The sequence below is a fragment of the Pinus tabuliformis genome, chromosome 5_2, assembly GCF_031772625.1.
Source record: "Pinus tabuliformis cultivar Carrire ecotype Pingquan chromosome 5_2, CPIR1, whole genome shotgun sequence".
Classification (NCBI taxonomy): domain Eukaryota; kingdom Viridiplantae; phylum Streptophyta; class Pinopsida; order Pinales; family Pinaceae; genus Pinus; species Pinus tabuliformis.
Window position 1 is genome coordinate 92,239,021 of NC_142306.1, and position 70,648 is coordinate 92,309,668.

A 70,648-nucleotide genomic window follows, 5' to 3' on the forward strand; every position below is an offset into this window, starting at 1 on the left:
CGAAAAACCGATACCATATGAAGGAGTTATCGCAATTTGACAAGTCCAGTAAACTGCAATTTTTGGACATTTGACCAAGATTAATTTGGTTTTTGAAAATATTTTTAAAAAGTATATTCCAAGGAATATTCCCTTTTGGGCTAAGTGCTAAACCTTTCCTTAAACGTTTTTCTTTAACTTCTGTATTGAGCACATGGGTAGTATTTGGAAAGTGGGAAACACTATCTCGCGTAGACAAAAAATTGTAAATGGTATTCTATGATTTCACGCGATTAACCTTAGTGGTCGACACATAGCATGTGAAAACTACTTTTCTCATCCGCTCTCGACCTGATATCGATCATGCAAGAATTTGTATGAGATTTTGCGACAACCGTTCGATTGGACGGATCACATCGACGGTGGAGATCGTCAGGGTTAGTTGGTAAGCGGATGATGCGATATTCGTTGGATCAAGTGGGATAGATTGACGGTGGAGATTCCACTATTTTGAATACTTCCGATGCCAACGTAACCATAGGTTGCAAATGGTTGACATGTGGTTGCATGACTGCCAGCTCTACGGATGATTACCCTAACCGCCAGGATTATACCACCTCATATGCACACCTAAATAGTTATTGTAATGGCTCACCTTTGATGGTTAGATTGGCGCAGTAGCTAAACTTAGGCAGATATGCCAATTTTAACTGGAGTTAGGTGCAGTTCATCAAATTTGGTGGAGTAACCGTAGGGGATATTGATTAAATGCACTCCAGGAGCAGTTTTTGACCAGAGAGAGAGTGAAACAAGAGGCTAGCTAGGCTAATTAGAGCCTTCTGAAGCCAATGGAATAGTCTAGAGAATCTGAAGAAATCATCTTCATAGAGATTTTCATCCAAGGAGATTTTGGAGCTCAGGGCCACCAGGAGTTGGACGCAGTTGTAGGAGCTACCAGTACTTGTTCTCAGTGAACCAATAGTCATTTCTAACTGTAATGAGCCTTATAAATCCATGGTAGGGATTTGCAGAAGAATTTGAAGACTTATACAGGCCAAGATGCTACAGGGAAGTTTCAGGCAGCTCAGTGCCAACCGTGGAGGAAGGCCTAGTTTGGGGATGCGGTGCTCATTTTGAGAAAATTATTAGTCTATTTTCAGTGTCTAATATGTGTTGGAGATAGGAAATGAGGTTTCAGTGACAGTTATAGAATTCTAAAGGAGTTAGTTCCATCAAGAAGCTCAGGGTATCTCAGATCACAGATTGAAGAAATCAAGTCTAAGGGAGCTTAGATCTGTTTGCAGAGTGATGACAGCCATGAAAGGGATATAAATGGTATTCTAAGCCCATTGGTTCAGTTCAATAACCTTTGGAGTTAAGTTTGGAACTTGTAAAAGAAACTTTTCCATAATCCCAAATAGCCAAGTCAAGATGACAAAAGCTCAAGGATACGTAGCCCATGATATTCGGGTGAACTCCTAGATTAAATTTGTTGTTATGTGTTGATGTTTATTTTATGCATTATATGGCTATTATATGTGTTTAATATCAATAGAAACAGATGAACTTAAAGCACTTAAATAGTTAAAATAAAGCATACACTTGTTTCAAGTATTTAATTCCGCAAATGTCATATACAAGCTGGACCATTTATTTGTTTAAATCAGTGGAACATTATTGTAAGCATAAAAAGTTATAAAACCCCCATTTCAGATTAGGTGGTATCAGAGCAAGTTGTTTGATTGACAGAGCAGTAGGTTGCTTGTTTGACTTGAAAGGTGTTTAAACAATACAAAGGATTTGACTGTTTGATTGTTTGTAAATTGGCTGCTATTTGAGTTTGCAAAGTTGAAGGGAAAGCTATTGATAGCTAAGTCCAAGAAAGGACAAGAAGGAGGAGGGGTTGAAGGCATTCTCCTTACACAAAGCACCTCAAGGAAACCCTTGAGGCATAAGAGGTTTTGTTTGCAAAAGGCTGCTTGAATAAGAGTTTGACTCTACAGCCATTAGTTCTTTGAAAGCTTTGTGAAATTTGTTAAAGTTCTTTTGTTCATTCTTATAATCACAACATCTACAAGTGGGTTTTCAAATTACTCCTCCTTCACAAGATTATTTGATGAAGACATGAAGTGAGACTTGTTCATCATGATGGATATGGTGAAACAAATGTATGAAGATGAAATGAAGAGCACCAAACATTAAGAGCAGTTGAATTCCATGAAGAAAGAGAAGTAGTGGATTTTTGACAAATTGCATGAAATGGAGAGCCAACTTCATATTGCAAATATGAACCTAGAAAGGATGCATGAGTTGGAGACACAACTCCTTATTGCCAAAGAAGCCTTAGTCAAGAATCAGTTTGAAGAAGAGGTAAACAATTCTAATTTGTCTTCAATTTCCTCTAAGAATGTTTATGTTGGTTCTTTTGAAAAACATGCAAGAGGTATAGGGTCCAAGTTGATGTAAAAAATGGGCTATGAAGGAAAAGGATTGGGAAAACATGCATAGGGCATTGTTGAGCCAATAACGGTTGAGAAAATGCCTAAGTATTTGGGTCTTGGCTATGGACAATATTATGGAGAAAGTTCCAAAGAAGCCATGAAGGCAATTGAAACAGTTCCTAGAAGGAGTTTCATTTTAGGTTCTCTACCTCATGTTTGCAAAGATTGTATTCATGAGGAAAGCAATTGTTTGAAACAAACTTTGCAAGAAGAAGGTGTTCATAAGTATGCACTCAAACAAGGGAGTTGTGAAAGCTCTAAAATCATTGAAGAGATTGATGGTGTTCCAAAGGGAGCCACTTCATTCAATTGACCTTCTCATGAAGGAAACAAAGGTGAATGAGGAAGGTATAAATCTGATTTCAATCACATTTCTTTTGATTATGTTAAGCATGGAAAAATTCCACATAAGCATTGGAAAAAAATTGCATGTTCCTTTTGTGTTTAGTTAACCATAGTGTTTCTAGATGTTGGAAGAAAATGGCCACATACAAGAAACTTTTCAAGAAAATGAGGCAAGAAGCCAAAGGTCCATTGGACAAGGAAAACTATGTTGTAAAGAGGATGAACATGTGTTGCACTTATTGCCATAAGAAAGGACATATTGTTGAAAAGTGTTGGATTTTGAATCCAAAAATGCTTCCATGAAATTTGAAGAAGGTGGAAAAAGTGACTGGCAAGAATGGAAAGGAAGTTTCTATAATTGATGTGTTTCAAGATGAGTCACATGTTGATGTCGATGTGTAGAAAAGGAAGCGCCTTTGATGTGGATTGGTAAGAAATGGTTAGAGTTCTTATCCAATTAAAGTTGCATATCTTTTGATTTGACACATTTCTTTGCCAATGGAATGCAAGTTGCAGGGTTTTACAAAAATGGTGAATGAAAAAGTTGAGTATGAGACTTGCTTTATTGTAGCAAAATTATGTTCATTTTAGCATTGTAACTACATTTACATATGATTGAGGATCTTGTACTTATGATTCTGCTTGAGAGAAAGTTGAAGAATGGAATACATGCATGAGAATGGTATGTATGAACAAAGGAATGTTGATGATTTCAATGTATTTGAACATGTATGTGTAATTGTAAGGTCCCACCTTACCAACCATCAGTATTATACTAAGGTTGGCTCAAAATGCGATTTAAGTTTAATTTTTTAAGACGTAAAAGTTAATGCAACGCTATATATCTATATTTTTATTTTTATTGGTATTATTTACACTACATACTAATTTCTACTAACTAACTAACCCATGGTAATATCAAAACTTCTCATTAAGGCTACAGGGTCATGGTTCCTCAAGATCCAAAACTTACAACCATAAGTCTTAAAATCACATTTAAATGATAGAGTCTTTAGTGGGATAAATAATATCAATATTTACAAACCACAATTCCAATAAGCTAATTGTTCATTCTATTGCAAGTAAGAGTGTTTAAGAGTGACTAATTTGATTTTGTTCTAGATAATATGCCTATGAATTCTTTGGTAAAACAAAGGGAATAAAAACAAGATAATTCAACTTCTAAAAGAGTGGTTTCCAATTATTATGAATTCATGTGAGCTAACAATTACAACATTTCACCTAACCAATTTGCCTTCCATGGATTTTTACTTCAATGGAATCATCATGCTTATTCTTTGAGATATTTCCAAAAACACCTTGGTTGCAAATCATAAATTTACTTAGTCATTTTTATAGACAATTCATAGATGTAATTAACTACAACCATTGAAGCATTATGTCAAACAGTTTGCAAGCATGAAATGTACAGCCATTGAGGCATTTTTTGAAACACTTACAACCATTACCCTTAAGGCAACTTCACCAAAATTAACTAACATGAATCTAAGATTACATAATTTCTTTTTCTTTCTCAGTAATGCCAAGAAGTGAACCTAATACATAAGTAGAACTGTCATCCATCTTGATTGTTGCATATACAAAAATTTAGGCACATAATGACTATCAATTTTTAGTATTTTTTACAAATAGATCGCAGCGATGTAGCTACAGCTGTTGGGAATTTTGAACAACAGTTAACGGTCACAAAACAAGCTGCTAACTATTAAACTGTCAAACAAGCAGCCACAAGTTTATTAAACTATCAATGTATTAACCATTGATACTTTCAAATAATAATTCCAAGTTTATATAACAAACTGATTTCATAAAAAGAGATTACCAAGTAAATCACAGCTACAAAAAAGGAGAAGCAAGACAAACCACCAGGCACCAGCAGCAAATATGTAAAATATAGAAGATTACATAACCGGATTCTGAAACTCATTTTTTTGAAATCAAAGTTGGATTGACATGGCCATAACCTACAAATACCCCCTGAAGTTAAAACAAATCAAAATAGAAACACCCAGAAATGTGATTATTTAATACCACAACCAAAAACAAATTCATACTATCTCATTTATCCCTTTTGTCAAACATATACTCTGAAAACTTATCTATAGCTATAAAAAGAGAAGGAAAAACCAAATTTATGCTATTAACATGTTTTCATAAAACTCATGGTAGCCTGATGCTTCACCCATTAAGACATGATGTAAATCAACTTGCAATGAAACTGTACAAAAAAAAACTTACATAAAATAAACTACAGTTATTGCAAAATTGCTTCAACATTTAGTATGCCGCATTTGATATACATCTAAGTTTCAGTCAACAACCAAATAAGCAAAACCATGTAATGAACTACAAAAAGAAAAACAATATAATGTTGTCAACATACCTTGCAGTGAATTTATACAACTCAAAAAATGGGATTATGCTCCAGCTCCAATGAGAGTATGCTCCAACTCCAATATCCTTACCAACTCATTGTGAACAACCTAGTGTTCCTCCCAACCATATCCAGGAAGAACTTCTCCCCCTGGAACCCCCGAGCTGCAAAAGCTCACAAGTAGTACCAAAAGACAACAATAGAGAGATTTGCAAGGCAAACTAAGGAAGCAAATTTTAACTTCCTCTCAATACCACTCATGGTCAACCTCAATAGCTAGAGATCTTAGGATTTTAACAATAATTTCAGATTTATTATGGAAGCAATTGGCTACTCTCCATATCTCCTCCTCTCACTATTTTCCTCAAGTCTCTTCCACTCTTGGTCTCCTCATCCCTAAGTGAGAATACATGAGACTCATATATAGGAGGAGCAACCAATTCTTTTCATAAAGGAGTAGTAATGTGCATGCATTGGATTCCATTTAGAGGAGTGTAACCTATGCCATTAATGAGAGGTATGCATGCCTTAGTTAAGGAGAGTGTTACATATGCATTAAAGAAAGCGTAAGAGGAATGTTTTATGACATATTTTTAAAGAGTGAAAAGGAATATGCCATTCTTTGAGGAGAGCATAAAATAGAGTATAATAAATTATTTAAAAGAGAGAGAGAGAGAGCTACATAGAGCCATGAGAGTCATGAAGGAGATGTGTGAATTGATTGAGGAGATAAAATTGACTTGTAATTCCTTTTTAATAATAATATCATAGTCTCGTAAAAGATAATAATAATATTAATAATATTGAGGATTCATTCAATATTGAACTATTAGGATTGATTAATGATAATTTAATTCTTTTTTCTTCAACTCCGCTTGATTACAAATTTTTGTAAAGTGATTTATTATTTTTGGAAAGTCATGCTTGAGATGTTGGACATGACTTTCTACTTTAGAAAGTCATTCCAGAATTGTGAGAATGAAATTTTATTAAGGGAATTCATTTTTATTCTAGAGAATAGTGATTCTACACCCCTATTTCATGCATCTCTGGCCCTTAGTAGATTGAGGGCTCTACACCCTAATCTAATCCAAAGATCCAAGCTTCCACAACTTGATTTTTTTAAATATTCAGGACTCCACGCCATAAATATACAATACTCCACATATTTATCTTTCTTGGATTTAGGAATCCATGCCCTAATTTCCATGCCCTCTCATCTACTATGCTTTGAAACTTTGTGTTTCTCCTTATGGTACTAATTGTGAGCTTTTACCCATTTGATGGTTCGTTGGTAAGGCCTTGTTCAAAGACCTGAACACATTACAATCTCATAGATCAAAGGAATCAAATGAATTTCATAATGTAATTAACTTAATCATATTTTAACCAGAATGGTGCATAGATTCCACAGTCATTTTGGTTTTGAAGAAATTACTTCCACGGTCATTCATAATTGAACATCCTTGTTGGAAGATGACCAAGTACCCTACCACATCTTGCTTAGTACAATATTAGACATATATAATCACGCAAATCATGTATCATCCATAAATCATAATTAACCATTTATTCTGCATAACCATGAGAATCCATGGGTGTATGTGTCTCAATCTTGGATCACCATCCATGTCATACACCTACTTCATAAATCAGATACAAATAGAAAAACATATGTATAACATTTTACTTAACCAAAACCATCTAATATAGATAATCAATGATGCCACATATAAGAGGAAATATAACTATATAAAACATTGTTCCCCAATCCAATGATCAATCTATCATGCATAAACATAAATGGAATATAACTACGTATCTAAAACATTATTCCTCAATCAAGTGACCAACCTATCATATATATATAACCCTTGATAGAAGTGACAAAACTATACTAGAAAAGTAGGACACTACATACTCCCCCTCTTGGAGTAAACGTGGCCCAAAATTTAACTAAACAAGAAAGGAAACTCAAGACACATAGAAGATGAATCTTCCCAAGTGGTGGAACTAGGACTGTACGGGTCCCATTGGACCTTTACTTGGTCCACCATGTGACGTCTGAGCTGTCGAGTGCAATGGTCCAAAATTAAAACTGGCTCTTCCTTAAGAGTTCCTTCGTTTGTTACCTGTAATTGATGCCAATCTAAAATGTGAGAAGGATCATGAACATACTTACGTAGTACCGAAATATGAAATACATCATGCATACGATGAACGACTGGTGGTAAATCAAGATGGTATGCCACAGGTCCAACTCTTTTAATGATCTCAAAACGACCAACAAATTGAGGAGACAACTTAGATCCTTTCCCAAACCTAATTGAGCTTTTCTGAGGTTTTACTCAAAGAAAAAAATTCCCCTTCTTTAAAACTAAGATCCACTCTATTAATATCAGCATAGCTCTTCTGTCTATCCTATGCCTGCTTTAATATTTGCCTTATATGACACACTTGTTCTTCCATTTCTTGAAGAATTTCAGGACCTACTGAGATTCTGTCCTCTAATCTATCCCAACTTAAAGGTGTTCTGCATGGTCGTCCATACAATAACTCATAAGGTGCCATACCAAGGGAGTGTTGATAACTGTTATTGTAAGAAAAATCCACTAGAGGAAGATAATCTTCCCACTTATATTTTTGACCCATTACGTACATTCTAAGCATGTCCTCTAACACTTTATTTACTCTTTCAGTTTGGCCATCAATCTCCAGATGATAAGTTGTACTGAAATTTAATTGTGTCTAAAGGGATCCCTGGAAACTAGTCCAAAATCTTCCTGTAAATATAGAGGCCCTATCTAATATTATTTTCTTAGGAAAACCATGAAGTTTAACCACCTCCTTGATAAATAGTTGTTCTAGTTCAGATGCTTTATAAGTATCTCTAACGGGTATAAAATGGGCACTCTTAGTAAGTTTATCTACCACCACCAAAATGGAGTTATGTCTTTTGGTTGTTTTAGGTAATTCAACAATAAAGTCCATAGATATTACTTCCCATTTGAACTCAGAAACGTTATGCAGCTACAACAATCCTGCTGGATGGCCATGTTCTACTTTAACTAGTTGACATTCCAAACATTTTGCCACAAAATTTGCTACATCCTTCTTCATGCCTACCCAAAAGAAAATTTGCTTTAAATCAATATACATCTTCTAGACTCCTGGGTGAGCCATATATGTTGCATGGTGAGCTTCTTTCAAAATGAACTCACAAAGCCCATCTTGATCTGGAACTACAATCTTTTGCATGAATCTCACCATACCATCGTCATCACAAGAATACCCTTCTACCTTGTTTTTCTTAGCCCCCTCCTCAAAAAGAGAAACTTTAACTTCCTTGCACCATTCATCTACATCTTTTTCCCTCAAGTTGCACTCCTGTAAATCAATCTTCAATGCAATTACTGAAAATATTCGTGGTCTTCGACTAAGTGCATCCGTTACTTTGTTCAATGTACCCTTGATAGTTATGTCAAAATCATATTCACTTAGGAGTTCTGACCACCATCTTTTCCTAGCATTTAGATCACTTTGAGAAAATATATGTTTCAAACCTCTGTGATATGTTTTCAATTCAAATTTCTTTCCCACCAGATAATGTCGGCAAAGTTGTAAGGTGTGAACTATAGTTGCTATTTCTATATCATGGGTTGCATAGTTTTCCTCATGTGTACTTAACTTCCTAGAGGCATATGCAATCACCCTACCATCTTGTGATAATACCGCACCCAATCCATATTTTGACGCATCAGTACATACTATTAATGGACTATCTATATCTGGAACCTTAAGTATCAGAGTTGTACTCAAACATTGTTTGAGCTCGGAAAATGCTTGCGCACACTCATTTGCCCAATTAAATCGTACTCCCTTCCTAAGCAATGAAGTGATAGGGCTGGCTATTTTTGAAAACCCCTCCACAAATCTCTGATAGTATCCTACCATACCCATGAAACTACGCACTTCATGCACATTAGAGGGTGTTGGCCATTCTGAAATTGCATCGATCTTTGCTGAGTCAACAACAATGCCTTCACTATAGATAATATGTCCAAGATAATGGATTTTTTATTGGAAAAAAAGAACATTTGGACATTTTTCATAAAGTTTATTTTCTCTTAAGAATTGTAACACCAATCTCAGGTGTTGCTCATGCTCTTCTGGGGACTTTGAATAGATTAGGATGTCATTGAGGAACACTTGTACAAATTTGTTCAAGTAATTCCTAAATACACCATTCATCAGACTCATAAACACTCCTGGGGCATTAGATAACCCAATAGGAACAACCACGAACTCATAATGACCAAAACGAGTTCCAAAAGTAGTTTTGGAAATATCCTCTTTTTAACTCTGAGCTAAAGATATCTAGATCGAAGATCGATCTTGGAGAATACGGTGGCTTCCTTCATTTGATCAAATAGATCATCAATGCGACGCAAAGGATATTGATTTCTAATAGTTACTTGAATCAATTTCTTGTAGTCAACACAGAGATGAAGGGATCCATCCTTCTTCTTTACAAATATCACTGGAGCTCCCCAAGGTGAAACACTAGGTCTAATCATACCCCTGTCCAATAACTCTTGAAGTTGCACTTGTAACTCACGAAGTTCAATAATAGACATTCGATAGGAAGCTTTGGATATAGGTTCGGTACCAGGCTTTAGCTCTATGGAGAAGTCAATCTCCTTCTTTGGAGGTAAACAAGGCAACTCCTCTAGAAAGACATCGGAAAATTCTGAAAGGAAACGATATGGTTCAAAGGATGAAAGCTCTCCCTCATTTAAAGTCATTATAGCATACATTTGACATCTTTTCGTAAGATTTATCTTCATCTACAAGAATGAGATAAGTCTTAAAGAAACAAGTCTCCTTTTCCCATGGATAACCATAGATTGGCCCTCATCACTCAAAAAATGAAGGGTTTTTCTTCAAAAACTAAGCACATCCCAGTGGGCTTCAAGCCAGTCCATCCCAATTATCACATCATAGTGACCAAGTGGCATCACATAAAGATTCACATTTGTGACACACACTCCCAACTCTAAATGGCACTCTTGCAGTAAGCATTCAACCTTTTGAGATTGCGCTGACGCCATCTGAACCTGATCAAAATCATTTTGCTCTATTGCCACCAATTTACATTTCAATAAAGCATTAGGAGAAACAAAAAATTTAGTTGCACCAGGATCAATCATAATAGTAACAACCATACCATTTAGCTTACCTGATGCTTCAAGCACTATAGACTGATGCTCGACCTGGCGATTTTGCACAACTGCATGAATCATATGGGCTCTGCCTCTATCTCTAAGGGTGGCTTGTTCCTGCTTTGATTGTGCTTCAGTCTTCTTTTCAGGGCAATCTCACTCATAATGAGGTCCTCCACAAGTCCAACAACCATTAGTGGGAGTAGTTTTCATAAATTTGACCCTTTTATTAGGCGATTCTTCAGTGTGAGCATTACTTTGTTGAAGATGTTGCCTTGGGTTATTTCTTTGGTTCTTAAAAGTATGATTCTTTTGAAATCCTTGATGATGTAAACCACCTAACTTATGTCTTACATATTGGCCTCCCCTTCGAGCAGGTTTCCCATGGAATGATAGATTTGGGGTTTTATCCCCCCTTTGTTCCCCAATAATTCTTCCTCGGCTATAATTGCTTATTGCACTACCTCATGGAACGTAGTAGGCCTCAAAATGCACACCTTTTCGTTTATAATAGGATTCAATCCATACAAAAGCTTGTTTACCTTCAGGGCTTCAATATTTAGATGGGTAGAATATCTAAGCAACTCCATGAATCGTGCTTCATATTCAAGGATTGTCTTAGTTCCTTACTTAAGATCATGGAACTCATTCAATTTCCTCTCAAAGTATTCAAAAGAAAGGTACTTTGCTTGAAAGTCCTCTTCAAATCGTTCCCATGTCAAGGTAGACATGGAGTATCCCAAATGGGATTCTAAGTTCCTCCACCGTAATAGTGCACTCTCCTTAAGTTGGTATATAGCCAGCTTTCCCTTTTGGCTACTAGAATAATTCCGCAACTCAAAACATAAGCGCATGTTTTCTAACCAAGCTTCTACTACCTCCCCTTTTGTGGTACCCTTAAAGATAGGAAGCTTAACATTTTCCAACTATCTATGTACATCTCCATCATATGGTATTTCTTGCCTCTCTAATTGAGATGAAGAATTAGGCACTAAAGGATTTCCCCTAACCCTACTAATTAAGACTTCAGTGATCTTTTGGAAAGATAACATCATATTCCTTACTTCCCTGATGGATATTTTCTCAGATTCTTTATCTTGGGGAGGTGGAGATGAGACTTCCTTCCTCCTCCTTGATGTTCTCTCCGAGAGTTTTAACCTACTCTGATACCATATGTAAGGTCCCACCCTACCAACCATCAGTATTATACTAAGGCTGAATCAAAATGCGATTTAAGTTTAAGCTTTTAAGACGTAAAATTTAATGCAAGGTTACATATCTATATTTTTATTTTTATTTTTATTGGTATTCTTTACACTACATACTAATTTCTACTAACTAACTAACCCATGGTAATATTAAACTTCTCATTATGGCTACAGGGTCATGGTTCCTCAAGATGCAAAACTTACGACCATAAGTCTTAAAATCACATTTAAATGATAGAGTCTTTAGTGGGATAAATAATATCAATATTTACAAACCAAAATTTCCAATAAGCTAATTGTTCATTCTATTGCAATTAAGAGTGTTTGAGAGTGACTAATTTGATATTGTCCTAGATAATATGCCTATGAAATCTTTAGAAAAACAAAGGGAAGAAAAACAAGATAGTTCAACTTCTAAACAAGCGGTTTCCAATTATTATGAATTCATATGTGAGATAACAATTACAAAATTTCACCTAACCAATTTTCCTTCCATGGATTTTTACTTCAATGGAATCATCATCCTTATTCTTTGAGATATTTCCAAAAACAACTTGGCTGCAAATACTAAATTTACTTAGTCATTTCTATAGACAATTCATAGATGTAATTAGCTACAACCATTGAAGCATTATGTCAAATAGTTTGCAAGCCTGAAATGTATAGCCATTGAGGCATTTTTTAAACACTTACAACCATAAAACTTAAGGCAATTTCAACAAAATTAACTAACATGAATCTAAGATTATGTAATTTATTTTTCTTTGTCAGTAATGCCAAGAAGTGAACCTAATACATAAGTAGAACTGTCATCCATCTTGATTGTTGCATATACAAAAATTTAGGCACATAATGACTATAAACATTTAAGAATTTTTACAAATATCTCGCAGTGATGTAGCTACAGCCATTGGGAATTTTGAACAACGGTTAGCAGTCACAAAAGAAGCTGCTAACTATTAAACTATCAAACAAGCAGTCACAAGTTTATTAAACTACCAATGTATTAACCATTGATACTTTAAAATAATAATTCCAAGTTTATATAACAGAATGATTTCATAAAAAGATATTACTAGGTAAATCACATCTACAACAAAAAAGTAGCAAGACAAACCACCAGGCAGCAGCAACAAATCTGTAAAATATAGAAGATTACAGAACTAGATTCTGAAACTCTGTTTTTTGAAATCAAGGTTGGGGTGGCATGGCCTTAAGGTATAGATACCCCCTAAATTTAAAACAAATCAAAATAGAAATGCCCATAAATGCGATTATTTAAAACCACAACCAAAAACAAATTCATACTGTCTCATTTATCCCTTTTGTCAAACATATACCCTGAAAACTTATCTATAGCTGTAAAAAGAGAGGGAAAACCCAAATTTATGTTGTTAACATGTTTTCATAAAACTCATGAAAAACCAAATTTATTCTATTAACATGTTTTCATAAAACTCATGGCAGCCTAAATGCTTCAGCCATTAAGACATGATGTAAATCAACTTGCAATGAAACTGTATGAAAAAAAACTTACATAAAATAAACTAGAGTTATTGAAAAATTCCTTCAACATTTAGTGTACAACATTTGATATACATCTAAGTTTTAGTCAACAACCAAATAAGCAAAACCATGTAATGAACTACAAAAAGAAACACAATATAATGTTGTCAACATCCCTGGTAGTGAATTTATACAACTCAAAAAATGGGAGTATGCTCTAGCTCCAATGAGAGTATGCTCCAGCTCCAATATCCTTACCAACTCATTGTGAAGCACCCGACTTTCCTCCCAACCATATCCAGGAATAAATTCTCCCACTAGAACCCCCGAGCTACAAAATCTCACAAGCAATACCAAAACACAACAATAGAGAGATTTGCAAGGCAAACTAAGGAAGCAAATTTTCACTTCCTCTCAATACCGCTCATGGCCAACCTCAATAGCTAGAGATCGTAGATTTTAACAATAATTTCAGATTTATTATGGAAGCAATTGGCTACTCTCCATATCTCTCCCTCTCACTATTTTCCTCAAGTATCTTCCACTCTTGGCCTCCTCATCCCCAAGTGAGAATACATGAGACTCATATATAGGAGGAGCAACCAATTCTTGTCATAAAGGAGGAGTAATGTGCATGCATTGGATTCCATTTAGAGGAGTGTAACTTATGCCATTAAGGAGAGCTATGCATGCCTTACCTAAGGAGAGTGTAACATATGCATTAAAGAGAGCGTAAGAGGAATATTTTATGACATATTATTAATGAGTGAAAATGAATATGCCATTCTTTGATGAGTGCATAAAATAGAGTATGATGAATTATTTAAAAGAGAGAGATAGACAGAGAGTTACATAGAGCCATGAGAGTCATGAAGGAGATGTGTGAATTGATTGAGGAGATAAAATTGACTTGTAATTCCTTTTTAATAATAATATCATAGTCTCGTAAAAGATAATAATAATATTAATAATATTGAGGATTCAATCAAGATTGAACTATTAGGATTAATTAATGATAAGTTACTTTGTTTTTCTTCAACTTCGCTTGATTACCAATTTATGTAAAGTTATTTACTATTTTTGGAAATTCATGCTTGAGATGCTGGACATGACTTTCTATTTTTAGAAAGTCATTCCAGAATTGTGAGAATGAAATTTTATTTAAGGGAATTCATCCATGAGTGGTATTTTTATTCTAGAGAATAGGGATTCCGCACCTCTATTTCATGCATCTTCGTGCCTTAGTAGATTGAGGACTCCGTGCCCTAATCTCCTCCAAAGTTCCAAGCTTCCATAACTTGTTCTTTTTAAAAATTCAGGAGTTCGTGCCCTAAATATACAAGATTCCACATCTTTATATTTCTTGGATTTAGGACTCCACACCCTAATTCCCATGCCCTCTCATCTACTGTGCTTTGAAACTTTGTGTTTCTCCTTATGGTACTGATTGTGAGATTTTACCCATCTGATGGGTTGCTGGTAAGGCCTTGTTCAATGCCCTGCACACATTACAATCTCATAGATCAAAGGAATCAAATGAATTTCATAATGAAATTAACTTAATCACATTTTACCCAGAATGGTGCATGGCTTCCACAATCATTTTGGTTTTGAAGAAATGACTTCCATATTTGTTCATAATTGAACATCCTTGTTGGAAAATGACCAGGTACCCTACCACATTCTGCTTAGTACAATATTAGACATATATAATCACGCAAATCATGTATCATCCATAAAGAATAATTAACCATCTATTCCACGTAACCATGAGAATCCATGGGTATGTGTGTCTCAATCTTGGATCACCATCCATGTCATACACTTGCTTCATAAATTTTATACACTTGTATAACATTTTACTTAACCAAAACCATCTAATACAAATAATCAATGATGCCACATATAAGAGGAAATATAACTATATAAAACATTGTTCCCCAATCCAGTGATCAATCTGTCATACATAAACATAAAAGGAAATATAACTATGTATGTAAAACATTATTCCCCAAACAAGTGATCAACCTATCATATATATATAATCCTTGATAAGAGCGACAAAACTATACTAGAAAAAGTTGACTTGGAAAAGTTGATTTTGTCTCCATGATTGAAAAAGGGAGATAATGATAAAGTGTTTCACAAGAGGTGGAATTCTTTCTACTTTGAAAAAAAATCGTCAAGTTATTTTTGTACATGCTTGACTTGGAGAGTTAGTTGTTTGAAAAGGTATGTTTTTGTCGGCTTTTGATTTAGTCGATCATTTGTACACCCAGATGTAAGAGACATGATGGTGAGTCACATGATGTGAATTTATGTTGTCAAGTTGTTTTTTTTGCATTATGTTGTTTTTGACAAGATGTCAAAAGAAGATTTGCAGTAGCAAAAGTCACCATAGAAGTGGCTTGGTAAGAAGTGGTTTGACTTCTTGACACACTAAAACATACTTTCATTAGTACATATGCAAATTTCAGTTGAGTATGCATATATTTATGATGCAATCTCATGTTTTTTTGAGCCACCTTGGATCAATGACCAAGGAAGCAGTGTTCAGCTACCTTCTGCAAACTTGTCAATAGAAATTCTGAATGAGTTCAAGGAAGACAGTTATTAAAAGGAGGACAAGCGCATCTAGGAGAGGAAGTGTTGACTACCTTCAAGTTTTGGTTCAAAGGTAGTAGCCATGCAAGGCAAGTGTATGGAGGCTGAAAGAAGAGGGTGATGTACTCTCATCTACTCTACAAATTAGTATATCAGTTTTTTGGGGTCAAAAAGATTCCTAATGGGGAGGAGTGATTAGATATTGATTGATGACCTAAATGATAGCTCAAATTTCAAATTTTTTGAAAGAGTGTCAAATCTGAGCGATCGAATAGATCTTGTCTTCCTGATTTTGGTGCCATGAACGATTCGAAAAACTGATACCATATGAAGGAGTTATTGAAACTTGAAAAGTCCAGTAAACTATAATTTTTGGACATTTGACCAAGATTAATTTGGTTTTTGAAAATATTTTAAAAAGGTATATTCCAAGGAATATTCCCTATAATATTCTCGTTTGGGGTAAGTGCTAAACCTTTCCTTAAATGTCTTTCTTTAAGTTCTATATTGAGCACATAGGTAGTATTCAGAAAGTGGGAAATGTTATCTCACGCAGACAAAAAGTTGTAAATGGTATTCTACAATTTCACACGAATAACCTTAGCGGTCGAAACGTAGCACGGGAAAACTACTTTTCTCATGCACTATCAATCTGATATCGGTCGTGCAAGATTATGCACGAGATTGTGTGACAACCATTTGATTAGACGAGTCACATTGATGGTGGAGATCATCTAGGTTAGTTAGTGAGCAGACAATGAGATATCCATTGGATCGAGCTAGATAGATCGACGGTGGGGATTCTGATATTTGAAATGCTTTTGATTCCAACATAATCGTCGGTTGAAAACGGTTAACACGCGGTTGCATGGCCACCATCTCTACGGAGGATTATCCCTAACCGCCGGGATTAGACCGCCTCATATGTGCGCCCAAACAGTTATTGTAACATCTCACCTCCAATGGTCAGCTTGGTGGAGCTACTAAACGTAGGCAGATATGCCAAGTTTAACTAGGGTTAGGCGCAATTCACCAAATTTGGTGGAGTATCCCTAGGGGATATTGATTAAATGCACTCCAGGAGCAGTTTTCGACCAGAGAGAGAGTGAAACAAGAGACTAACTAGGCTAATTGGAGGCATCTGAAGCCAATGGAATAGTCCAAAGAATCTGAAGAAGTCATCTTCATAGATATTTCATCCAGGGAGATTTTGGAGCTCAGGGACACTAAGAGTTGGAGGCAGTTGTAGGAGCTACCAGTACTTGTTCTCAGTGAACCAATAGTCATTTATGGCTGTAATGAGCCTTCTGAATCCATGGCAGGGATTTGCAGAAGTATTTGAAGACTTCTAAAGGCTAAGATGCTACAGGGAAGTTTCAGGCAGCCGAGTGCCAACTGTGGAGGAAGGCCTAGTTTGGGGTTGCAGTGCTCATTTTAAGCAAATGATCAGTCTATTTTGGTGTCTGATATGTGTTGGAGACAAGAGATAAGGTTTTAGTGATAGTTAAAGAAGTATGAAGGAGTTAGTGCCATCAAGAAGCTCAGGTTTGTTAGAGCATTAATTAAAGGAATCAAGTCTAAGGGAGCTTAGATCTGTTTACAAATTGATGACAACCAGGACAGAGATATAGACGGTATTCTAAGCCCATTGGTTTAGTTCAGTAACCTTTGGAGTTATGTGTGGAACTTGTAAAGGAATCTTTTCCATAATCCCAAAGAGCCAAGTCAAGATGACAAAAGCTCAAGGAGACGTAGCCCACAATATTCGGGTGAACTCCTAGATTAAATTTGTTGTTATGTGTTGATTTTTATTTGTTGCATTATATGGCTGTTATATGTGCTTAATATCAGCAGAAACAAATTGACTTAAAGAACTTAAATATTTAAAATAAAAAATACACATGTTTCAAGTATTTAATTCCACAAATGTCATACATCAGCTAGATCATTTATTTGTTTAATTGAGTGGGAGGTTCTTGTAAGCATAACAAGTTATCAAACCCCCATTCAGATCATACTCAAGGGCGGAAGAAAGGGCTAGTCTAGTAAGCCCTACAACTGAGTGACCCACGCGAAAGCAGGAATAGAAGGAATAAACCGACATCAGGACCATCTCAAGGCGCGAAAACTTGGTTCCATCACCCCCCAATACTGCTTCAGGTGAGACTTCGGTCCGCGTTCTGTGGGCTGATGCCGAAAGGGACAGTAGTGTAGGGAATTATTTGGCTAACTAACGTTGAACTTGGGTCAGGCCCCAACAAGACAACAAATGGTTCCATTGCTGGGACCAAAATCTTCATAAGAGATGTGTGATGTCGTATCACTGGAATCCAACTAAGAAAGAGATCGAAGACTGGTTGGATAGGAAGATCCACGAATTCGTGGCATAGGAGAATAAAAACCCATGACTGATAAAGGAACAATGGCTAGACATGTACCTATATATAGAAATACACAAGATCTTTTTTTGTTCCTTTCTGGTTGAAATATACGAGTGGATCGCAAAGCTAGGAGATAGCCAAGGAAGGTGGAGACTCGACGGTCCTATTGTTTGGACCCCAGAGCTAGTACAAAGATTGGAAGCATGTGAGAATAAGAATTCCCGCATTGTCTATCATTGGCTCTATCGCATCATAGTAGGATCTGTAATTGAATTCACTATTGATACCTCAGTCAGCTACAACGAAGCAGAGTGATGCTTTTTCAAAGGACCGCAAGGTAAGTACTTGAAATCTTTGAATACCTAGATTAAAATTTTATTGTGAGAAAAGCAGGTTATGCAGCTACCTTGATGTTTGGAGCTATGGGAAGCAGAAAAACTTATAGGCATGAAGGAAGAAATGGTCCTGCATATAGTCCATTAATTTCACCTCCATGGGATGATGAAGACGGAGTAGTGCAGGCTTCTTCGCGAAGTGCTATTCAATTAATAAGACAAGGATTTCCGCAACTGCCACCTCCACCCACACCACCTCCAACTTCACCACGATCACCTATGACTTCACCCGTACCACCTCCGCCTCCACCGCAGTTCAATATGGAAAATTCAGTGAAGCTGCCTTTGTTTAAAGGCTTGGGAAATGAGGACCTAAACCAATTCTGTTTCATTGTGAAAGTCGTATGGGAAGCTCAGGGTGTTATAGACGATCACATGAAGAAGGCGACACTAGTTAGTGCTCTGCAGGATTGTGCGCTAACCTGGTACATCAAGTACTCTAATGATAACCCGAATGTTGGAGTGGTAGACATCCAAACAACACTGAATAAAGAATTCAGTAGGCCTAAATCTGAAGCACAGCCAATTGTGGGGTTCAAGTAAATTGCGATGCAGCCAGGCGAGACACCTTAGGAATTAGATTAGAGATTGAAATGCAAAATCCGTGAAGCTAATATGAACTTAACATATGGACAACATTGCGAGTGGTTTGTGGCTTCGCTCCTGCCACACCTAAGGGTTGTGCTATCACAACACAGGGTAACAGCTCAGGTTGAGGCTTCGGAGATTTCAATGAGACTGCATGAAACATCGATGCAAGACCCAAATTTGGGGGTTCAGCAAATCCATGTGCAGTTGAAAAATATTTTCCTTGAGATTCAAAGTTTGAAGTAGGACAAAACAGTCCTACCAGAGGTGCACGAAGAGGTATGGTGCCTGAAATGCAAGGGTCAGGAGAATGACAAAAACCATTGGCCAGTCTTTGCGAACTATATTACAAGAGGAGGATCGATGCCTTTAAGGCCGGAAGTTCAGGCAGGACCAAGCGCGGGGCCTGCATTATGGTGCGCTATATGTCAGGTAGCAAGAAAACATGCCATAGATAACTATCATTTGCTACAGAGGTTTGTATAGACACCACAGCAACTATTCTGCAACTTTTGTAGGTCGGTAGAGCATGATGAGCGTAATTTTAGAAGGTATGAATTGATGATGGATAGAACACTCACCTTTAGTGTACAGGAAGAGACATCGCCCCTTGACCAAAGTGCGAGGATGGTGTGACGCAAACATCCTACTGAAACAAACTTGGGAACGAATGGGGAGGCCCGCACTATAGTGGTCTCTGATTTAGCTAAGGATGGAGAACTAGTAGAAGAACATCCCCATGGGGTGGCTGCAAGGGGTGACTATGGATATTGAAGGTGCGATCACGTTGGTGGACTTTGAAGTAATAGAAATTGTAGATGATAAAAACCCATATCCTGTGCTCCTTGGCATTTATTGGGCTACTGATATGAATGGGGTAATCAACCTAAAGAAGCAAAAGATAATATTTGAGAAGAAATCGCTTTGTGTAATAGTACCCCTAGATCCTGCTGAGGGATTGCGCTATACTGAATCAGTTCGTGATTGTGAGAGTGATGACAATATGGACTGTATCTATAAGATAATAGTACAAGACTGAGATTGGGTGAATCCAACAGTGGATGGATGAATTACATGGGATTGCGAGAGTTCCTGTACCTCGAACTCTGATGAAGAATTATAGCACTGGAAGAATCTGTTACATGAAGTAACTACACTGAGTTGTAACATGATGACCTAGTCGTTGCGCTGTGTGTCGTTAGAGGTATGATATCTGCGCACTTATGATGGCCTAAATGATGTAGATATCTTTTGGATGCATTTGATAGGGAGGTACCAAAAAGGAACCTTCCAAGCATTAGACTGGGCACTATGCACTATGCCCACAAGGTGGTGGGGTACGCACAAGGGAAGCTTTGATGATTGGCACGAATGTAGGAGGATGATGAGAACACATGTTTGGTAGCGGAAGGTACAAATAGTAGAAAAATATCAAGGGTAGGATGATCCACGCACACACTTGGTCAAATGGGCTCAGGCTTATGGAGAGAAGCCCCAACCTGAATGGGTGCACTTGTTCTGCCATAACCTAGATGTTGTCCTGATGAACTAGTACATAGAAACAGAGCTTTTCCATGGTATAGGTGAATGGGATATTCTCCGTGAATCATTCATAATGACATCCATCTTTAAAGACGAGTTTAACTGCATTGATGGGGTGCTACAAGAGGTGAAAGCAACAACCTTTAGGATACCGTAGGATCCTTTGGACCTGATTCAGCCTGAGTGGGCTAGTCAGCTGAGTCACGTGTTGGAATTCTATAACATGATTGCTGAAGAAGAAGATGAGGATTCGTGAAAGATTAGCATCCCTGAAACAGAAGGCCACCACAAGGTTGAAGGACTGCAGATTGAGAATCCTGATATAACTGCACCACTGAAAACGAAACAAGTAAACATTGGTACGGAGACAGAACCCAAATTCGCAAAGATTGAAGATTACCAGGATGACGCAATGGTGGATAAGGTCACTGAATTGTTCCACGAATGCCAGGATCTATTCCATACCAAGTTTACGGATCTAAAGGGGATAATCAAAGACCTAGGTGTTATGAAGATTACGTTGAAGCCCAACACGAAGCGGTTAAGTAAAGACCTTATCGTCTCAATATGAAGTATAAGGAGAAGGTCCACTTAGAGCTAGACAAGATGATTGTGACAAGAATCATTGAGCTTGTGGAAGAATCAGACTGGGTAAGCCCAATGGTGGTACAGGAGAAGAAGCAAAAGGGTGAAATAAGGATATGCGTGGATCTCATGAAGTGGAATGATGCTTGCGTACATGATCCTTTCCCAACTCCATTTACTGATGAAGTGTTGGACAATGTAGGTGTCCAAGAAGCATATTCCATCACTGATGGTTCTCTGGGTACCACCAGATCAAAATGGCACCAGAGGATAGGAGAAAGACGACCTTCGTGACTGAGTGGTGGTGTTTTTAGTACACTATCATGTCATTTGAATTGAAGAATGCGCCTGCGATTTTCTCATGCGTAGTCATTGCGGCGTTCAAGGAATGTATTCATAAGTTCTTAGAAGTATACTTTGATGACTAGATTGTGTTTGGGCTGGTGAAAAGCCATGTCGCCAGTTTATGCCTGATGCTAGATACTTGTCGAAGATACCAAATCACGCTCAATCTGAAGACATTCTTTTTTTGTGTTCCTTTTGGGACCCTACTAGGTCATGTGGTTGGCAGGTAGGGACTAATGGTAGATCCCATGAAGATTACAGTGATACTAAACTTAGAAGCACTGATGAGTGTGAAGCAGCTACGTGCTACCCTAGCACATACAGGATATTACAAAAAGTTTATCAAAGGCTATTCCTAGATCATCACGCCTATGGAGAAGTTGTTGAAGAAGGATTTCACATTTTTCTAGAATGAGGACTGTAAGGGGAACTTGGATGTATTGAAAGAAAAGCTGGTCGCTGCGCCGATTCTAGTCTTCCCGGATTGGAAGAAGGAATTCCATGTACATGTCGACACGTCATGTATAGCGTTGGGAGCAGTACTAACATAGGCTGGTGGAGGAGACTTGGACCATCCTATAGCATTTGCAAGCAGAAGGTTATCAAAGGCAGAGAAGAACTATTCCACCACCGAGCACAAAGGGTTAGCCATGGTATATGTGCTCTAGGAGTTTAGACACTACTTGATGGGTGGCCATTTTAAGATGTATACGGACCACTCAACACTGAAGTACCTGGTCAATAATCCTGTGTTGGGGGGGGGGGGGAAGCTACAGGTGGTTGTTATTATTCCAGGAGTATGATTTCGAAGTTATTATGAAGCTTGGATGACGGAACGCGGGACCAGACCATGTGTTGTGCTTCGAAACAAGGAAAGAGCCCACTAATTTGGAAGAAGGATTGCCTGACACGCAACTGTTTGTAGTGTGCATTGTGGATGGTCATTTTGAGGATATCATACACTTCCTAATGACAGGAATTGCCCCAGAAGGATACACTATCTAGCAGAATAAGGAGTTAGTGGTGCGCGTAGCAGATTTTTTTGTCATTGTTGGGCATCTGTACAAAATGGGGTCTAATGAGATATTGTGATGATATGTACTAGAGTTTGAAAGGAGAAGAATCCTCGTAGATGCTCATTAGGGTGCCGCGGGAGGACATTATGCAGGGAGAGTGATCGCGAAGAAGATTCTACGCGTAGGGTTGTGGTGGACAACCCTCCATCAGGTTTCAAAAGCTTACTGCAAAGCGTGTGATGTGTGTCAAAGGACTGGAAGGCCATCACGGAGGGATGAGATGCCTTTGAATCCATAGATGACATTACAACCCTTTGAGAAATGGGTGATAGATTTTGTGGGACCCATCGAGCCTCAAGGAAAGACGGGAGCAAGGTACATTATCACCGCGACTAAGTATTTGACTCGATGGGCGGAGGCATAGCCTATGAAGGATTGCACATGCGTGGCTACTACGATGTTCCTATTTGAGTATGTACTTATGCAATTTGGGTGTCCAAATATTTTGATGAGTGATCACGGTACACACTTTCTAAATGAGACGATCAACACGCTAACAGAGGAATTTGAGGTATATCACCAGAAGAGCACGCCTTATCATTCGCAGGCTAATGGGACAGTGGAAGCATTCAATAAAGTACTAGAGAACGAACTGACCAAGGTTTTCAATGCTCAGCGAAGTGATTGGGACGTATGCACACCTACAGTACTATGGGCCTATCGGACGACATGCAAGAAATTGACTTGACAAACACCCTTTCGGCTTGTATATGGTGTTGAAGCAGTGATGCCCATGGAATGCATCATGCCTAGTCTGCGCATAGCAACACTCACAGGTATGATGGATCGCGGAGCCCTGGAAGAAAGGCTCTCATAGCTGGCTAAACTTGAAGAAGAGATATTTGTAGCTAGATTTCTCCAACAGGTCCAAAAGCACCGCGAAAAATCCTGGCATGATTGACACATTAAGTTGCGCACCTTTAAGGTAAATGACCTAGTTTTGTTATATGAAAGAAAGTTTGATGAATTTCGAGGGAAGTTCAGGATGCACTAGTTAGGGCCCTATGTCATTAAGGAGATTATCGACGGGGAAGTGGTACAGTTCATCAAATTGAATGGGGATCCCTTCCCAGAAAATTTGAATGGCGGTTGCCTAAAGCCATACACCAGTGGTCTGGCCAATTGACTAAGTATAGTATTAGCACTCCATGTAGCTGAAAGGAGGCACGGGACTATAAAGTACACTACCCAGGTTGGGGAGCTGTACAATTGGAGGATTGTATGAAGCAAGGAAGTTTCATAGGGTTCGCGGCAGTGCAAAGGGATCTACGCTACCCAGGGAGAAATCGCGCAGGTCAGCCGAAAGGTGATCGTTAAAGTCACTCTTCATGATTTGATGGGAGAAATGCAACCAAATGGAGCTTGCAGCTGACATTTAAGATGAAATTTATGGCTCATATCCTTGAAAATCTGCCGCCAATCCGGCATTAATGAACCAAATTTGGGGAGAATGGTCAACTTTGAATTCAAAATTCCCTATAAATTACAAGTGGTTGTCCAGCGAAAGACACTTGGAATTTTGAGAATTGATTTGTTGAGCTCCCAGGCACACATGAATCGCGAGCACTACGAACTTCTGATAGCCAGTAAAGTATTTGAGACATTGACAAAGGATAGACAAGAGTTATTGCAGAATATCATGTTGGCACCCACAGAAGCTATAGATACCGAAGTAGAGGATTTAGTGCCAAAATTGAGATGGAGGCAGAAGTAGCTGCTCCAGAGGTCGCCAAAGTACCTGCTGAAGTCCCTAAATCACCAAGGATGTCGAGACCAAAGCCGACCCCAACCAAGGAGAATACCGAGGATAAAAAGGGCAAGTAGCCTACCATATCGGTGCGTGCATCACCAAGGAGAATCCCACTAAAGCCCACTGCACAGGAGAAGGGCAAAGGCATCAACTAAGATCTGGAGGAGGAGGAACTTGAAGACATCCCGATGGATGATGAGGATGTGGGAGTTGATGTGGAGGAAGTTGAAGCCCAGGGTGCTGACCTTATCACTCGGCTGCCTGAGTATGTCCCTCAGCACAAGGTCAAAACCAAGGTGTCGGAAGACATTGATAAGATCAAGACCCCCTTGAAAGCCCCTCTGCTGCTGAATAAAATTGTTTTCGAAGGACCACGTTTGGTGTGGGTGCCGCTATTAAAACTTGAAGACTGGGACTTGGGCAACCATGAGAAGTTCCACACCTAGCGACTGAGTAGTTGATGCACCGAATCGTCAATACAAACACCAGAATGATCAGATTAGAGCTGCGGGGGTGGCTTAGAGGAGTGGACAAGGCAGGGTTTCTAAACCTGCTTTGGGTGCCACACTACAACCGTACTCCGGTTACGTTATTGGTCATCTAGCAGTTGCTATGCTTAGTGCATGATGGGTGTCTATGGATGGAGGAGCCAATACCCATCACTGACAAGTTGATCCACAGGATCATGCGATTGCCTTACACAGGAGAGAATCCAGCCATGATATTTGGAAAAAAAGGTGGTGAGTAGGCCCTTGTGGAATCCATGAAAGAAAAGTTTAAGCTGGTGAAGAAGCCATGCGGGTATGCCATATCCAGCATCTGTGACCCTGATGTAAAGGTAGCTACACAAATCTTATCAGGGAAGGTGATGAGGAACTATTACACTGATGAGGTGTCAGCACCTGTCGTCGCGCTAGTAGCCTAGTGAAATGAAGGTGTCGAGTTCAACTGGTCAGACTACCTTGACGGAGAGTTTCTAGCAAAATGTCGCGAAGCACAGGAGCTCAGTAAGATGTTCCACTATGCGTGGATCTTGCTATTAATTGTGCTGGTAGCATGGGAGCTGCTAGAAGATAGTAAGTTCCCTTCGGTTGTGCTAGACCTACCAAAGGTAGTGAAGTATGCTTCGTTGTGGGTGACCAAGGACAACAAGATCTTCTGGATCTTGATGGAGATGAACATCCTCATGGCCATCAATCGCAAACCATGATTTTCACCTACGATGTATGCCAACCTCTAGGGCTATTCAGAGTTTGAAGCAAACTTTAACCATGTGTCCATTAGGGCGCAGAGGGACCCTGCGAAGAAATGGTACGACTTGCCTTACCTGGCAATAGATGATGCCATTGATGCAGTACTTGATCAATGGTCAGCAGAGTGGTGCGCTACAACAGACTTGGTGGTGGGAGGAAGCAAGTTCACCGCGCAGAGAAAGAAGGAGGAGGCCAAGCTTACGATGACATAGCTGGCCAAAAAGAGGAAAAAGGAGGCCACTAACAAGGCCCAGGCGGAGCGTGATGTCGCTCAGCAGACAGGTGGGACAGATCGAGGCTCTGACAAAGGCACGCGGTCGCCTTCACCTGAGACAGAGGAGGAGAAAGGAGGGTCCAGGAAGAAATCAAAGGCTACCAAGGCATCACTGGACCCAATCATGCTAACCGAAGGTGACTTGAATGATATTGGTGACACAGTGAGGGATGTCATCACGGAGGCCCTACAACAATTTGAGTAGCAACAACAAATAATCCTGCGGGCTATCCAGACATGTTTGCAGGAGCTATAGATCCGCGCATCACAGGCTCGCATGGTGTCTACCAGCCTGCTATCGCCACTTCAACAGCTATCGAGATGCTGCGTGCAAAGGCCTCCAGTGTGATTTTGCTACCCGAAGGAGCACTGACCACAAAGAATGAGGCTGATAGGCTCACTGTCAGTGCCCTAAAGGGAATAGGGTTGAATCTAGTAGTGCTCCCTAGTGAAGTGCTCCACTTTTTACAGGATGGAGTGATTGTAGAATTGAGGGCCCATGAGCACTACGCCCTCTAGGTGATCAGTGAACAATGGATCAACAATGAGTAGATGGCACTAGAATAAGACTCTGTCATTGCTGCTGTGACCGAGGCAACCAATTAGAACAAGTGCATTATGCAGGTCGTCGAGGAGGCATGCCAAATAGTCTCAGAGTTCACCATTCCTAAGGAGGAGCAAGTTGAGGTGCGCATCTGCAAGCTAGCTACGGGGGTGAGCAACACTCGTATTGAGATGGCGAGGGCTTAGTTGGAGTTGAACCTGCAAATCACGGAATCACAGTTAAAGGCCCAGCCTTCAACTCTGCCAGAAGTGAACGCAATCCTCTAAGGACAATTTTGGGCTAAAAGCCCATGTTTTGAGTCAAATTTTGTAATAAAATTGTAAAGTATCCACATTTTGTGGTCACGGAGCACGAAGGTGTCATGGGTAATAAAGGGTTATCCGCCCTTATTTTTGTAAAGTAAAGTCTACGGACCATGGAATTGTATAAAAAGAGGTAAGTAAGTAAGCTCTAAGTAGAAAAATAGTGCAGAAGGTAGTGATAGCTCTGAAGTAAGAAGTCTATGTTTCAGGTCATAATGTAGGTAGAGGCTCTGCAGCTGAGTGCACAAAGGCCTAGGGTGGAAGTCCACAGCTGACTGCGCAGACCCTTGCAGCTGTGTGCGCAGGGTGGATAGAGTTTGTAATCACTTGAAAATATCAATAAAGAGAAGTATTCTACAAATTCTGTGTCATTGTTTCCGGTTACTGCATCTTGTCATATTCTGTATGAATTGCTTTATAATGCTTATATGATGCACAAATGTATGTAATTACGTTGGTTAAGGGAACGCAAGTAAGAGAATTTGTTTACACGGTGCTAACTATGATTGTTTAATAAGATAAGTAAGACACTTAAACTAGTTTGGGAATTTGCATGGTATATAGCCCTGGCAGTGCGAAAGTACCTAAGCCGTAGGTTAGGGCTATGCGAAGGTCAATCGTACCTTTTCACGGAGGTACTGAAGGGCGGAAGAAAGGGCTAGTCTAGCAAGCCCTAGAACTGAGTGACCTGCGTGAAAGCAGGAATGGAAGGAACAAACCGACATCACAACCATCTCACGATGCTGAAACTTGGCTCCAGCATCCCCAGATATTGCTTCGGGTGATACTTCGGTCCGCGCTCTGTGGGCTGATGTCGAAAGGGCCAGTAGTGTAGGGATTTCTTTGGCTAACTAACATTGAACCTGGGTCAGGCCCCAACAAGCCAGCATAGAGTATTGCTATTGCTAATATATGCATATTTTTATGCAAATAATTTTCTATAGTAGTTGCACGCAAAGTGTTTGAAGAGATACATAAATGGTTTAATGATTCATTGGATACAAATTGTTTGATGAAATGCTCCAATGAAAATGTTTTTTTTTTTTTTTCGTTAGGGATAGTTTTGTTTTATGATAATATTATTTTAGCTAATGTATGCCTACTTGCATGCAAAGAATGTGAAGAAATGTGTTAAAGGAGTTTTATTACAATTTGCATACAAATTGTTTGATAAAATACCTCAAAGACAAAAAATCAAAAGTTCCATAATTGAGTGGTATATTTAAATTAGTATGTTACAAGTGGAATTAGAGGAATTTTTCTAATTTAATTTCATAAAAAATGTTTGACATAATGTATACAAGAAAAACAATACTTAATTTGTTGGATACAAAGTATTTAAAGAAAGGTTTACATGTAAAGTGTTTAACAAAATCTATGAGAGATGAAAATCAAGTTTTTGTAAGTGTGGTTAGGATAAATTTACTAGGGGTATGTGATAAATTGGTAATGGATATTATCGCTGAGCTAGTAAAAAGGGAAAAGAAAAGGGAAAATATCGGGTGCCTCGTAAATTCTATAAATCATGTTACAAAGTGGTATCAAAACTACCTAGTTCAACACTTGGACTAGTTAAGTTCTATGAAAGATGAAATGGAGACTAAAGGTTCTAAACTAGACATTTGGAGATTGAAAATTTGGAATTATATGTTATTTAAATAATGATTATTTGTTGGGTGCAAGTGTTTGCAGTATGTTGAATTTCACTGGTGATTATTTACTACATGCTTATTTGAGACTATGTTTTTGTATATATGAATATGTTGATGTTACTAAAAGATTTATGTGAGTTGATGTAGCAAGATAAACATGTAGAATGTTGACTATAATCACTAGAGTAGCCCAATAGGATTGAAAAAGTTCATGACTCAATTTTGTAGTCAAAATTATGAGGGGGGATATATTAACATATCTCTTGTTTGATAATACTTTTCTTTAATGTTTCGAGAAGTTATCATAAGTTGATGAATAATAGTATAGTCATAATAAAATGCAAGTGATAAATAGTTTAGAGAGGCATGTCCATCGAATAGATATTGAATAATGATATGCCAAGATGCATGGTTGTATGCTAAATGCATAGAGTAATGGATGTGAAGACCTAAATACTCTGAGTAGTATATTTTCATAAATTGATTAATAGTGGTTAATGATAAACACGTAACTAGAAGTAGGTTGAAAACACAATTAGTAAGCCAATGGAAGTGTTGCATGTAGCCTTGAGGAACCAAGGCTATGGAAAATAAGGTGCTAAAGAGAGAATGGCAAAGTTCATACCTATAACTATTGGTATACATTTTATGACAATGTGATGAGTACATTAATAAGAGGTTTTCTACCCGTCAATGGTATTCTCCATAGAAGTGTTCTAAAAATTATTGACAATGATTCTTGAACTTTATGCACACTTAAATTCTATTTGGAATGCTTGATTAAGTGCATGATATGAGTATGTTCTTATGAGATTGCATTATGGAATGATCACATTTTAAGACAATGACATTAATACAATGTGTGTTGAGATAAATGATATGCATAACAGTACAAGTGGGTGCTAGTTGTAGCATTATGGTTGATGACTATGAGTTGATTATAGGCTAAGTCGTGGTTTCTAATAAAATCTTGATTTTAAAATTTGATGATCCTAGTCATGGTAAAAGGATGATTTCCAATATTGTGATAACATGGTTACAAACATGTTGATATGTATTCCAGATTCTTGGAACATGTGACTAACATCAATTCTAGATGTTTGAACAACTACAAATCACCATGCTTTGTATTAGCAAGGAAAGGTAACAACTGATTTCTTTATGTTGATATAACTAACAACTCGGTGTGAGTGACAACACATAACAAGACTCAATAAGAGAAATAAGTAAAAACATGGATAGTAGTATGATGCAACATAACATGGAACAAGTCTATCATGAGAAAGAAATGGGAATTACCCTTGAAAGAGAAGATCCCTCCAAAATGTATTTTGAGGGATGTTAAAATTTTAAGGTTGCTATAAAAACTTGTAAAATACTTGGTCTAATTTTGTGTGTGTGTGTGTGCTTATATATATGGTGGTGAAGGACACAATGAACACTGAAACTCATGGGATTGAGTTTTTGTGGGTTAATGAATGTTTTATATTTTTTGTATTTTATTGATTTGCTTCATATTTTCTTTGTTGTTTTGATTGTTGACCTTGAGCATGGCCATTTTGTTCGTGTTATTATTATGTGTTGTTGTTGTGAGGTTTTTATTTTTCCTTGCTTCTTCTTTATTCTTGTGGTTGTGTTTTGTTCTTGGTGGTTGTTCACTGTGGGGAAAGGAAATAAGAGGAGTTATGGTGAAGAGCTGAAGTAGAACCCAACCAGAAGTACAAGATCTTGGTTAAACACTATGCATAAGATAAATGTTTGTCACAGTGAAGAAGAAGGCTATAGAACAACTAAGATGGGCATGGTTGAGTCTATTTGAAATAAAATAGGAAGTAGTGTAACAACCATGGAAATGGCACAAAAGTGAAAGGTTTCCTAAAATTTAATACAACATGGCCAATATGTGTAAGGCATAATGGCATTGCATGGCTTAATAGGTCATTAATTGAAAACCATCATAGTAGTGTGTTAAGTGATCAATCTCTAAAAATATGTTCATTGTGTGAATGGTATGGAAGCAGATTTGGTAATTGTTGTGGTTGGGTAATGTAGCAAACTTATTTAATGGGTTCCAGGTTCTGTGGAACACAATTAGGAAAGTGGTTAACATTGGACCATTGTTGATATTTATGTTATATTTATGCTCCTAACAATTCTGGTGAGCATGAATGAAAAAGGAAAATGAGTGAAAATTGGTAGCTTATGAATAATATGGATGAGGACATGTTCATTTAAATAAATTATTGGATATTGCAACAATAGAAATATCAACTGATAGTGTTGATGATGGTAGAAAGGTAAAAAGTAAAAGGAAAGGAATTATGTGATTAGAAAGAATTAGGTGATAATTCCTTTAGCTATGTTTTGAAACTGATGTTTGAAAATTAATGCATGTTATGCATCGATACTAGGAGATTTTATAACCTTAAGACTTTGAATGTGTTATATATCATGAGCATGTTAATTATGAAACGATAGTATGTAATTCCATTTCATTTAAAAATTTATTGTCGGAATTAATTCTTATGGAAGGATAATTCGTTAACACTCATAAAAAATGATGAATATACGAATTCCATGTTTGGGATAACATAATAAGGTTATCGAATGAGATCCAATGTCACATAAGGGATCCATTGAGAAAATGGAATTCTTACTGTTAATTAGTTCTATGATCATGTGATTATGACATTTACGTGCCCGTGTCTATATTATTTTATGACAAGAAAAATGTTGAAGGCTATATCAATATGTATACTAACTACTAACTAGATTCCTTCATCAAAACATGAGGCACATATGCCATTGGGTGCTACCTTGCGCTAAGAAACCATGCAATGCATACACTTAAACTATTACTACCACCAAAGTTCTAGCTAGCCACTTATATACTTGTCGAAAAAGGACACCTTCCTTGTTGGAGGTGTAATGGTATTGGGATAGGAAAATTGCTTGGAATTAAAAGGTTTCCTAGGCATGGGAGTTATGATGGGAGTTTTGTTTATGGGGGATTTGTGATGATAACGAAGTTGTGATGGAAGTTGTGGTGGTAAATAATATTCATGTCGATAGAATAATATCGAGATTGGTAGTTTCCACACTCATTGGGATATAAGTGAGAGGGGGGAGCTCATTTGGACTTGTACGAAAACACTGTGTGGAATAGTTAAACCACCACTGCGTGTTTTCTTCGGCTAAGATCCACTCGATGTGTTGGAATTAAAGGAAAGGTTGACTGAATATTATGTGGAGCACACGCAACACTAGGTTCTTGCTTCGACTGATAAATCACTAAGTGTGGAAGCAAAGAAGAAGCCACAAAGATATGTATTAATTATCAATTTAAATAATTTTTTGTTAAGATTATGATTTAATTTGGTTTAATGTTATGATTTGTAATGATTCAAATAATGTTTATACCTAAAGTATTATGCTTTAATGATTATGTTATGTTCGAAATTGACTTAAAAAAATCAGTTATCGCTCATGACATGTATGTATAATATCGAGCTATCCAACATGAGCATATGATTTTGACCATGAGGCAAGAAACAACAACTTTATGATGTCAGAGTGTGTAGCAACACAATAGAGTTTAAGACCACAGGAAGAAGGTCATTATGGCAACACTATAACCTAATGATACACAATGATTGCGATGAAATATGCCATGATTGATATGTTATGTTATTGAATCCAAGTAGAGGGATGCCTTGGCTATGAAGACATTTCCTATGCGAGGAAGCCTTAAAAAGGGATGGATCACCTAAGGGACTAGGAAGTAGAGAAGGGGATGCATGAACTTGGAAGGTGTGTGACTTCATGGAAGATGAAATAGATCACCTAAGGGACTGATAAAGTGGAAAAGTGGATTCTAGAATTGGAAACTAAATTGGTTTCACAAAATCGTGTGTATATTGATTGGGATCAAGAGTGCATTTGGTGTTTCCCAAAAAGAAATAAGCCAGAATTGTTATTGAAGGGACACTGAGCACAATGGATGGCATGTATGGAAATTGAATGTAGAATACACTTTGGTGTCAAGTGGCTGAGCATGTACACGTGCAATGGAAACAAGATAAACCAAATGAAGCCACATGGGAGATGGCTGATCAAAAGAGGGTGTCACACCCATATTTTGTTGTTGAGTAAACAATGGTAAATGTAATTGTAAATATGTAATATTTATTTATAAATATCATTCTTTTTTAGTATTTTGTTGCTAAGAACACCAAGGAAAATGGTCCTCTCAAGGGGGTGGGGTTTGTAACACCCATGGTGTACACCCCTTGATTTTCATAATGTAATTTTACTCTGATTATAAATTACTATAAATTTATCTAAATGGCTTAAAAAGTGGCACAACATATCCACAATATAGAGGGGAAAATGAGAAAGAAACAGAGTGATGTTAGTTGGCACCACTGCTTAATCAAATGCAGATATATCAAGAAATACCCTAAAGAATATTCAGTAAAGAACATGAATAGACACCCAAGAAATGATAAAAAGAAATTTGAACAACAAGAGGTGGTTGGATTTTTGTTGAATGGAAGAACTTTGAGGACAAAATTGGATTTTTGGGAAAGGAGCCAAACTTGTGAGCATGAATAGCTGAGTTTTCTTGAAAAATCCCCATGGATTGTGGATCTAGCTTGAGGGCGTTTTTTGTAATAACTACATGCTATGACTAGTCTATGGTTGGGTGGAAAATTGAAGTGCAACCTTTAGTTTAAACCATTGTAGTATATCAATAAGTGATATTAACTATGAGTTGTGAATATGACGATTAATTTTTTTATTGAATTAATGTATAAGTCTTTGATAGTCTTGCATGGTTGTAGGAAATTGTTGCATGAAATTAATAGGAAAAATGCCTTGACTATTCTATGGATTATATTGAAATTATACCTTGAGGTTGTAATAACTATGTCTTGATTTTTATGTGAAAGTTAATATGTTTCAAGTGGACATGCAGGGATATGTGATTACTGTTGCTCACTTTTCTACTATAACTTTTCTTTTGGGAGGTTGTAGAAGTTGAAACTTGGATCACGGTCAAGGGTGAAACCTGTTGATCCTTTAGTCTAGTTTTTAGATCTTGGGTAGTGAATTTTTTGGAAATATGATTAGAAGAAGTTTATCTTCCTAAATGCATCTTCAAATAGATCATACTGGCATTTCCACTATAAAATTTCTTCTAAGAGGTTCCATAACCTGAAACTTGGTCTATAGTGAGGTGAAATCTCTTTGGTCATTTGACCCAACTTTTAGATCTAGGGTCATTATAATTTAGGATATATTACTATAGGAAGTTGAGCTTCATGAATTCTCTTAAAATCGTGCATCAGACATGCCATGTTGGCATTTATAGTATAATTTTTCTTCTGGGAGATTCCAAAAGCTGAAACTTGGTCCATAGTGAGGGGAAATATCACTAATGATCAAGTCCAACTTTTAGATGTTGGGCGGTGATATTTTAGATATGAATAGAGGTAATTAAGCTTCCTTAATTCTCATAAAATAATTCATCAAACAAGTCATGTTATCCTTTATGTTATAACTTTTGTTCCAAAACGTTGTAGAAGTTGAAACTTGAACCATAGTGAGGCGAACTCCCACTAATAATTTGGTTTATCTTTTAGAAGTTGGACTTCTATAATTTAGGATATATGCCTTGAAGAATTTTCTATATTAGTTTTCATGCAAAGTGTTTGAAGAAATGCCTAAATGGTTTAATTATTCACTGCATACAAATTGTTTGATGAAATTCCCCAATGATTTTTTTTTTTGGATGAGGATAATATTCTTGTATGGTAGTATTGTTTTAGCTAATATATTCCTATTTGCATGAAAATAAGTTTTTTTATTAGTTGCATCCAAAGTGTTTGAAGAAATTCCTAAATGATTTAATGAGTCATTCTATACAAATTGTTTGATGAAATGCTCTAATGAAAATGTTATTTTGTTGTTGGGGATAATATTGTTGTATTATAATATTGCTGTAATTGATATATGCCTAATGGAATACAAAGAATTTTAATAAATTTATTAAAGGTGTTTTATTGCAATTTGCATACAAACTACTTGATAAAATACCTCAAAGGCAAAATCGAAATTTGCATGATTGAGTGGTATATTTAGTTAGTATGTTATGAATAGAATTAAAGTGATGTTTCTAATTTGATTTAATACAAAATCTTTGAAAAAATGTATACAAGAAAATGCTACTTAATTGGTTATGTACAAAGTATTTTAAGAAAGGTTTACATGTAAATTGTTTGAGAAAATGTATGATAGATGAAAATCAAGTTTTTGCAAGTGTGGTTAGGATAAATTTAGTAGGGCTATGTGATGAAGTGGTATAAAATCTTATTGTTAAGCTAGTAAAAGGAAACATACCCCATAACCTATGTAAGTCATTAGGGGAATTGGATATGTTATAACAATTCATTGTGCTTAAGTGTTCTAACTGTGTCTTTACATACAATCTATCATCTTGGAGCTTAATTACTCTTCTATTGTTTTCGTTTTGTGTGTGTTTTTTTTATGGTTTAGATACCTCAGTTCATTCAAATATGATTTTTCTATGATATGTATAAACTAGTGGTTTTCCTTTTTCATCAAACCACTTGCATACAAAAGCAAGGTAATAATGGAATTTGTTCATTTAAAAACATAGTAAAATTAAAAAGATAACAATATATGCTTATTTTTTCAAACTTTTCAAATTGAAAATATTAGTTTTTGTATTATGGATTCTATGACCCTTCTCTCCCCCCCCCCCCCCTCTCTAGCACACATAGATTCATTTACACTAGTGGTTTCTTCATTCACTCTAACCACTTACATATAAAAGGAAAAATAATATTAAGATTCATTTATTCAAAAATTTGTGTAAACTAAACAAATTAATAAGATGGGCTACACATTTTTTTCAAACTTGTTAGATCTTTTTTTTAATTGATTTCACCCATAATAGATTTAACCGTTGAATCTCATCGTTTACATAACACTTCATAATATAGCAATAGCCAATTGAATTGCTCCCAATTAGACAAATTTATTAAACTTGAAATATTAATGAATTGATTTTTTTTTATGTATACATAAAACTGGAAAAAAAAAAATCATATTTTTAAAATTTAATTTTTAATTTTTTTTTAATTGAAATTCAATTTTAATTTTATATTTTTACTATACATAAAATTATACCGTAATAATCACATATATTTTAATCAGTTATTTTTTTTTATCTTTATTATTTTATATTCATGCATTTTTTTATAAATATCCATTATGTTATGAAACAAATAAATCAGTAAAAAAAATATTGAATTAATGGATAATTAAATCAAATTGTAACTATATTTATAATATTTATTGTATATAACAAAATAAAATTTTAGAGAAATATTGAACTACAAAACAAAACTCATCCCTCATGTTATAGAATAAATAATTAAGTGAAATGAAAACATCTACATCACCCCATGGTTGTATGTTTATTTAAGAAAAAGGAAGAACACCATATTAGATTTAATAAGTACATGGGTACATCACACCATCGATAGCCGGAGATTGTTGATGTCTATACTTTTTTTTTCATATAATAAAATAAATTGTGTGTTTATTTAAGAAAAAGAGAAGAAAACATACCTAGAATAAAATATTGTTTCTCTCCATTACTAAAATTTTAACTTGGATTGGTTAACAATTTAGTATTTTAGCTAGAGTAGACCACAATAGATATTCATGTTTTTCTTTATAATTTTCAGATATCATGGTTATTGTTTTTTAGTATTGGGTTAGAGGTAGGAGGATGCTTACAGAAGCTTTACTTATTTTATATATACAAATCATAATTCAAAGTTCATGATGAAAACTAGTGAAAGCCACACCATATTATTGTAATAATCAAAATATATGAAATTTATATTAAAAAATAAATAAAAATCATCACAAATTTAAAAAGTTAAAAAAGCTAGAAGTATAATAAAATATAACGTATTTATCCAAAATACCAAACTGTAAAGATTTCAACCTAACTTTTCCAACATCTTCCAAATATATAATAGTCAAACTCATCTTCCAAATATATAATAGTCAATCTCTACATGGTGAGGGTGTCAAGAATGTTGAGCACATGCTAGAGCTATCAATAAGCTCACATTCTGAAAACTTTTAGGAGAGCTATGAATAAGCTCACTTTCTTAAAGCCTTCACAATTTAATTGTGTAGTTATATGATGGGTTTTATATGGAGTCTTTGACCACTCAAATCAAACCGGGGAAAATTTTTGATAATTGGAGTTTGATTCCACTAGGGTGGATTGAATCATAATAGGGTGGATTTATGGGGCACATTTATCTTTATATATTTTTTCTTATTTTTAAATGGAATTATATCTATATATATATATAAAGAAAGGGTGAAATTTTAAAATATGTGTCTTAATGATTTATGAGTCGAATGTCACATTCATAATTTTGTTGTCATTGACTATTTAACCCCTTTGACTCATTGTAACTCACTCATTAAATGCATGTAAGAGGCTATAGACAAAGAATAATATAACTTAGTTATGAAATCATGGGATAAGTACAACACTATTGAAAGTTGTATCATTAAATGCATGTGAAAGGTGGGTGATAGTGTCCTCTCATCTAGTTAAGACAACACGGGTTGAGTATAATAATTGTGAGTAGTTGTGATAGTCGAACATGCCTGGGAGAATAAAGATATTCAAGTACAAGAACAATTTATTTTTCGGAACAAGAAGAAGAGAAAAAATAATAGTTTGATCTTGTAAAAGTGTTGGAAGCCATACTTTATGTTGGAAAACAACAATGACAACTAGTAATTACATGGACAACTATGTTGTCATGTTTGTTAGGAGTTCTTGTTGAAAAACTACCCAAGAACATGCTGAAATGTTGCTTCAAGAACTCCTTCTATAATTTGATTTCATGGATCCCTTAATGAGGTATTCCTAACGATTTCTTAGAGTCCTTGATGAGATATTCCTAATAATTTTTTTCTTAGAGCTTGGAGGGGTTGAGGATTCTCTAAGGGACTCAATTGAGTTGTATAAACTGACACAAAAGAGAGCTAGATGGTTAGAATGATTATTGTAGTTGTGTCACTATAGTTTCGCTAAATATTGGATTGTTTCTATGGGCTATTGATAGTGGTAAGAGCCTCTCCATCCTCATGGACTCATAGGTAGGTGACATGTCTTAAAAAGAAATAATACAACAAAGCTTATGGTTTGGTGGAATCTCCAAGATGATACAATGGGTTAAGTGTTTAGTTATGTAAATATACCTAAAAATAAGTGTTCTAGGAAATGTGGTTGTTTACTATTTTAATAGTGTTTAACTATTATATTTTATTTGTGCTTACACATAACCACTATCTATACTTAAATAATATTTTATCTATAAACATTTTTATGATTAAATACATGAATCTATTCATCATTTTATATGTATTCATTTTATTTATCAAAGTTATGATATATTGATATAACTTATTTATCTAAACTCGAAATACTCATAAGCTATAAAATTGTATAATTACAAAATTTAATTATAAAATTACAATATTTTATTATGTGAAATTGTCAAATAATTTACTTAAAAATTAAAATATATTTAAAAATTAAAATCATCTCATACTCAATAAACAACTGTTATTAATTTATTTTTATCATAATAAATATAAACATTTTTATCATAATACATACAATACAATATTTTTACACCGTAAGGCATTCCCATCTAAGAAGAACTCCCCCAGCTGCCACTCTGCATTGTTTTGCACTGTTGATCTTATGTGTTAGACGATTCAAATATTATCCACCGTTAGATGCAAGTTTTAGTTGTTTTGGTTGGTTAGGGTATGTCAGTTACACTCTTTCTTCCAAGCCTTTGCATATTCGATGCGCGGGGATCCTGTCAGAGTATTTTCAGTGGATGCAGAGCCATTCTTCTTGGAAGCCAAGCAAATTCTAGCACAAATACTCCTACAGTTGTTGACGAGGAGCCCAACGAAATGAAAGATTTGATGTGTGCCTTGTTAGTGTGGACCCGACTGGTGGAGCTTGAAGTTGAAGGAGGCATTTCAGAATCCATGAAGTCGACCTGCCTTAGATAAAGGGCTTTCAAAGCCACTAAAGTGTAACGGCATGGTCTTCACACTCGCTATAGCCTCTTTATCGCATTTCTGGGTTGAATTTCCTATAAATCTTTCTGAATGGTTACAACAACTCCAAGAGGCACCAGAACATAGGGATAGGAGAAAGAAACAGATAAAATGGACAAATGTTTCACCTGTACCAAATGGAACACTCTGAAGTTTTTCATAATCTTGTGACACAATTAGCGCCAGTGAAGAATCATAATGTATGTTGTCATTAAAACTGAATGAATGATGTCCATCCTGAAATGAATGGCCTGAAAATGATCCATGATTGTTGGAAGAAGAGGGACTGGAAGAGTCTACGTTGTGGTAAGATTGGCATGGCATCAAATAAGGCTTGTGGAAAGAACCTTTAGGTAATGAGATATCAAGGGGTTGGGGCAATTTGATAATCGCATCCCAGACATCGGGGCGGTCAATGTGTAGAAAGATGCCGATGTAGTAGAGTTGGGAAGTGCATCTATTTTGAAATGAGGACTCTCTGTGTGATGGTGTGGCAAGCTACCACTGTGGTGATCAATTGCAGAATGTAGCATATATGATGAACAACCAAATTGAGTATAAGAATCAAAAGTTTGACGATGGTAATGGTAGTATGAGCTATTACAATGGATGCTCTCTAGATAGGGTAAGGATATGAACCGTGGGTTAAAGGTGCAGAGTGTAACCATCCCCACTGGAGTAGATTGAGTTGGGGAGTAGGGGACTACCTGTTCCCTACCCTTTCTATTTGAAATTGCCTTAGTTTTTTACTATCAATATTATATTCATATAATACCTAAAAACCATTTAGGCCATTTTTGTATTTGTTTACCCTTTCTAGTAAATTTAAAATAATGACATTTCTAATTTTGTAGGTATACATCCTTCTCCGAGCTATTCCCATTGCTTGCTACAAGGACTTTGCTATTGGTGAAGGTTTAGAAAATTTCACAAAAAAATTGGTTCGATGACTCTCATAGTGGAGAACTCTGTGCAATTTGTAGGACCTCTGGCTACCACATCCTTTAGTACAAATACAACTTTCGAACTGCGGAGTCCCAAGCGAGTGCAGGTATATTATTCATCACAATTTTACAAGTATGGACTTGTATTTTGCAAATACAAAAATTGAGGTTTGATTCCTGAATAAACCCATTTTGAAAACAAAGTTTTTTATGTTGCACAATGCAAATGAGATGCTAATGTTACACTTGATATTTGATCTCAAAAATGCAAAGACTCATTCCCGTAGAGGGCACCTTGTGGGGTAATTTGTTGCATCCTGTACAATTAACAGGCAACGAAAGACCCATTTTGAAATCGATCATAAGAATAATTGATTTGTGAAGAAAACCAACCACAGAAATCACTGACTTTAGATTAGAACAAATAAGTACATCACTGCAGTTTAGTACAATCTCCTGCCACCTATGTTTCCAACTACAGCTCTGCTAAAGAACAACCCTTTTTCAGGTCAGAGAGATGCCTTCTCAAACAACAAACCTTCTAAATGGTTCTAGCCATTTAAATTTTTCAAAACTGCTCTATTACTAGCCTAAATAAAAAAATTGATCTAAATGACTTTGGAAACCAGACACATATTTTGCAACTCTCAATTGATTTTTGATCATTTCCTCACCTCCTCATATTCAGCTTCAAGTGCCGAAGTTCCCCCTTCTGATCTAATAACATTGCCAACAAGTCTTAACAATGCTTTAATCCATCCATTAGGTTCCATTGTGGATGTGCTACATCCCATTGGATGGCCTCTTTTTTGAAAGGGATGAAGCTAGATGCCAGTCCGCTGCAATTCCTTACTTAAACCACTTTCCAAAACGACCAAATTATTTACTAGTCTAGTGCAATTCCTTACTTAAAACACTTTCCAAATGAACAAAATATCTACTGATTACATAAATTATACAATCTATATTAAAAACAAAAAACAAAACTCACAGCCAAATGTTTTGCATAGAATATGTGCAAAATTATAAATCTTATTCTTGATATTTATGAAAGAAGTGTTGTGGAACCACACAATATTTGGTTTTGGGTTGGATACAATAACATACTCACAGGTAATAACATAATCCCTCACTCCAGTGACTGTGATTTTAGTGTCTTTGTGTGTAATCTTCTTACATTAACATTTATTTAGGTGAATATTTTTTCCCATATTAATACTTTTTATTCTAATATGAAACTACTTTACAACCAGGTTACTTGATCATCCAAAGGATATGAAAACATTTAGTCGTATGGAGGACAAAGTGGAGAAAGCTAGCGAAGATAACATCCTTTTCTATCTACATTAAAAATGAGGTGCAAGCAAATTGATTGATGGTTTTCAAACAAACCAAAGGCGCAGTTTGTTCGACATGCTGAACTTTAGTTGACTTCTACTCTAACAAAATTTTGCGTGAAATGAGAGCAATTTCATTTATAACAATCCTCTGCCATCAAAATCCATTGATAAGTTTACCTCAGAATCTTTTACAAGACAAAATGTTTCTCTCGAAGAACTTTACCCTAAAGGATCTGGATATGTGTCAATATCCAGAAATAGAAATGGTGAAGTTGCCATAACTTATATGCATGCTACAGAAATTGAAGCTCTGATGCCAAAGCTTTTGCATGCTGACTACTATATGGAACCAACAATATAAGAATTAGCACTGAAAGAGAGTGTGGAACCTGATTATTGATGTCAGGTTAAAGATTTTGTCTTAGGTAGAAAATCTGATGGATCAATGAAGTTTTTGAGGAAACAAATGTTAGATGCCTTGGAGACTATTATTCAATTAAACAAGTGAAATTGGGACAATTTGAAAAGGTCATGGCAGTGAAATAGCCATCAAGAAGCTACCATTCATGTTGATATCTATGCGCCCAAATCCAGTAGAGACTCCACTATTATAAATCTATTGTATATAAAATTTGATACAAATTGGTCGGGAGGAGAGTATGTATATGTTTCTAAAGCATTTTTTGGATTCCAAGCTTTTGGTGCACTGAAATATTTTTTAATCACACCTTTTGACTTGTTCAAGGTACGTGCACAAGCAACACGTATTTCAAGGCCACCATACACCAAGAAAATATTTCCATTATTAATAAAAAACAACAAATTTTTCAAAATTTGTACCTATTTTTTCTCTTGATAAAATAAAATGGGATCAAATTTCTCGACTTTTATCAACATTTCCTTCAAATCATTCCAATGTGATTATTTATCTTAGAAAGTATCCATGGTTAATCACTGGATCTATTTAGCCTCTATTTATTAAGGATCTAAAATATTATTTTCCTTCCATGCTCATGGAAGGTTGGAGTGTCTTGTGGAGGGTCCTTTGACCAGGAGAAATTGAAGAAATTGGTCATTTTTTAACTAAGTTAAAAAGAGTATAGATTGCATTAAATTTGGAAGGAATGTGTTTCTTGCTATCTAAGCTTGACCATGCTCCATGACATCTCACTCCTACCTTAAATACTCGGCTTGGCTCAAGTGGCATAAACATGGCTTGGCCCATCCACTTTCTACATATATGACTAGGATGCTAAGCAAGAAAACACCTACCTAAGTCTTGATGTCCTATTTTGAAATGTCGCTAGGTGTTTCTTGTTTTTTCAATGAATAATGGACGGTGCTTAGGTATATTGTTCATCATAGTTTTACAAGTATGGACTTGAACTTTGCAAATAAAAAATTTGAGGTTTGATTCCTGAATAAACCCATTTTCAAAACAAAGTTTTTTATGTTGAATAATCCAAATGAGATGCTTATGTTACACTTGATATTTGATCTCAAAAATTCAAAGACTCATTCCTGTAGAGAGAACCCTTTGAGGTAATTTGTTAGATTCTGTACAATTAACAGGTAGCGAAAGACCCATTTTGAAATCGATCATAAGTATAATTGATTTGTGAAGAAAACCAACCATATGTTTTCAACTACATCTCTACTAAAGAGCAACCCTTTTTCGGGTTAGAGAGATGCCTTCTCAAACAAAAAACCTTCTAAATGGTTATAGCCATGGAAAATTTTAGGGGCGAATTTTTGCCCTTTGGGGGAACTAAGGGGTTTTAAATTTTTAGTGGGCGAATATTTTGTATCATAGTACATTTTTGCAAATTGCCTCAAATAGCCCACCTTATTTTAAGGGAGAGGGTAAAAAAGGTAAATTTAGCCCTTGAAATTAGGAGTTACAACCTTCCATTCGCCCTAATTTTCAAGAATAGGTTTTATTTAAGTGAATCCTATGGGCCAAATACCATATTTATAAAAGAGGTATGGTAAATTAATAAAAATATAAATAAATGAGAGGTGTGGTAAATAAATAAAACATTTTTTATAATTACTCCATAAGTCACCTTATATACATGCAAGGGTGTAAACAAATAAAAATATAAATAAAGTGGAGGTATGGTAAATAAATAAAACCTTTTTTTATACTTACTCAAAAGGTATGGTAAATAAATAAAAATATAAATAAACTAGATGTATGGTAAATAAATAAAATCTCCTTTTATATTTAGCCCATAACCCTCTTTCTATTTGTGAAGGCTCAAAAAAGAGGTTTTATTTAAGTGAATCCTATGGGCCAAATACAATATTTGTAAAAGAGGTATGGTAAACAAATAAAACATTTTTTTATATTTACTCCATAAGTCACCTTATATTTACGAACACTCAAAAAAATGCTTTATATTTAGGTGAAACCTATGGGCAAAATACTATGGGCCAAATACCATGGGCCAGATTATTATTAATACCATGCAAAAAACATTATTATCCTAATATTCTTATTAATAAAAATTAAAATGGCACATGGTATTCACCCATGGTATTCACCTCAAATGTAGCCTATTTAAATGGGGGAATTAAACTAGCATAGATCCATATTTACTCTGGATCTACTAAGCCCCGAGAGGTATCAAATATTGTGATATGTAAACTAGCATAGAGTGAAAAAATATTTGATCCCTCTCGGGGCTTGGTGGATCAAGAGTAAAAACGGATGTTGTAATTTAATGTATGTTAAACATTTCAACTTGGTTAAAATAAAAAACAAAATAAAAATCAATTATTAATCTTATTAATTTTTATAAATTACTAATAGTAATTTTTAAGCTCCAGGTTTATGATAACCCATGGTATTGACCCATGGTAATACCATGGTATTCATGTGAACCTAGACTATTTAAAGGGGAAATTCTATCATCTTAGATCCATCTTAATTCTGGGTCTACCAAGTGCTCAGAGGGATAAATAGATTTCATCCCCCTAAGAGTGGTAGATGTGGAGTTAAGATGGATATAGGTTGGTTTTTATGATAATGAAGATATTAAATAGACATAGGAAATTATATTGTAGAAACATCTTAAGGTGAATGGTTAAAGCTACATTTAGTCACTTCACAAAATTTAGTAAAAAATACCAATATCTCCATTAATATTGGTTTTTAACTTTTTCTGATTTAACAAAAAAAATTCAAAACAATGAAACCTTATCACCCTTTCCACATCGCCCTCGCAGAAGATTTCTCACCATGTTTAAGACATTCTCAATATGATATCTTCATGAAAAAGTTTAGGTACTGATGTTAGATTAGTTGTTTGAAAAATAAGTTGGTTTATACAACCTTTCATCTTCTGTGTTATTCTATTTTGTCCTAATGATCTGTAGGGGTTGGAGCCACTGCACCATATTTTCCTAAAAGGTGGAGATTGTTCAACAAAAAGGAAATTAATCTACATTTTACAATGCTGTTAAGAAATGCGAGACCTATGAGGGTAGTGAATTATGCTAATAAGCAATTTAGATTGGGAGAGACGTAATTAAATTTTATTATTTAATTGAAGATTTCCAATTAAAATAATAATAAATCTACATTTATATATTCATATATTGATTGGAAGGATTCTCACAGTGGTCACTTCTTTCAATTAGATCCCCTTCAAGCCCTTGGGATACATAATACTTTCTTATATAATATAGTTGGGGCTTGTTACTTGTTGGCATGTTGGGGTAAACAAACTTGATGTGTTTTTTTTTTATCTCGCAGTTGGAGTCTATGGAATAAGGAAGAAATTTGATAACTTGAAAAAAGTGGTAGCTTGACAAAAGTTGTAGAGAAAAGATTAATCTCTCATACCTTGACAGAACTCATTGTCAATATCAACACCTACAAGAACTTTGTTGTGGAATATTATCAAAACTAATAGAAGGATATGAAAGAGTGTATTGTAAGAACCTTGACAAACATGGCCACTGAAACTTGGAACATTGTTTGTAGGAAGAGAAAATTATGTTTCTTTTTCCAAACATGTATGTTAGTGTATTACAGTTTAATGAATATGTTTTCTTATTATCATATATGGTTTCATACTTTAACAAAACATTCGCTAAGACTTCACAATGTTTTATTATTCAGTAAAAGATTTGCCAAGATCTTACAAGATTTTATAATTCAGTGAAAGATTCTCCATCACTGTACAAGATAATATAATCTGGTGAGAGATTCACCAAATATATATATATATATATATATATATATATATATATATATATATATATATATATATATATATATATATATATATATATATATATTATATTATTGATAAAATCGCCTCCCATTTTTCCTATGTACCATGGGGATTAGCCCATTTATTATACATATAAATTTAGGGTGGTTCTTAAAATTGCCCCTGGTTCTAGCCATTTAAATTTTTCAAAACTGCTCTATTACTAGCCTAAATAAAAAAATTGATCTAAATGACTTTGGAAACCAAACACGTATTTTGCAACTCTCAATTGATTTTTGATCATTTCCTCACCTCCTCATATTCAGCTTCAGGTGCCTCAATTCCCCCTTTTGATCCAGAAGAAGATGACCCACTAGATTGTTGATGCATATGTTGTCCTATTTTCAAGGACACTTGACTTACAACGTCAGTTTTCGCTTTGATCATATCCAAGTCGTCACTGGACATGGATTTCTTCAAATCAGCTACTGTCGATTCGATTTCAGTGACTACATCTGCAGGAATCTTGTCCTTGTAGTCACTTAAGCTCTTCTCCACACTGTATATCATGCTATCTATGTGGTTTCTAGCATCAATTAACTGTTTCTTTTCCTGATCCTTTTGGGCATGCATCTCAACTTCCTTCACCATCTTCTGGATTTCATCGTCTGAAATCCCTCCAGATGATTTTATAGTAATTTGTTGCTCCTTTCCAGTGGATTTGTCGTGGGCAGATACAGTCACTATACCATTTGCATCAATGTCAAAGGTAAATTCTATTTGGGGAACACCTCTAGGAGCTGGTGGAATACCAACCAACTGAAACTCACCTAGAAGCTTATTGTCTACAACCATTTCATGCTCTCCTTGGAATACCCTTACACCAACCTGAGTTTGACCATCTGTTGCAGTTGAGAATATCTGACTCTTCTTCGTTGGGATTGTTGTATTTTTTCTTATTAACCTAGTGAAAACCCCGCCAAGTGTTTCTAATCCAAGAGAAAGAGGAGTCACATCCAGTAAAAGCATCTCCTTTACATCACCCCGCAGAATTCCACCTTGGATGGCAGCACCCATTGCCACAACCTCCTCTGGATTAACACCTTTACTTGGTGTCTTTCCAAAAATCTCAGCAACAATCTCTTGAACCCTGGGCACCCGACACATTCCTCCCACAAGAATAACTTCATCCACTTCCGATGTCATAATCCCTGCATCTTTTAGACAATTCTTGCAAGGGATTCTTGTTCTCTCGATTAAGTGATTTACTAGCATTTCAAACTTTGAACGAGTTATTGTCACATTCAAATGCTTTGCACCAGATGCATCTGCTGTGATAAATGGTAGATTAATCTCTGTCTGAGAAGAAGATGACAGTTGCACATTCTCTTTCTGTACAGCCTCGTGAAGCCTTTATAGGGCTAGCTTATCATGGGATAAGTAAAAAAATTCCATCTTTTTTAACTCACCAACTAAATATTGGAGTAGCGTATTATCAAAATCTTCACCACCCAAAAAATATCACAATTTCTGGCCTTGACCTGCAATAAAAAAATAACAAGGTTACAATAATTCGCTTCACAAAGAAAAGAATGAGAAGAAATAAACCATTAGTGTAAAATAAACTAACATCACGATTCTCAGGGGAAGGAACGTGCCTCGAATACACCATTGGATATTTCAAGCACTGATACATTGAAAGTACCCCCACCCTAGAAACAAACTTTCAACTGGAAATTCCAATCATACATTGTTGAGGTGCGCAAAGCATTAAGCCATCCACTCAGGTTCTATCCTCACTGTGTTAAAGCAAGATGCAAGTCTTTCGGTTCATTGCAACACAAGCATTGCCAAATATGCAAATTACAAGTACAAATGATTAACAAAATAAATAACCCAAGTATTCAACAATAAAGAAGTGAGAATAAAAGGACGGACACAACCATCACAATCCCCTAATCTAAAGACATACTTGATATTCTTAGACATCCAACCAAAATATCTTTCATTTCATCTCGCAATCAAGTTGGGTAAAATTTACCCACTATTTCTTACCAAATAGTGCAATTTTTATGTCCTTTTATTAACTAAATCCAACAATCAAGAAAATTTCTCTACAAAATTGCCAATAAGGCCCAACAATGCTTTAAGCCATCCATCAGGTTCCATTGTGGATGTGCTACATCCCACTAGATGGCCTTAGTTTTGAAAGAGGCGAAGCTAGATGTGACTCTATTACAATTCCTTACTTAAAACACTTTCTAAAACGATCAAAATATTTACTAGTCTGGTGAAATTCCATACTTAAACACTTTCCAAGTGAACAAAATTTCTAATGATTATATAAATTACACAATCTATATTAAAAAACAAAAAACAAAGCTCACAGCCAAATGTTTTGCATAGAATAGGTGCAAAACTATAAACCTTATTCTTGATAATTATGAAAGAAGTGTTGTGGAACCACAGAATACTTGGTTTTGGGTTGGATACAATAACATAATCATAGGTAATAACATAATCCCTCACTCCAATGATTGTGATTTTAGTGCCTTTGTGTAGTCTTCTTACATTCACATTTATTTTGGAGAATATTTTTTCCCATATTAATACTTTTTATTCTAATATGAAACTAATTTACAACCAGGTTACTCGATCATCCAAAGGATATGAAAACATTTAGTCGTATGGAGGACAAAGTGGAGCAAGCTAGCATAGATAACATCCTTTGCTATCTACGTTAAAAATGAGGTGCAAGAAAATTGGTTGATGGTTTTCAAACAAACCAAAGGCGCAGTGTGTTCGGCATGATGAGCTTTAGTTGACTTCTACCATAACAGATTTTTGGGCTAAATGAGAGTAATTTCATTTATAACAATCCTCTACCATCAAAATCCATTGATAAGTTTACCTCAAAATCTTTTACGAGAAAAAATGTTTCTCTAGAAGAACGTTACCATAAAGGATCTAAATATGTGCCAACATCTAGAAATAGAAATGGTGAAGCTGCCATAACTTATATGCATGCTACAAAAATTGAAGCTCTCCAAAGATTTTGCGTGCTGACTACTATATGGAACAAAGATACAAGAATTAGCAGTGAAATATAATGTCGAACGTGATTGTTCTTGTGAGGTTAAAGATTTTGTCTTAGGTAGAAAAGGTTATGGATCAGTGAAGTATTTTGGGAAATAGATGCTAGATGCCTTGAGTTTTAGAGTATTATTCAATTCAACAAATCAAGATCCTTGTGTCCATGGATGAAAGCAAAATGCATCTTGTAGTCCAGGGCATAGACAAGCCTGCAGAAATTTTATTATTAAATGTGAAATGCAAGGACAAAAAGACAGGTTAAGAGTTCTTAGAAGGCCGTGAGGTGGAAAATTTTGAGAAAAGGATAAAACAGATCACTAAAGAGGAGGGTGCCAACTTTATTTCATTTAATGCTAGCAAGGGAGAATGGAAATTCCAAGTAAAACATTTCACTAGATATTGCCTGGATGGGTTTGACAGCAAGTGATGGAGAATCACTTGTGAAGCCCTGTAACAACTCTACATCTAAACAAATATTGTAGGGGTTGAGTTGCATATACTTGTTCTGATATTCTACTATTCTGTGATTATAGTACCTTGCCCCATGGCTATATTAGGAAGCACAACTGATTTGATGTCTGACTTTTGTGTATGGAGTTTGTTGTAATGGAATGACATTACAATATGGGGTGCATTCAACTTGCATCTTGTGATAGGATTCATCATTGTGCAACATCCCCTGCAAGCTATTTTTTGTTCTTTTGCATATAGTTGAGCCAATGTTAATGTCTCTGCTTCAAATGCATTATTTTCACCATACATGTTATTTCTATTCATTGTGTTTTGGTCTAATGTTCAATCTCTCTAGATGCAAGGATTGCTCACATTTGGCTATAATTTTCACATAATTCATAGATATAGCTTTCCATAATTTTTTTACAAAATGGTAATGCCAATTTTTCAGTGATAAGCCTCCCAATTTCCCCAGAAAGGATCATGTAGGTGCGCTCTGGAAAATGGCAACGAGACCCATGCCCATACTTGTGGTAACAGTCTAATCATCTGATTGCTCTGCAATATTCATGGCTTATAAGATTTTCAATCATTTTTATATATTGAGATCAGTGACATTAAAAATTGAAATTTTATTTAAGATTACATGCCATAGACAGTATAAAATTATAAATATAGTCAACTGAAGAACAAACATTGAGTATCAAATATAAATGTCAATATGAATATGCATTTTACAGGTATAAGTTTCAAAATTTCCATATTTATTTTTTACATTAGGGTGATGTTGCTATTGTTTAAATTGGTCCATCTCTTGTTAAGTGGGACAATACCTATATTTTTTTTTCCAAGTTAGGCTAATTCTATTACTGAAAAAATATTGTACACTGAAGCCTTAGCCTGTGCATATCCATGCCTGAGTGTTGGAAAAAAACAACAGAAACAGAGACTGGATTGCCCATAATGAGAAACCTACCTGAATCAAAAAATGATTGCAAAAATTAACTTGCTGCCCACGCAGGGGAAACTAGTAATTGCACACAATTTTTTATCAGTTTTTCCAGGTGAAACAAAAACTAACCAAGGACCCTAAAACCATTAGTTTTTCCGAAACTCCCATTAAAGAAATGAGAAAGAAAAATTCCCAAAAACTTGAGAATAGCATACACATGGCAGGTTGTGTGGTAGGCTGTGTGGCAAACACGTGGCAAGCAGTGTGGCTGACTAGGAGTGAGGCGAAGACAACGGGTGTTCCTCCATTATGAAGCACCTGTAATCTTCCATGTCGACACCTGCTTGTTGTGAAACCTCTGCGTTGTTTGCCTACTGCGTCGATTGTTCCTCCTCGATGAAACAACGTTAAGGATCCATGTCTTCTTCTTCATGTTGGTCCTGGTCTGCCTCCTTCCTCGTTTGTCTTGTCTCCTTCCCAGTCTACCACGTCACTGCTCCTTGGTTGCTCGTTTGAGCCATGAATAGTTCTACTCTAGTGTGGCCACCACCTTCAGTGGCCTGTCCCTTAATTTCTTGCTTCGTCTCGTGAAAGGATATGGAGATAGTGGCAGTGATGATGGGCCTGTTCATGGATGAACGAAAGGTGAATTGGGCAGAATGGAGATGCGACTGTGGATTGGAAGGAGTGCCCCTGGGAGGTGAAGTAGGATTGGAAGGAATGTCGCTAGGAGGTGACGCAGGGGGCATCGAATGGAGGCGGTGAGGTTGAGAGTGGCCTCTTCCACTACGGGTGTTTGGGTAGCACCCTGTAGTCTGTTGGGCCAGAGAGGAAGTGGAATTAGAGATCAGAGAACGAGGGAGATGAGTCAATCTTCCTCTGCTTTTGCCTTTGCGACTTCGCATACGATTACACATTCTTGGCATGTTGGCGCCAGGTGTTTGATAATTTCTTCCGGGATTAGGCTCAAAGTGATGCAGAGGCTCAGTAGAATTTACGGGCGGCTTAGAGGAGGGACTAGCTGCAGAGGTCGAGTGGAAGACGAAATGGCAGGCCAGGCTCTGAGTGAAGTGAATTCCTGGGCCTAACTCAATGCAGTATAGGAGGTGGCAGTGCCTCCTAGTGCTAGTGCGAGTGCTAGGAGCTGCAACAGCGTGAGGGCAGAGGCATTGTAGAGGCAGAGGAAAATGGAGAGCTGTAGTGGTAAGATTAGCACCGGGAGTCATTTTTGCGTGGAGCCGAGGCGAGTGGTTGTAGACAGGTTGGAGACGACGCTCCCTTAAATGCCATTTGCGACTGGTGTTAATGCCATTTTTAGACCGTTGTGCTAGATTACGGATGGCCATGTGGTCTGGTCACATGTCGTTTCGTTCGGCCGCCACCTTATTGTCCTTGCTGAGCACCTGCATTCGAGAGGGACAATACCTATATTAATGAAACATTTCTTCTTAATTTATTTACGTAGGTAGGGTACCCTTATTTTCCATTTCCCTATACAGAACTTCTGTCACATCTTCTTTCTTCTATGCTACTCTTTTCTAGCCTTAAGGTGTTTCCTTTACAACATCTCAGTGAAATTGTTGATTTATTTGCTATAATAAATAAAATGAATATAATGTTATGGATGTCATATTTGTAACTTTTTCTTTATTTTCTATTTATATTTGTAATTTTATCTTTATTTGTTATTTATATATCTATGATTATTTTATTATGTTTTTCCATATATATGTTAGTTTTTTACAATTAATAATAATAATTGAAATTGAAATTATAACTTAGTTATTTTTAATGATTTTTTTAGTTTTATATTGTAACATATTATAAAATAAATATTATGAATTAAATTAATCTTTATATAATTATTAATTATATACATTTACTAATTAACTTTAATTATATATATTTATTAATTATATGTTTAACTTTTATGTGTGTTTGTTTAATTTTATATATTTATTAATTATATATTTAAATTTTGTTTGATTGATTTGAGAATTTGAATTTGAATTTCATGATTTCAATTGTGCTTTATAACATTGTGATAGCCAATTCCACTGCACCATGTGCACCAATTATTTAATTTATATATATGATGTTGATGTGAAATTTTGAGTTTTAGTTATTGACATACATTATGTCTTTCGGTTTGGTTTCAATTTTATTGTCACAAATGGTCAATAAATAATTTTCGATGTTTTTTTTAACAGGTGGGAAACCTACCATAATTTACTTGTGGAAGTAGCAACGAGGACAACCATCTCATCACTCTTATTCATGGAAACCATACCTCTCGAATAACCCACTGCTGTTGTCCGTAAGGGACAGATTTTCGCTCTTGCTAGATGTCTCTCGATCTTGGGATCCAAGAAAGACAAGCTCTTAGCCAAGCAAAAACAATTTTAAAGCATACTCAAAACCCAATAATCTTGAGAGGTTAACCAAATGACTAATTTCCAGAATGTATATTAATTTCAATAATGAAAGAATATTGTTGGCTGAAATGTGAGATTTGTGGCTGTAATTTAGCCCCGATTGTCTTCAACCTTTTAGATCTTATCCTTTCTATTGGTGGCGTGTAGTACGGAGCAGTCTGGTATGGTGGTGGATTCATATGGCGATGGGGAAATCGGAAGAGGACGGCGAAGCAAGAATAGTAGGTAAGCGTGTAAACGTGAATTTTAAAGAGAGGGGCTGAATCCCAGGCCGCGAATTGCCAAAAATCAAGTTGCTTATTCTACAACGTATAGGCTAGGCAGGCTACGTATTTTCTAATTTCGAAGCAGACTGATAGGCCGACAGGAGCAGTGGTAGTACTTAAAAGAAGCAAGTACTTTGCGCGCGCAGAAGGAAAGAGTAAAGAATTGTGCAGTTTCACGGGCAAGAAAAACAATATGATATCGCCAACGTACAGTGAAGTACTGAATCTACTGCCAATGCATGCATTCAGCTCGACTCCACTTACCTAAACGATAAAAGAGTTTCTTTCTGATCCTGTGCTGTGCAGTGTGTAGCTGTGCTGCAAGTACTCTTGTTATTTGTACAACAAAAGTTGGGAGAGAGAAACGGATCAGCGCCACCTTTGTCGACAGAGGGTACACTATTTGAAGCCGGTGGGATGCCCCCTCTTTTCCTTTCTTCCTTCTTCTTCTTGGGACAAACGAGTCTTTGGGTATCGCGTTGCATTCATGAAACTCTCTTTCTCGGCTGTTACACAGCAGCTGCTCGCCCGACAGAAGAGCAATGTCAACTCAGTCTGTTGCTCAGTACTTTGTATTGTAATTTGTATTGTCTTGTATTGTCTGCCAGCTACTCATGCAGCGCCCACCTACTATTACGTACTTTCTCTGTGCTACTTCGACTCACCCTCCTCAGATGCTGCTGCGGCTTCTGTGCTTCGATTCTCTCGTGTTTATGCCTCTCGATATCAACGCATGCAATTGATATTCAAAACGAGATGCCCCCAAAACCACCTCCCCCGACCCCCCACCAAGCCGCTCCAATTTTTTTATATATAATGTTGTTTTGTCTAGGGATTTTTTATACATAATGTTGCTTTGTTAGGGTTTGTGTGAGGTAAGAGTCTGAGATAATAATATTAATGGATCCTTCTCTGTCTCAGCTGGTTATTCGAAGCTATGGAAGCCGAGAATCATCATCCTCGTCTTCCAGTTCCAGTCAAGGAACGTGGATGGATCCGAGGCTGTGGAGTATGTTGCCACCGAAACTGGTGGAGAAAATACTTGCTTGCCTTCCCCCTCCTAGCTTCTTTCGAATGCGTTCGGTGTGCAAACACTGGTACCGTCTCTTGTTTTCCGACAGCTTTCTTGAATTGTGCGCCGAGGCCGCTCCTCAGAGGCAATGGTTTCTACTGTTCAAGCCTGGAGTTTGGACAGAAGGGTATCTCTACGATCCCTTCTCCATGTCATGGTTCAGGACATCGCTCTCCTCGTTGCCCTCCATATTCTCTGTGGTGGCCTCAGCCGGTGGGCTACTGTGTTGCCTCTCAGAAAATCCAGGCTGCAAGACTGTGCTCATATGCAATCCCTTGACAAAAGAATGCCTGCAATTACCCTGCACTTTGAAAGAGCGTTTTGTTCCATCAGTGGGGCTTATTGTCGAGAAGGAGACCAAGGCCTATAAAGTTATTGTTGCAGGCGATGACATGATTTCGCCATTTGCTGTCAAGAATCTGACAACCGAGATGTATGATTCGGTTTGCCAGTATTGGACCATAGCCGGTCCTCTACCCCGACTCTGCAATCTCGAATCAGGTAAGATGACCCATGCCAATGGAATTCTATACTGCATGAATTACAGCCCTTTCAGTGTCCTGGCCTATGATCTAGAGCCGGGAATGTGGAGCAAGATCCAGGCCCCCATGCGCCGTTTTCTCAGGAGCCCCAACTTAGTTGAGTGCAGGGGGCGCCTGGTTATGGTGGCCGCTGTTCAGAAAAGTAAGCTGAACGTCCCCAAGAGCGTCAGGATTTGGGGTCTCCAGGATTCCAGGACTGGGTGGGTAGAGCTGGAGAGAATGCCACAGTCCTTGTATGATGAGTTCATGAAGGTCTGTGACCAGGAGACCTTTAGCTGCATCGCGCATGGGAATATCATTTTGATCAGTTGCAGCAAAAGCTCAGATATGCTCACCTATGATATGTATCACAAGCTGTGGAGTTGGGTGCCCAGGTGCCCTTTTGTTCACGCTACACAAGGCTTACAAGGGTTTGCCTTCGAGCCCAGGTTAGAGACTTCTGTCTGCTAATATTGAAAGTTTATGTATATGTCATCGTCTTGGGGTCGCGCTCATGTTTAGGGTTGAAGTTTAGTATTAGAATGATGTCGTCCATATAGTTAATGTTATAAATTTTCTGTGGGTTGTCAAATAGTGTCTTTCATTCATTTCAAACAATGTGGAAACTCAGAGACATCTTGTGAACAAATGGCAGTTTACCACTTCAGTTGTATGGTTATCTTTTGTGTTTTTCCAATTAAAGCTTCCATGGTTGTCTTGTCATTTACTGGGTTTGTTTCAATTTTCTTCCGTTATTTCAGAATGCGAATCTGAATCGTTTCATGAAAACTTATTTTTAATCTCTGTAATTTGGGCTTGTTTTAGTATAGTCAGTTTTATTAGATTAACAGAGACATGAATGGTCCTCGGAAAATGAATTTCGTTATGCTTTACATAAAGATTCCATTGTTCAAAGTGACTGTGGCCTGAAACCGTTACGCTGCGTCGTGCAAGATCTTCATGCATGTACGTTCTGTATGTTACAAAATGGATCTTTCTCCAAATATAACTGGTTAATTTTGTTGCCCCTGTTAATGATTCATGTAACCAGATCGTACAAAGCAGAATTATCTTTTGTAGTAACTGAACTTGCATATTTTATAAAGTGAGTCTGTCAGCCTACACTCTATATTTCTGTAGTTGAATTTCCATGCACTTGTTGAATATCCTTGCTTCATTATGTTTCTGCAACATTTTTGAGTTATGCAATCAGAAACCGTGATGTATTCGAAGAAAGAAAAGTTTGCTAAAATGAAGGTTAAATATTCAAATCGTGATCAACACCCATAGAAAATGAGCTTTTATCTTACTGGTTTCATATGGAGTTTATCCATTAAGTATCATTTGTGAATTTGTTGGAGAGGTATTTTTTTATCCTGAGCTCATGAGTATAACGAACTGAATCACGTGCTCCTAGACTTTTTTTTTAACAAGATCCTTTTCGTTTCGCCTTTTACAAATATTTTATAATATATTCATTGATTTACTAAAAGTAAATAATCCTATAACCTTAAATCATAATTTTGTTAATATATAATCTTGAGAGAAAATCAGGATAGTTATATTAAGATAATATAGAAATCAAAATACATAAATATCTGTGTAAGAGCAGCAGAAAGATTGCTACAATTTATAGGAGAGTAACTAATGAAGCAGAATATAAACATTATCACTGTTTTTAATGAGAAAAACCAGTGAGACATTGAGTCCCGCCCAGGGCAGAGAAGCGTAACCAATAGACAATATAAAAACGCATGAACCAGAAACCATATGAACCAAAAACCACATACCACAGCGAACAGTAACAGACCATCCAAAATCCTTCAACGCTCTTATCGCTGATTCTTGGAGGGATATCCACCTTTCTCAATATATAATCTTTTATATTTAATATATTTTAAAAGTTATTACAAAGTTTAGTAGCAAGTGGGAAAGTTTTAAATTTCTTATTTTTAACTATAACGTGAGTAATTTAGTGAAGTAATCTATATTAATGTATTACATACCATTCAATAATCAAATCATTATATATAATGAATCTTTTTATTTTACAAATAAAAAAATACGTTACATTAATTACACATCTAATTTCATTAAATTTTAAAATTAAAAGATATGATACATTAATTACATATCTAATTTCACTATAATTTTCAAATTATAATTTTAACAAATTTTTAATATATATATAAGAGTATAAATTTATTTTGATTGATATATATTTAATATATAAAAATAAAAATAAATAATAAATAATTGTCTATGGAGTTTTGGATAGACTGTGATCACTTGCTCTGTTTAGGCATTCTTTGATTCTCCATCCTGATTGGAGTACTATATTAGACATGATTATAATATATTTATTAGTTTTGTTATTAATGTTGAAAAATTAGTAGGACACACGAACTCATATTTATGGTTGGATTCGTTCCCACAAAATTTTAAACCCGTGACCATTTTATTAAAGAGCTTTTAAAAAACACCATACTTCTAATTTAGATTATTAATATGAAATATAATATATATTTTAGGGTTTTAAATGCAATTGATATAAATTTATTTTATATAAATTGATATATCGTTCAATATATTTAAATAAAATAAAGATATTTAAAATATATGCAAAATACAAATATCTTTGTAATATTTATTAGTATTCCTTCAAGTAGTACCACCTCAATTAGCACTTGTATAGGGTATTGTCTTCCACTCGAGGCTAATTTTAAAATATAACCTCCTTATTTAGTGTCACTAAAGATTAAGTACTATTTTTAGAAACACCCTTGTCTACCAAAATGAGTTACAACACCTAACATTGTTCTATCCTTAGGACCCTACAAACCCTAGATTTTGTAATTGGTCAATGAAATTCCTACATCTTTACATTGAAAATGAATTTGTAACTTTAGTGAGGTATGGAGTAAACTTATAGTAGAGTTAAAAAAAAATGTCTCTATTTTACCAACACCATTGTCAGAGACTTATGCCAAAAAATTCTTTGGATCTTACTAATCACTTGTGTCTACCTCTCATGTATCCCTTAATTCCTTGCATCTTACTAATCACTTATATCTACCTCTCAATTATCTCTTTTTGCATCAAGTGGACATTCTAGTAATTCAAGGTATGTTTGAAAAAGCTCCTTTCAATCCATTGGTCAGATTGAGATTAGCGAGGAGTAATATTTCGACAAATTATTAGGTGGTCCCACGGCCTAGGGCCTTAACATGGTAAACACAAAGAACTAAATCTATAACCCACTCGCAACAAACTAACCACTTCAAGGTAGGATTTCTAGTGTTGTGGCCTCCCTCAATGTTATGAAAACCACAATGAATTGACAAGGTTATTTTTTGGAGGCATTATATGTCTACGTTGGTACACATATACTAGATCCATACATTGATCGAGTTGAGGAACCCCCACAAACAATGTCTAGGCCATTCACACAATCTTTATAAGTAATCCCCACATTATTTCAAGATTAAAATTCGTTGGACCACTTTTCTAAGGTTCACTCGAAGAAAGTTACCCAAATGGAACACCATTTCTTTCTATATGGCATTATTGATGCCCTTTATAAACTAAAAGATTTATATTTGAGTTCATACCATTTCCAGTGATGGAAATGGTATACAAAATCTTATGGAGGTTACACTGCCTGGGCCTAGTTTGTACAAGTCCTTGATCCTCATTTTGAATTTGACGCTCATTGCTTGGAATATCGATAAAACTATGTCAAATAAGTATAGTGATTGACTGTGTTCTTGCCTTTGAGAAATTGTCAATTCATATTGAGGGCATATCTAATTCAACTTCTAAAGAATGTTTTAGTAGGGGTCTCAAGGAGGAAATTAAAGCACATGTGGCTTCTAAGGGCTTATCATCCTTACTACTAGAAGTTTGTAAATGGATATGGAAAAGTTATTGATCCATTAACATCATCATTCAAAATAAATGCCTTTCATGGAGCAAGGAAACCAAGCAAGCCTCCTTATCTTAAAGGACATCATTTTCATTATCAAATATTAACTGTGCTATATTTTTACTATCACTTTTTCCCAAGAATGTGATACCTTGAGTGGAGGTATTGATATAAGGATGACACCCCGTGGGATTCATTAGTAAGAAGTTGTGTGACCACAATTTGAGTAAATCCACATGTGAGAAGGAAATTATGGCTATCCTTCATGCAATGGAGAGCTCATGTTCATATTTCACAAGGCACTGTTTCTAAAACAAGGATAATCATCATATTCGAAAGTATCTTCTCAAACAAAGGTTATCCTCATGAAAAAAACATAATTCGGTGAAAAAAATTCCTGGATATGAACATGAGATCATCTATAAGAAGGGTAACGAAAATATGTTGGTTGGTGCTTTATATAGACAACTTAATGAGGATGGATCTTTCCTTTCCTTATTTTTACCCATTCCATGTTGACTGAAGGAAGCTCATCAATAATGGTTGACAAACGATACTATTGATCAACTTATCCAAAGACTTCAAGATCCCAACCCTCCTAAAAGGTATACACGGAAACAAGATAAATTGATGCATAAAGGGCACACTCTTATGGTAAAGAACTCCACCTTAGGAAAAAGGGTCTTAGAGGAATTTCACTCATCACATACAATAGGTCATCGCTTTCATAAAACCTATGAGATAATTAATTATTCATTTTGTTGAGAAGGTATGCAAGCAAACATCCAAGGTTTTGTAAGTATCTATGACACTTGCCAAAAAAATGAGGTTGAGACAAATAAGATACTAGAGGCATTGCAACTACTATTTGTTCCAACACATACATAAAATTGCAACTTTATGAATTTTATAGTGAGACTCCCAATATAATGAAGTAAATCAGTGGTCATGATGGTAGTCCACTTTCTTTCCAAAAAAATTGATTTTTGTGCCTTATCACACCCATGTAATCCTTCCTCAGTTTCCTTACGGATCATATTTTTAAGGTATTTGGCATGCCTAGTTTAATCATCTCCAATTTGGATCCTAACATCACAAGTAAATTGTAGTAGGATTTGTTTAAAATTTATGGTACCCAATTGAACATGAGCACTATGTATCATTCCCAAATAGATAGTAAAGCCAAAGTGGTGAAAAGTTGTTCAAAATTTAGCTGTGATGCTTCTTAAAAATTTAGTTATGATGCTTTAATTTTGAAAATCCAGACCAATGGGCATGATATCATCTCCTCTTACCTTTGAGCTATTGATATGACCCCAAATGAAGTTGTCTATGGCCCCAAACCCTTGTTAAAAACTTCCTACTTCCTAGGCATGTCAAAGATTTAGGGAGTAGGAGAAGACATTATCTACATAGTAGAAATTTTTTTGTTATGGCCCAAAATAGATTGAAGCAACAAGTACACCAACATCACTTTGAATGTTCATCTATGGCACAATAGTTGGTATTTCTTCACCTTCAATTTTATAAATAAATATAACTGAAAGAAAAAACATTTGGAAATCAACACAAATTTCTATCAACACTATAACATCAACTAGTGCAATGGACAAGTGGCATACATGTTAGCTGTTCTAAACAACTCTAGAATTCATCGAGTGTTTCATGTATTTCCTAAAGAAGTTAGTAGAGCTGAAGTCAAATTTGCAAATTAGCTTATTAGTACTTGATGAAGAGGGTCAATTTTACTAGCACATAATACATGAAGAATTGATTGAGTGAAAATATATGCCTCTTAAGGATGCCACATGGGAACCAATCATAATTCTACAACGATTTCCTTGTCTCTATCTCAACATTGAAGACAATGTTTTCTTTGAAGGGAAATAAAATGTTAAGATCCTACTCTAACTTCTCTAGTTTAGGCTGCCTAGAAGTTTAGCACTTGAAAGAGATGTTCATCCTCTTCGAATAATTCCCATGAGATAGTAATGGATGCATAGTAATAACTTAATTGTAGATTTAGATCATTTTAGAAACTTAACCCCAAAGTCTACAAACCCAGTTGTAGATTTTGATCATTTCAAGGCTGAAATGCAAAGCTAATTGTTAATATGATTAGTTCTTGAGCCCTCCCTCCAATGAGTTTATCTACAATGAGACTTAAAAATGGCATAGTAAATAGCTATTTAATGTAAAATTGTTCACTTTACTAGTTCCATTGAGTTGTTAATACCCATAAATCATGGAACCACACGTGGTTGGAAAATTGCTTTTAAGCATCTAGTTAAAAACATGGGAGATTATACAATGTGTTATCATGTACTACTGTAACTACAGCCTTTCTCACTGAAAAGTTGCCCGGCGATTGAAAGGCACGTAAACATTACTCTCTTCCTTTAAATTACTATAATTTGAAGTTATAGCATGCGTATTTCATCTCATTATATATTGTTTATGTTCTTTTACAATTGTATTCTCTATACAACTAATTCTGTTTCAAGTTTAAAAGTTAGAGATAGCGCGAAACATCTATATTACACTGAGCAGTAGAGCACCGCGTTATTGTCACCCTACAAAAATTAAGGATATCACTTGCAACTTACAGAAATTCGTTTAATTTCACAAATCAGTCCTTCAACACGGTTATAAAAGTAGCTCCTAGTTTTATCAGTTCATACATTTTCTATATCCCTATTTCATTGTTGTTTTAACCTTTCAGTGTAAATCCCTATAATCGCCGTATTTGACTGCCTTTCCTTTTAACTGTGGTCAGCAGTTTCTTTCTCCAGAAAAGCTCTACTACAAATTTAATTACTCTAAACTCTCTGAAAGTCGATCGGATTCACTCCCAATCAGAATATACAGAGATTTGATACGCCACGCATCGCATACCTCCTTCGGCCTTTGATTCAATAAATCATTGTCTGATTGTGACCTCGAAACTAATCTTTTAATGCTGAATGAGTTGCTTCTAAAAGAGACAGACACAACAGGAGAATTAGGCTGGCATAACTATGGAGTAACTAGTGATCTACTTTCAACTGAAAAGTTTTTCTCTTCTATGAGATTCTTCTCTTCAATCTTGTACGGCCATAGGAGTACATCTTCTTAGTCTCCTGTTTTGTTCTTCAACTGCAACACCAATGTTGCAGTAAACACTGATAGTTTGTCAATGCATTTTGATAGAGATAAAAGTTAGTGGGTTAGTGAGAAAAGTTTAGCTACAAGAGCTTTTGATGTTAAGATATACATTGCTTTTAGATTTTAGCAGTGAATTATTATTCAGAAATAAATTACTCATCCCATAAACAAAAAAAATCAATCTCATATATCTAACTTAACCTTGACATTATTAAACAAAAAAAATATCTGACTTAACCTGACATCATTAAACAAAAAAATCCCATATATCTAACTTAACCTTGACATTATTATCATTACTCACGTTGTCTTTTCTCATATATCCGGATTACGTTGATTCAGATTCCATAGTCAAGCCTGGTAGAAGTGTACATATTATAAATTGTCATCTTTACCTTGACATTATTATCATTACTCACGTTGTCTTTTCTCATATATCCGGATTAACTTGATTCGGATTCCATAGTCAACCCTGGTAGAAGTGTAAATATTATAAATTGTCATCTTTATATCCACTCATCTGGAAGAGAAACCTGAAGCAATTGAGCTCTTCTGACCCTCATATTTTTCCCTAAATCAGCAATTATAAACAAATTATCTTTTACATTGTCCATATAGTTTATGCTAAAGATGTTTCAACCTGTTCATTGCTTTGTCGGCAAGTTAAACAAACTATGCAGAATTCTCTTCGTTTTTAAAATTCGGTATTCCCTGTTTCTCTTCCTATGCGATTCAGACTTACCTTAAATGAACACATTATATTTCTCATATACTTTGTGTTTGTCTCCAAAATAAGGTTGTTCTGAAAAATCAATTAAAAACAAATACAACACAAAGACACACAACTTCATTAATTCAATTGCTTAATTACATCACACTTATATAGGAAAACTTATGCAACCAATTCCTAACCACTCACAACTAATTCTTGTTCAACTGCTCATAACTAATTCTGTTCAACTGCTTCATAACTAAATCTATTTCTGCATTATTTTCACATCCTCCCTTAATGGAGAAATGGATTCTCTACAATACCTAACTGACTTCTAAAAACTTCAAATTTGATTTTACCAAGGGGCTTAGTAAATATATCAGCCACATTATCCTTGTGTTACAAAATATCAATCCAATTTCATTTGACTCAATTTTCTCACGGACAAAGTGGTACTGTAACTCAACGTGTTTTGTTCTAGCATGGTAAACTGGATTATGTGCTAATTTGATAGCACTTTGATTATCACAATTGATACATGTTGCACCACTTTGCGCTTCTTCAAGATCTGCAAGAATTCTTCGCAACCAATGGCTTCACAGGTGGCATTGGTCAAAGCTTTGTACTTTGATTCTGTTGATGATAAAGAAACAGTTGGCTGTTTCTTACTACTCCAAGATACGACTCCTGATCCAATATGAAATGCATAGCCAGAGGTAGATCGTCTGTCATCTGGATTTCCTGCCCAATCTGAATCAGAAAAACCTGTCAGTGCAACATCAGATACATCAGTATACATAATACCAAGATTCATTGTTCCCTTTAAGTATCGGAGAACTTTCTTTGCAGCAATCCAGTGATTTCCTGAAGGCTTAGCCATGAATTGACTAAGGATACTGACTGTGTATGCAATGTCTGGTCTGGTAGTGGTGAGATAGTTCAAACTTCCCACTAACTGATGATATAATGTTCCATCTGCCTCTTTCGATCCATCTTCTTTGTACAACTTTGCATTCTGTTCTAAGGAGTTGACATAGCTTTGCAATCTGTCATATTGAACTTTTTAAGAATCTCCTTTGTATATTTGCTTTGAGTGATCAAAGTTTTACCAGGTTCTCTCCATACCTCAATTCCTAAGCAGTAATGCATTTCACCCAAATCTTTCATTTCAATTCCTAAGCAGTAATGCATTTCACCCAAATCTTTCATTTCAAAAACCTGTGACAACTGAACTTTAATTTCTTCAATTAATTTGTGAGCACTGCCTGTTATAATGAGATCATCCACATATAAAGATATTAAAGCAACATTTCCTTTTTCATCTTTCTTAAAATACAAGTTAGGATCATTTTTGCTTTTCACAAATCCATTCTGAAGAAAGAAGGTATCAATCTTTACATACCATGATCTTGGTGCCTGTTTCAAACCATACAATGCCTTTCTTAACCTGCAAACCAGATGCTCCTGTCCCTGTTTGACAAACCCTTCAGTTGAACCAAATAAACTTCTTCCTTTAAATCACCATTGAGAAAAGCAGATTTGACATCCAATTGATGTATATCCAATTATGTTTTGTGGCTAAGGCAATCAGTAATCTAATTGTATTCAACTTAGCTACTGGTGCAAAAGTGTCTTCATAATCAATTCCCTCCTCCTATTGAGCATATCCTTTTGCTACTAATCTTGCCTTAAATTTATCAATTGTACCATCTGCTTTAAATTTCGTTTTATACAACCATTTGCTTCCAATTGGAACTTTATTTTCAGGAAGTTCCACTAATTCCCATGTTTGATTTTTCATAATAGAAGCATACTCATCATTCATAGCATTAATCCATGATTCATGTTGTTTAGCCTGCTCATAATCAATTAGTTCTTCAACATTCATTATATTAGACATTAAGGCATAGTCTCTATACCTTGCAGGAGGCCGAGTTTGTCGGGACGACCTTCTTGGTGTGGGTGTTTCATCCATGATTCGTTGGCTTTGAGGTGTATCACCCCCTTGTGATGACTCACTGCTGCTAGATGTGCTCGTACTGCTGCTATCATCCTGATCCTGTACCTATACCTGGACCTGTTCCTGTTCCTGCTTAATCAAAGTATCAAGCTTGATATGCGCATCATTAGAAATATGCCATGTATCATTCTTTGTATTACTTTTATCAGTCTGCTCATGAAACAATACATCACGACTTGCAAATAGTTTATGGGAACTTGGATCAAACAATTTATAGGCTTTCTGATCCGTACAATATCCAATGAAAATACACTTGATGGACTTGGCATCAAGTTTTCTTCTGTTAGCTTCAGGAATATGAGCAAAAGCAGTACATCCAAAGACTTTGAAATGACTCACATCAGGTTTATAACCATAAAGAACCTCAAAAGGAGTTGAAAAACTAATTTCTTAATGGGACATCGATTCTTCAGATAAACAGCAGTGTTAATGGCTTCTGCCCAAAACCATTAGAGATGTTCTTACCTTGCAGCATACTACGAGCAGATTCCACCAAGGTTCTATTCCATCGCTCAGCAACACCATTTTGCTGAGGGGTATGTGGCACTGTGAACTGTTGTTGAATTCCATTAGATTTACAATAGGTGTTAAATGCTTTTGATTTTATATTCACCCCCTTGATCAGATCTGAGTATTTTAATGCACTTTCCTGTTTGTTTTTCAACCATATTTCGAAACTCTTTAAAATACTCAAATATATCACTTTTCCTTCTAATGAAATAGACCCAGGTATATCTAGATCTATCATCAATAAAAATAACAAAGTATGAAGCACCACCAAGAGACCTAGTTTGCATAGGTCCGCATACATCAGTGTGAATTAATTCAAGAATATCATACTTCCTTTCTCAGTATGAACAGGAAACTCTTCTCTATGCTGCTTACCAAGTGCACAAGCTTCACATGTAAATGTTCACACTTCATAACAGGAGACCTTCAACCATTGATTTCCTTTGTAACAACGATAAATCATTGTAATTTAGGTGCCCATACCTGTGATGCCATAATTCTGCTGTTGATGTCTCTTGGGATGTCATGCAACATGGCGCTTGACTGTCACATCCAATCTGTATAATCCTCCAACCCTGGTACTTGTAGAAACAACCTTGTAGTGGTCCTGAACATCTTTCACTATACACCCCAATTTACCAAATTCTACTTTTAAATGATTATCAGTGATAGTGGAAACAGATAGCAAATTCTTTTTAAGAGCAGGTACATACATCACATTATGAATCTGTCGCATTTGTCCATTAGGTAAGTACACATTTATTATGCCATAGCCTTGAACTTTAAGTGACCTATCATCTCCTAGGTAAATGTGTGTACCATCAGATTTCTCATAATATTTATCATACCATTCTTTATTACAAGTCATGTGTGCCGATGCACCAGAATCTATAAACCAAGCATTCTCATCATCAGTTTCAGCAACAATGCAGCATCAGAAAGAAATAACTTAAGATTTTTAAATCCATCATTCACTGAGGTGTCTCTGTTTATGTAATTTCCATTATGCCTGCTATGTCTTTGATTTGATTCATTATTCTTTCTCCTATAGCAATCTTTAGCCAGATGTCCAGGTTTTCCACAATAATGACATTCAATGTTCCTTTTAACATAAGAATCGGGAGGTGCCATACCTTTCTGCTTTGCTTGAAAACGGCCTCTGTTTCTGTCCCATGGTCTCCCTCGAATGGTTTTTGGCCTCTTGCAGTCAAAGCCAAATCAGAACCATTTGACTCCAGTTCAAAAGTTTTCATGCGCTCTTCTTCTTGAAGAAGAATTCCAGCCAATTCTTCAAATGTAGGGGGTGTCGGTCTAGCTGAGAGAGCTGAAAAAAAGACTTTATAGTCTGGGACTAACCCCTTTAACGTAACAGTTACCAAGTCTGTACTAGAAACCTTTTCACCAATATCACCAAGCTTATCACTAAAGTCTTTAATTCGGGAAACAAAGTTGCTAATGCTTTCATTGGTATCCATTTTGATAGATAGCAGCTTTGTTTTTTAAAATAAAATACGGTTTGCATTAGAAGTCTCATACAAACCTTTGAGAGTGTCCCATGTCGCCTTTGAAGTTTCACAGTCCCGAATGTGAGGAATAATATTGTCCTTCACTGACATGCGTAGCAGCACCCTTGCTTTTATTTCACGCTTCTCCCAATCTTGAGTGTTAGTAGGAGGTGGAGGCTTGGTCTCGTCACCTTTGACAATCGGCCAGAGATTGTATGCCTCCAGTACTATGATGATCTTAAATTTCCAATTTACATAGTTTTCTCCATCAAGTTTTGAAGACTCATTTAAATATGAATCTGCAAGAGGATTAGCCATTTCTCCACCAATGACCAAATTCAAAAAAAAACGCAAGCTTCTTAAGGCACAGGAAAGCTGGTTAATAAGTAAAACTTCTGCAAATTACAAGAATACCGCGGCCGGATGCAAACCTCACCAAACTGTTCTAAACTTCTACCTACAATATTTTCTTGAAGTAAGCATCAATGAATAGACACGCAGGTCACCAATACTACAGACCTCACTTATGCAACCAATTCCTAACCACTCACAACTAATTCTTGTTCAACTGCTCATAACTAATTCTGTTTCAACTACTTCATAACTAACTCTATTTCTGCATTATTTTCACAAAATCCAACAAAATCAACTCCGAAGTTTCAGTAGTAAATTTTTTTGGCAGCGGTGATTGATGTATATACTTATTCTCTGACGTGCTTAACAAGTGAAAGTTTCTGAGAACACGCTGATGCAATAGCTTCTCTTTTACCGCCGTAGTAGGGTTCGGGTAAGGGATAACAATTTCCATATCAGGATGCTCCTCTGCTACTAACTATTTTGGACTTCAAATAATTTCGTTCCATGTTTGGTCGGATTTAGAATGTTCTTCTCGAACCTTTTCTGGTAGCCAATCTGGTGCATTCCAAGGTTTTACTATTGAGGTTTACTATTTAGTATTTACAGTTGGAGTTTATTGAGGCATATCGTGAAATAGGCAGGCTTGCTGTTTTTCTTATTATCTTTGATGATCTTTCTGATCATGGTGGTCGAATATTCGCTTATTTTGCTGATACCTCGAGCCTTCATGAAATTATCCAATAATTTGTCATTTTTAAACCTACACCGACTTGTGATGCTGGGAAGCTCATTGCATCCTTTGTTCAACTGTATGTTATTGTATTTGGATTTCTCTTGCAGTTAGATATTTCTTTTAAGTTGATATGTATGGTTATTTTAGAATAAGATTTGCATAATTTTTTTATTTATTAAAGATGGTAATATTGGTGATGTTTATAAATAAAGTAATTAGATTAAATTCAAACTCTAATATTGAGAATTTAAATAAAGTAAACTCAAATATTGGAAATTTACTTTTACTCTCATTTTATTATAACATTTATAATAATGTATTATTTATTAAAAATTATTTTTATTTTAATTTTAATTTTAAATTATAATATATTTTATTATTGAATTAATTATAATTTCAAATATTTTTCTGATCTTCCATTTATATTCTTTAATGCGGTGTTTAAAATTTATCCCCTATGAAACTTTTTAAATATGGTACTTTTAATAATTAAACTCATATTTTTCTCCCCTCTGAAACTTTTTACGATAAGTCATACAATATGGTACCTTTAATAATTAAACTCATATTTTGGCATAAGTCATACAATAAAGTACCTTTAATAATTAAACTCACATTATGGCATGTATGTATATGGCCAAAATTTACTTTTTATTTTATTATAATATTTATACTAATTTATTATAGATTGATTTTAGTTTTAAATTATAATTTTTTAAAATTATAATTTATTTTAATAAAATTTATAATTTAAAACTCACCATACAATATAATATAATGATGATGATGGTTAACGTCCACTGAGACCAAACTTTGGTCTATCAAACCTAAAGAAACAAATTATTTAGTTTGATTAAGATTTTATTCCTATGATCAAAAAGCTTCGAGAGAAGCCTTCCGAGCTCACTATAATTTTGACATCCTAAAAGGCTAGGAAGGTTAGTATTGCAACAGAGATTTTGAAACTGAGACCTAATGTGGTTGTATGCGGGGCACTCTAAGAGGAAGTGATTTTCATCCACGATGTTCATATTCTCACAGAGATGGCAAAACCTTTCCATCCATGGTGTTTTAGGAACTGTCCAACAACCCGTTTCACTATGGAGCTCATGAGAGTTCGCTCTAATCTTGGCTATATTAATTTTCTTCTTTGAGCTAGTTAAAACAGAGAGATACTTTTGATCTTCTAAGGTGGGGTTGGTGACCTCCTTATAATATCTTAATTTTCTTTTAGCTGCTAAATCTTTCTCACACCACATTTTTCTTTGAACTTAGAAATAACAATATTTTTAATGTTATTAATGTTTTGCAATGCAACATTCTCGTCGATCTCCCAATGGTTTAACCAGGCCCTGATGTCTTTATACTAGCCTCGCTTGAGCCTTAGGTGGTTTTGGCTAGAATTTAAAGCCAGTCTAGGAAGTCTATGGTCTCCTATGTTATTGAGTTTGTGCTTGTACAACAGAAGCCTAGTCATAGCTAGGCTCTTGAGAGAGGAAGACCCACTTCTATAAGGAGAATAACATAGGGTGTGTTGCTTTTAATTTTGAGGTTAAATGTTATAAAACGCTTATGGATTTGCTCAACCTTTCTCTAGGATTCTCTAGAGATGCTACAACCCCAAACCTCACGTCCATATAAGATAACTGGAGTGACTAAAGTTTCAAAGAGGAACTTCTTTCTATCCCACATTACGAGGTTTGTCATTCTGCAATTATTTTCAAGACCAAAATAAGTTTTCCACCCCCCATTAATCATTTTCTCAATGCTATAGTTCCAGGTGAGCTTGTGATGAATATCAATTCCTAGGTACTTGTAGGAAGACACTTCCTCCAAGTTACTATTGTCATACATAAAATTAGCATAAGTGTCCTTCTTGGATTTGATAATCATAACTTTTTTTTGTGAGTATTAATAATCATACCCATGGTAGAGCATAAATCCTTAAGAAGTCTAAGTTGCTGTCAGGGAAGGTAGTAACTCTCCACAAAATTCAATTCATGTTATTCCTTTGGGCTGGTATTTATTATATACATGAGGGAGACTATTCACTTCATCTCCCAATGACTGTTCATATTACTTATTTATTTATTTACATTATATTCACCCAATCCTGATGATTAGGTGTCAACATTCCCCCCTTAATCTAAAGGGATGTTGGTGAGTCCAAGCATCATTCTGAATTGTTCAAACTTTTCTCTTCCAAGTGCTTTGGTGAAGATGTCAGCAATTTTCTCATTAGTGGAACAATGACGGAGATGGATTGTTTTGGCCTCAACATGATGTCGAATCAAATGATATTTGGTATTGATGTGCTTCGTTCGATCATGGAACTTTGGGTTCTTGGCCAACTTTATTGTAGAGGTATTGTCAATCATGAGTGGAGTTGATTGTACTTGTTTTACCTGCTAATCTTCAAGAAATTTCTTGAGCCACACAATTTCTTTTGTTGCTTCAACTGCTGCCACATATTCTTCTTCTATTGTGGAATCTACTAGAACTGATTGTTTGCGTGATCTCCAGGAGATAGCTCCTGATCCAAGACTCATAACATATCTTGAAGTAGATACCCCAGTTTCTTTGTCTCCATCGAAGTCTGAATCAAAGTATCCAATCAAACTGAAGTCGTCCACCTGTGTATACTTGATTCCAAAGTCTTGAGTTCCCTTCAAGTACCTTAGAACTCTTTTTGCAGTAGACCAATGTCCCTCACAAGGCTTTTGCATAAACCTGGAGAGGATTCCAACAACAAACGAAATGTCTGGTCTGGTAGTAGTTAGGTAGTTGAGACTTCCTACAAGCTTTCTATACTTTGTTGCATCCTCAAATTCTTTTCCTTCAATAGATGTGAGCTTTAAGTTTTGTTCCATTGGAGTAGTAAGAGGATTGCATTCTATCATGCCAAACCTGTTCAACAGATCTCCAATGTATTTCTTTTGAGAAAGAAATATGGACTTCAGATGTTGGGTTACTTCAATACCAAGATAGTAATGAACATAGCCAAAATTAGTCATTTCAAAACTTTTCCCCAATTCCCTCTTTATGGATGCAATGTAGCTTTCATTGTTCCCTATTATCAAAAGATCATCTACATATACTACAATATATGCAACTGTTTTGCCAACTTTCTTGACAAATAAAGTTGCATCATCAAGATCATAATGTTTGAAATTGAGTTTCAGAAGATGCTCAGTTAGTTTTTCATACCAGGCTTGTGGTGCTTGTTTTAGGCCTTACAAGGACTTCACAAGTTTGCATACTTTATGTTCATGTCCTTTCACAAAAAATCCTTCAGGCCGGGACATAAAAACATTCTCTTTTAGATCTCCATTCAAGAAAGTAGTCTTTACATCCATTCGATGGACTTCCCAACCGTTCTGAGCTGCCAGGGCAAAGAGTGTCTGGATGGTAGCCCATTTTGCTGTAGGGGCAAAAGTCTCCTCATAATCGACCCCTTCCTTCTGTGCAAAACCTTTTGCCACAAGCCTAGCTTTGTGCTTGTCAAGTGAGCCATCAACTTTATACTTGTTCTTGTAGACCCTCTTGTAGCCAATTGGTTTGGTTCCTAATGGAGGATCAACCATCTTCCAAGTGTCGTTCTTTATGAGGGCATCATACTCCTTTTGCATCGCTTCTTTCCATTCATCATGAAAGCAGCGTCTTTGAAGGAAGTTGGTTCAAAATCTATAGATAAGTTCAATTCACAATCATAAGAAACATCCATATCAACAAGTGAATTAGAGTCATCTACATCACCTCCAATTTTCCG

The 70,648-nt window shown here is 35.9% G+C and overlaps 1 protein-coding gene and 1 pseudogene across 1 annotated transcript; one reads left to right on the top strand and one right to left on the bottom strand.

Moving 5' to 3' along the window:
- Window positions 1-45,481: 45,481 nt before the first annotated feature.
- Window positions 45,482-46,887, bottom strand: LOC149157675 (heat shock 70 kDa protein, mitochondrial pseudogene; annotated as a pseudogene).
- A 5,932-nt stretch (window positions 46,888-52,819) lies between these two features.
- On the top strand, window positions 52,820-54,652 carry LOC149157676 (protein UNUSUAL FLORAL ORGANS-like). The gene has a single exon (XM_089437653.1). The coding sequence runs from the start codon at window positions 53,281-53,283 to the stop codon at window positions 54,442-54,444; it is 1,164 nt and encodes a 387-aa protein (XP_089293779.1). The 5' UTR covers window positions 52,820-53,280; the 3' UTR covers window positions 54,445-54,652.
- Window positions 54,653-70,648: the final 15,996 nt, after the last annotated feature.

Bases quoted from the DNA above. Each gene is read 5' to 3' on its own strand.
- LOC149157676 (XM_089437653.1), top strand. From the start codon at position 53,281: ATGGATCCTTCTCTGTCTCAGCTGGTTATTCGAAGCTATGGAAGCCGA.